Source organism: Peromyscus eremicus, chromosome 4, assembly GCF_949786415.1.
Source record: "Peromyscus eremicus chromosome 4, PerEre_H2_v1, whole genome shotgun sequence".
In the NCBI taxonomy this organism is placed as follows: domain Eukaryota; kingdom Metazoa; phylum Chordata; class Mammalia; order Rodentia; family Cricetidae; genus Peromyscus; species Peromyscus eremicus.
This window is the reverse complement of record NC_081419.1, coordinates 50,163,321-50,235,409: the sequence shown is the minus strand read 5'-3', so window position 1 is coordinate 50,235,409 and position 72,089 is coordinate 50,163,321. Positions and strand designations below refer to the sequence as shown.

Here is a 72,089-nt window from a genome sequence, read left to right as displayed (position 1 = left end):
GATGCATGCCTTTAACAATAGATGGAGAGAAGATCAGGCTTCTCAGGGGAAGCAACTGAGGCCCCAAAACATTTAGTGTTCAAAAAGAAAAACACTATTTTATAGGTATATTCCAATCTATTCAAGAAATATTGTCTTTAAAATTCTTAATGAACAAAAATGACATAGCTACTTTTTTTAAAAAATATTTATTTATTTATTATGTATACAGTATTCTGTCTGCACATATCCCTGCAAGCCAGAAGAGGGCACCAGATCTCATTACAGATGGTTGTGAGCCACCATGTGGTTGCTGGGAATTGAACTCAGGACCTTTGGAAGAACAAGCGGTGCTCTTAACCTCTGAGCCATCTCTCCAGCCCGACATAGCTACTTTTAATTAATATTTGTCAAAGGCCAATTTAACTTAAGAAAGAGGAGCAGAAGGATCTCTGTGAGTTCAAGGACAGCCTGAGATACATAGGGAGTTTCAGGACAGCCAGGGCTACACAGTAAGACCATGTCTATAATAATAATAATAATAAAAGTAATAAAAATAATAATAATAAAAGTAACAAACAAATAATTAAATAAAACAAGTTGTCTGTAGTTGTAAATGGCAAATACAGCACATAATATTAGTTAACAAACTCTGATAATATGAAATTGTGGAAGTGCTATTGTTTTGATTAGTCTGTCAACTTGACACAAACTAGTCATCTGAAGAAACGCCTCCATCAGGTTGACCTGTAGGCAAATCTGTGGGGCATTTTCTTGAATAATTGTTGGCATGGGAAGACCCATCCCACTGTGGGTAGTGTCATCCCTAAGCTGATGGTCCTGGGTTAAACAAGAAAGCAGAATAAAAAAACCATTTTTAAAATAAAGAAATATAAATCTGTTTATACTAAGGCAGTGTCCAAAGTAGCAGCAATGATCAATACTTTGATTTGTTGAGCCATTTCCTCCTTTCCAATCCTCCAGCCTCAGCCTCCCAAGTGCTGAGAACGTAGGCATCAGGTACCATGCCCAGCTAAGAATAAACAATGTCTAAATGCCCGTTAAAACAGTTTTCCTATTCACGTGTGTATTCACAGTTCTTGTGAATACCTAGCCTGTTTTTCCAGGAGTCAGGCAAGACGGGATGCAGCCAGTGTGGGGTAGGGGTGTGGCACGAAGACGCCAGCTGTGGGAGGGAGCTGTGCACACCAGTGGTGTGCTGCACCTGTGAGGAGAGAGAAAAGGAAGCAGAGACGTGCTAATTGGGGAAGCTAGAAACATCGTAGTAGGTAAACAGAGAGGACTGCAGGGAGAAAAGTCACGTCTAAACTGAAAATAAAACAGATACATGCTTAGAGCAGGAAAGACTCTGTTGGCTTCCTTGTTTCTGTTATCACAAGACGGATTTCCACTCCACACTGGTGTGCCCAGGGGCTACTTTCATGTAAAGAATTGAACTGTGGACTGGGGCTACCTGGAAAAGACCCATCTGTCTGGAAGAGTCTGCATACTGATTGACTGACTTCAACTCCGTGGTTGTGGAAGGCTGGAATGCTGCAGTCTGGGAGCCAGAGTGTCCTGAGTTATGTTTAGTCACCTCAGTAGCAATTATTACCGACCTCTGTGTGGCGTCTCGATGAGAAGGACCCACACAGGCTCATATATATCTGAGTCCTCGGTGCCCTGTTGATGGAACTGTTTGGGAAGTATTAGATGGTGTGGCCTTGTTAGAGGAGGCATGTTACTGGAGGAAAGCTTTGAGGTGTTGAAAGCCCACACCGTTTCAGTTAGCTTGCTCTCTCTGCCTCGAGTTAGGCATAAACAAGCAACCAACCAAGCATGTATGCTTTCATTTCTTACTGCTCTTGACTGTGAGTGTGATGTGTTTGGAGTTTCTGCCTTGACTTCCCCACAATGACGGACTGTAACCTGGAATTTTAAGTTGAAATAAACTGTTTCTCCCTCAGATTCTTTTTGTCACCACAACAGAAATGAAACTAAAACATGCTGTAACTGGTCTAATATCTCGGTGACCAACACAGATTAACTTAACGGGTCACACTTTCCCCGAGTCTAAAAACAATAAATGTCATCTTGATAGCCTCTGAAACAAGAGCAGAGTTTCTGCACTTCACTCTAGTCTGCCCACCTGATGTCCTTGTGAACATGCTTAGTGAATGCACACTGATTTATGATTTTCTTTTCTCCTAATTATCAAAGTGCATGTAACCATTTTCAAGGTGGAACATGTCATTTCATACAACCTCAAAACATGTTCCAGGGCTGTGATGACTCATGTTTGAGGAAGAGTAAATTCTCTCTTATTCCCTTTGGAGCAAGAATCAATAAACTTAGAGGTGAAGAGTAATTATTTTTTTAATGGATGGTGTTCTGATTTCACTTGTTGTCTTGATGAACAAAAGCAACTCAGGGGAGGAAAGAATTGGAGGAATGTCATTTGCTGGTTCACTCACAGGCTCATATTTAGCTACCTTTCTTATCTAGCCTGGGATCATCTCCTAGGGGTGGTGCTGCCACAGTCGACTAAGCCCTCCTGCATCAGTACATCAAGACAGTCTTCCATAGGCCATCCTCATCTAGGAGACTCCTCAATGGAGATTTTTCTTCCCAGAAAACTCTAGCATATGTTAATTTGATCACTAAGGCTAACTAGAACAGATGGTACAATCTTGGACTATTCAAATGTCTTATGCTTCATTTATCAATTAAAATATATATAGTTGCAAATAAACTATATATAGTTGCAAAAGGCACTCAGGATATTTTTGAGTGAAGTATGGTAAGGCACAGAGACAAATTTCTGTTCTGAAGGAAGAAGTAGTTTGCAGGCTTACTACATAAGCATAGCCTCACAGAGAAGCACACGGAGCAGTTGGGAGCCAGGGGCATGGACCAGGAGAGGTGGACAAAGGCCTTGGTTGTGGTTTCTGAGTGGAGAAATGGGCAGGGAAAACAGATTGAGAATTGGCTGGTCTGAGGGGCTAACTGTGGTCATCCGGCACTTGACCTCTATGATTAGAGAAGGGATGTAGAGCTCCTAAAGGGTAAGGGGGTAAATGCCGAACTCACCGGCTCACATATGAAAGGCAAGTTACTTGCCATAGGACTTGCACAGCCCTGGGAAGGGTGGTCCCTCCAGAGTAACAAAGCCTCCAGTACAGAACTAAAAGCCATAGTTTCCACACGCATTATTGATGTTACCTTGTTTTCCTCTAAAGAGTATCAAATACCATTCTCTGCAGATAACAAAATAATTCTATATTCCCTAATGCTCCCTACTAAGTACAAATACTAGAATCTGCATTATCACCAGATACAAAGACACCTCTGTACTCAGGTACTGATCTCTCTGCCTGTGGCTCCTCAGCAATTAAATACTGCAGACACTTCCAATAAAATGTTAAATGCAGCTAACGACAGCACAGTGAATCAGTGGTAAAACTTGGAACTGGCCTTCCACTTCCCGATTTCTGTATACTGTTATCCGATAGGATGACGCTGGGGCTGGAGAGAGGACTCAACTGGTTAAGAGCAGTGGCTGCTCTTCCAGAGACCTGGGTTCAAGTCTAATCACCGTCATGGTCCTCACAACTGTCTGTAACTTTTGTTCCAGGGACTCTAACGCCCCCTTTTGGCCTCCACAGGCACCAGGCATGCATGTGGCACACAGACATTCATGCAGACAAAACACCCATACACATAAAAAAGTAAGATTTTATTTAAAAGTCTATATAGCTGCCACTATCCAGAAATTCTAAATAACACACTTCTGTTAATGATGATCTCATCTTTGGTGTGAAATCAGGAGATGCTTTTTAGAAAGGTCAACTCTGGGAATTTGAGAAAATGTCCAGAAAAAAAATAAACTATATATATATATATATATATATATATATATATATATATATATATATATATATTGGTTTTTCAAGACAGGATTTCTCTGTGTATCCCTGGCTGGCCTGGAACTCTCTGTAAACCAGGCTGGTCTTGAACTCAGATCTGTCTGCCTCTGCCTCCCTAGTGCTGCGATTAAAGGCGTGTGCCACCACTGCCCGGCCAGAATCTTCTCTACTCTTGCATTCTGGACTTGCAACATTCTGTGGATTTATTCCCAAAGATGAATGGTAGCAAGTTTGACTGAAATCTGGAACCTGGTATCTCATAGGCATCAGTCACAACTGCATGCCAGGGCCTGCCAGAGCAATAAGGAGCATCCTGACCCCTGAGCTTCTGGCCTCTCTATCTGGGGAAGTGAAATGAACTTTAAGAGACCCTGATAACCCTTCAGTACCACATCCTTATTAGTCCCTAGATGCAGTTTTTATGTCTTTGCTTCCTAGAAGAGAAAACAGTAATTAGCTATGAGTCACAAACCTTATGAATCCCATCTATGATTATTATTTTTCTACAGCTAAATAAACTGTATACACCCTTCATGGTTTAATTGTGAACTCTTGCTGCTTAGCTACAAATAGAAACTTGGGTGTTAAAATGTCCCAAACGTTGCTTTAATGATTATTTGAGTCTCTCATCTTCCTCTTGCCTCACAGGAAATGATGGCCTCACTGGATGGCTGCTCCACAGGCCACAATCAGATGTCAACCCACCTTGGAGAAGATTGTTTCATTGATTGGCCACCAGTGAGGCTAATATCATTTGTATTCCTGGCAGAAAGAGGGAAGTTTATTTTAAGTGACTTATATAGGAGCAGAACATTCTGATTTATGCTCTTTTGAATACAGATAGAATCTTTCCCATTACTTAAATCTAAACCACAATATACTATCTCATTTGTAAGCTACTTACATACATCTAGCTAGCATGATCAGATATTAGATCGATTTGCATAAATAGAAAATCAAACAAAATCTACATTAAATAGTATTAATGGTTTATGGCTGATCTTTCTTTTAAAAAAAGCTGAGTCATTTTCCTTCAGCAGAAATAACTCTATATTGGATGGAGGATACTTCTGTTTGTTTTGTCTTTGCTTTTGAAGAGAAAAGCCTCACTGTAAGAGTGAACACTGAAGTCTATGAAAGTCTCATAGCATTTTATAAAGCACTTTCATAGCTATTGTTTCATTTTGATTTGTAGAAACCTCATAAGGAAAATGAGGCAGGCATTACAATCTCTATCTTTAAAGGTTAAGGAAAAACCCGCCATGTATTGTGGTGCATGCCTTTGATCCAAGTCCTCAGGAAGCAGATACAGACAGATGTGAGTTTGAGGCCAGCCTGCTCTACAGAGTGAATTCTAGGCCAGCCAGCCATTTACAGTGAGATCAGATCTTTTTTTTTTTTTTCAGATTCCTCATAGAAGTGGAGAAGATTGCCGTGGTAGATCTCCAGTCTCAGTGGCTGTAATGACAAACCCTCTCATGGCACTGTTCTCTCATCTGGTCTAAGTTGCTCTTCCTTGGAGCACTGTGTGTACATCCATCCTCTCCTAGTAATGGAGTCCCATCATGCCTAAAACATTTTTGTGCATACTAAGGCCCATTAACAACCGAAAGTATTGAACAGTGTCTGTTCCTACTCTGGACTGGACAAAGCTGTCCCTTAAATGTTTCTCTGTTAGAATCACCATCATGCTGGCAAATGGCCCTCTAGGAGAAAGGGACCTGGTTTGTAGTCACTGCTAATTTCTGTGGTATAAATGCTTCCCTCGTGGCTAATTTAAGGCTGTCCAGTGGTTTAACAGCTGGCTTGTAAAATCCTGAACATGTAACAGTTTCTTCTGCAGGTGGTACAGACTGAGTCCCACCAACTGCCTAGCACCATTCTTACACACAGTTCATGTGATAGTGACCTATCATTGCCATTCCCATTTCACAGACATGAAAACCAGAAGTGATCCAGGAAATTGTAGAGCTGGGATGCAGGCCTGGGTTCTGTATGACTAAAGCTCAATTAAAACTCAATATAAAATAAAACTTAAGTGTAACCAATCAGAAAACCTCAGCTAACATCTCCCTGTGGATTTTGATAGGCAAACGGCGCTGGTTACAAACGGAAAAGTCACAAGCCATGGCCACAACTACCAGAGTTACAGAGAGCTTTATTAGGAGGGAAAGGGGGTGGAGAGAGAGGGGAACCAGGCCTGGGGGGAGGGAGAGATGGTGGGAGCAGGGAACAGAGAGAGAGCAGGGAACAGAGAGAGAGCACATGGGGTCTGCATCCAGCTTTTTAAGGCACATATGTAGTCGCCAGTACCCTCTGATGACGTAAGATGCAAGACCCAGCTGTGCATGTACAGGATCCTAATATTCCAAACTTTTTGCTTATTATAAAAAGTGAGTGAATAGGAATAGGGGCATCATTTCTCCCAGAAAAACTGACTTGGTGGGCGTCGGTTGGCTCTTGAGGGGGTTAGGGAAGGGGGCCTTCCAAGGTAGACAGGTGTTCTGGGATGGTGGGCTGTTCTGTTGATCTGGGGCCGTCCATCCCTCTTGGCTTGGCACTCTGGCCACTTTTGGATCTGACAGGATGCTGATGAGACAGAAAAAGCCTGAAGGAGATCCGACCTATCCAGATGGATTTAAGCTGGTTTCTGGAGCTTGGGAAAATTTTTGAACATGTTAAGAAGCAGCCATGAGAAAATTAGTGACCATTTGTAGTATTTAGTACTCTGCTTGTATTGGTTAGTGTTAATGAGAGAGACAAAGAGGTTGGAACATGTTAAGCTTTATCAGAGACAGATTATTTAAGACACCTGTTTCCTTTACTAGTTTGGCATCCAGGAGACACAGGTGATCAATTGTTGAGAGCATTTAACAGAATTAGATGGTTATATTGAAGTCTGTTTTTGCAGAGCCCAGACACTTTTGGGTCTGGGGGTGTCAATACCTTTTAGCTGTTACAGTTTTTTACTTGATGATCTGTGGACTCCAGCTCTGTGGTGGTCCTGTACCATTAGCTGAGCAGTTAATTAGAAGAGGGAACTGGGAAGAGAAAAGCTTGTGGGGTGAGAACTCACTCTTTCGGAATTAGGGACAAGGCAGAGAGCAGGGCCCTGTCTGTGCATGAGGAGGAGAATCACTTCTGACAGGTCTGGAGTGAGGCACATGGAGGGAGCGATGAAATGAAAGCTCCTACCTTAGCTGGAAAATCTTTTTCCATTAAGTAACCCTGAAAGTGCAATTAAATCTGGGGAGGGGGTAAGGCTGTCCTCCCTACCCTGACAATAGGGAAACGAGGAGAGGTGAGGCCCCAGAACTGAGTAAGTGGCTCTGGTGTCCAGAAGGAAAGAAATAGATTGCTTCCATGCTGCATTCTGGGTTCCCTGCGAGCAAGCCTGTGCCAAGCCTAGGTCTGCTGGAGGTCTTTGTTTGTCCTCATGCCTCTCGGGGCCTGGGTACAGTCAGCTGACCGGTTGTCTTTCTAGGTAGCACTTTCAACAAGGCTCAATTGATGGCTGGCAGGGCATGCACTAGCCCTCGTGGCCTTTTTTTGGGATCCAGCGGCTTTCAGGAGCCAGTCAGACAGCATGTGCCAGCACTTGGCAATTCTGTTCTCAGGCTTTTTTCATCTCTCCCCTGGTACACCTTAAATGCCACAGCTGACACTTCCACCTGGGGATCAGGAGCCTTGTTCTCCAGATGCTTAAGTTTTAGTCCTATGTTCGGGGAGGTCTGGGGGACAAGAGACTGATTTTACTCCATGTCTTGAATTTTTTGATGTCTGCTAGCTTGAGGACAGCTTTTCAAAGACCCACCAGGAGGCAGGGTGTGAACTGATCGTAAACTTATTTGCAAGTATCCTAACCCACTTTCAGACCTGTCTGGGCCTCTCATGGCAGCTTGAGAGTGAGTGGGAGGAGTTAAGGTGAGAGCGCAATACTGGAGAGCCCGCCCACTCATTCGGGAGTTAAGGGGAGGTGAGTTAAAGCCCGCCCAATACCAGAGAGCGGATAGTGGAAGTCAGATAGACAGAAGGGTTGCACATGGCAGAGAAAGAATCAGAAGTGGAGAGGGGAGTGGGGGTTAGGTTCAGAGCTTTGGTAGAAAGTTTGGGGATAAGGTAACTCTTTTCATTTGCCCATTCACTGGCAGAAGTTAGATAATTCCCATGAAGCCATGCGACCAAATTATGCAGCCAAATTTACTGGTATCTGCCCCTATGTCCCATGGCTGTAGCGTCAAGAGAGAAAAATAAAAAATTAAAGTAAAAAACCAGGATCAGACTCCAATCCCAGGCATCCCTGAGGTAGGAGAAGGATCTATGAATCAGCACTGGTTACTCCCCAAGTTGTCAAGAAAGGAGTAAGGGCTGAGAGCGTACACAGCACATGGGCCCCCCAGGGGTCCAACAGCATTGACCCCTTCATCAAGGGAGAGAATGAGTCATCGCCAGCACAGCCCGAGGACCCCCTAGGGGTCTGGCACAAGGAATATAGCTCAGGCTGCAGCCTCGGGAAACAGCGGGGGGGGGGGGGGGGGGAACTCGCCAATCACACGTGTGGTGGAGGGAGACATGGCGGTGGTGGTGAGCACAGTCCCGACGCAGTACTGCAGTGTATTGCAGTGGCAGTGGCGGGCAGTCGCAGGTCCTCAGTATAGGCTTCTGAACGCTTAGCCCCGGACGCAGAGTGCACAGAATTTCCTATCTGAGTTACGACACCAAATGATAGGTAAAGCACTGGTGGCAGTGCTGGTTACCGGCAGAAAAGTCAAGAGCCATGGCCATGACTACTGGAGTTACAGAGAGCTTTATTGGAAGGAAGGAGGGGATAGGAGAGATGAGAGCCAGGTCTTGAGAGAGAGAAAGATGGCGGGAACAGAGCAGAGCATGCAACAGAGAGGGCAGAGACAGCGCGTGGGGTCTGCATCCTGCTTTTTAAGATGCATATGTAGTCACCAGCACCCCTTGATGATGTAAGATGCAAGACCCCAGCTTCCCGCATATACAGAATCTTAACAGATTTTCCACTTTAACTGCTGCCGGGGATCAAACTCAGAGCCTTGCACATCCTAGCAAGCACTTTACTACTAACCCCCACACCACCATCTTCAAATACACATGTACATGTGTACACGCACATGCACATGTGCACACACACACACCACCACCACCACCACCACACCCTGTTTTAACTTCCTTCTGCAAACACCTAGGAAAGTTTTCCTCTCCCCAGGCCTAGGAGAACACTGAGTCTCTTGTCATCTGCTGCAGCCTACTTTGTGTGTGCATGTACAAGTGTGTGTGTGTGTGTGTGTGTGTGTGTGCGTGTACAAGCATGTGTGTGTGTGTGACTGAACTTTGCTCATATTTACCTCCGTCACCCTAACAGTCCCCTCACTGGTCCCCTTCCTTCCCTAAAATAACCTGCCTTCTGCTTTCTTTCTTTTTTTTTTTAAAGATTTATTTATTATAGTGTTCTGCCTGCATGTATCCCTGCAGGCCAGAAGAGGGCACCAGATCTCCTTACAGATGGTTGTGAGCCACCATGTGGTTGCTGGGAATTGAACTCAGGACCTTTGGAAGAGCAGCCAGTGCTCTTAACCTCTGAGCCATCTCTCCAGCCCCGCCTTCTGCTTTCTTGTCGTATATAATATATAGATTTAGATTCTGCATTTGAGGGAAACATCACATTTTGTTTTTCTCTTCTACTATTACTCTCTCCTGTCTCCACCTAACCTTTCCTTTAGAACACTCCCTCCTCACATATCTAGCCCCTTTTCTCTCTCTCTCTCTCTCTCTCTCTCTCTCTCTCTCTCTCTCTCTGTCTCTCTCTCTCTCTCTCTCTCTCTCTCTCTCTCTCTCTCTCTCTCTCTCACACACACACACACACACACACTTCTTTCACCAGAACCAATAAAATTCGAAGGCATCTCCTGAGCACTTACAACATGAAGGCACTCCACACTTTCATTTTAAGTAAACTCACAACCTCCCTGGAAAACAGACTCTGTTGTCATTCTCTGTTTACAGGCAAGACACTCCTGGCACCCACGTTAAACTACTCAAAGGTTACACAACTCAGATGTATCCAGTATCCAGGATGTTCGTGCTGGACACAGTCTCAGAGCCTAGACTCTGTGTTACCCCATGAGGTCCCTACACTCCCCATGCCACTGTGCTGCCTGATTCAACATGCCAGCAGCTAACTAGTGTGCATTTCTTGGAGTTTTTGTTGCTGATGTTGTTTGTGTTTTTCTTGGCACATTTTATCTTTCCTACCCTAATAATAATATCTCTCTCTCTCTCTCTCTCTCTCTCTCTCTCTCTCTCTCTCTCTCTCTTATCTAAAGCAGGGGCCTCCAAATTATCTCAGGGCTAATCCCCAATCTTGCCTCACTGTAAAACTGTCTGAAATGAACCACCCTTCATGGGTGACTCTCAGAGAACTGAGTAATGGGAGCTAAAGACTCCAGTTATAATTGGGACTACAAAAGTTTTCCATGAGTCTATGTGGGTGGCCAACTGGCCTCTAACATTTATGGAGCCTAGAACAAGAATGCTAATGGAGGCTCACCAAATCATTTTTGTCTACGTGGAATTATAAATCAAAGCTAGTAAATGTCTGCAATAGAGTCTGGTTTTCTTACCTCCTTTGGAGGCTAAGTTTGAATCTGGAATCATTGAACCCCTCAGAGTTCCTCTCAAGGGGGCAGGGAAAATTGGTCCTAAGCCACCCATGGTCCCTTTCCTCCTTCCCCCAGCTCAGTCTTGTTTTTCTGCGCATGAACACAAACATTCCACCCCCATACAGTCAAGCTTGGTCCCCCTCCCAAACAGACAGCTGCTCTGGCCACCTCTTGGGTAGACAAACGGGGCCATAGCCTGTCCCTTGGAAGATAGACCTAAGGAGGAAGACTTTAAGCCCTGAATGTAAACTAGGTGTTTGGGCAGGCAATTCCAGGGTCCATGAGTGGGAAGAGATACCTTGAGACTGGAAGAGCATCATGGCCTAGCCTTCCAAAGCACAGAGCTCAAAATCCAGGCCCCTATTGTGCAGTACTCTTATGGCAGTACCATGAGCATGCTCTCCCGGAGGCACAGCTTGAAACCTGTGGGCAATCATTTTCAATGATTCAAGTATTTGACAAATGGATGAAAACTAAGTGAGGAAGGAATCTCACATTAATATTCTAATTACATCATTATGAGGTGATCACTTCCTAATGGCTAAAAAGTCACCTGTTCAGGCCCTGATGACTAGACCAGTGTGAAAGTTAATGCAATCATTTGGCTAATGAGTTATAATAAACGTGATGTGGTTCTCCAATGCTCTCCTATTTATGATCTGAGTTACCTGGAGCTTTCTCCTCCCATAGATCCAATCTCAAATATGCAAATTACACAAGTAATTTTCTTTATTTAGTTCACCAAGTATGAAAGCAAATGATTTCCTAAAATTTAAGCTTTAACACTTAAACTTTCTAGATTCTGACAGAGAAAGGAAGGGGAGCAAGCCAGTGACTTGGCACAGACACCAAAAGCCTGAGCAGGGAGCCCTAAGAGCTCAGGACACACCTGACCAGCCACTGTGCTGGGAGGACTCAGTGAGTACACCAGGCCTGGCTTGCTCTAGAAAGTTCTGGAACTTCCTAATGTACCAAGTCACCTGGAGGGCTTGTTTAACAGGCAACAGAACGCTGACTCCCTGGGAGTTTCTTTCAGTAGGTCTGATTTGGGATCTGAGGCTGCATTTTCATCCAATTCCCAGAGGATGCCGATGCCACTGGTATGTGGGATTTTGTCACTTTGGGAAGTTTTTGCCTTGGGGTTTTCATAGTCACTCTCGCCGTATCCACAGCTTAGCTCTAGTTCATGAATGTTCCCCCTTCCACCTTCCCGAGAACATGACAGCTCATCTCTGCAGCAGGAACCCACACCAGACATTGAAATCAACTGTAGAACTAATCTGAGGGAGGGAGGGAAGGAGGGAGGGAGGGAGGGAGAGAGAGAGAGAGAGAGAGAGAGAGAGAGAGAGAGAGAGGGAGGGGAGAAGATGCATGCACTTCCCAAGGCAATAATACGTCCCAATGGTCTCAGAGATCATACCATCTGTTTATCTTCTTCCTACAAGCATCCTATCCACAGCCACCACACCTGGTGTCTACTTAGCGCATAGTCCTAAGTTCACTTACTCTGGGTCTACAGGACCACTTCTCGTATTTCTACTCATTTATTAGGACACCAATGCTCAGTCCCTTCACATTTTGGTCTAAACTATTGAGAAGAAACTTCAGAGAGTCTTTTCCCAGGTGGCGCTTCCCCTGTTGGGACCATCCCTGGTATGGGAGCAGAGAGGCCAGGATGAGAGAAGAAATGGGAAGGGATAAGGACTGAGTTCATGGGGAGCACAGGAGTGAAAACATTTCATCTGTCCTCAGACAATGTCTTTTCAACTCACAAATGAATGGCTATGGGATATACCTGATGCAGACAGTGGTAAATTGAAATAGTTTTATGAGTACATTACAGCTAAGTATCAAAGTTTTATAATAGGGTTTGAGCATTAACATTGCTTAGTTTTGTGCTACATCATGTACTGAATAAAAGAACGCTTGTGGGTAAAAATAGTCATTACACAGATTTTAACTATATGATTTATTCCATCAAAGAAATAATATTTTTATGTGTTAATATTTCTGATAAGAAATAGACAGAATAAATGACCTGTGAGGGTGTGAGCATGGTGTGAGCATGGGAACATTCCATCACAACCAGGACAGATCAACTGGTCACAGTGGGAATCAAGGGATGCCTGCAGACATCAGCAGGAGTTTTCTCTAGAGTTGCCCTATGCAACTTTGAACTCAGGCCCACTTTGGATATATGAACCCAATCTAGACTCTTCCGTCTCCAAATCATCATGGGAATCCTGCAATGTCATTTGTTTGTTATAGGTACAGTTTCTTTCCTTTTTTTCAAGATTTATTTATTCATTATGTATACAGTTTTTCTGCCTGCAGGCCAGAAGAGGGCACCAGACCTCATTATGAGTGATTGTGAGCCACCATGTAGTTGCTGGAAATTGAACTCAGGACCTTTGGAAGAGCAGTTAGTGCTCTTAACCGCTGGGCCATCTCTCCAGCCCCTGTTATATGTACAATTTCTATGCTATACACTGAGCTGGTGTTTCTGGAATACTGAAGGCCCAGAGTGGGAAGGAGACTTGCTTTTCATTGTTTGTCTTTGGTTGCATTTGATTTTCATGTGTGATGGGGGGGATCAATTTTATTTGATGGGCTATAGTAGACTTTCTTCTGTATGTCCCCTTTATAGTCTCAGGATTTTAAATTACATAGGTGACAGAATGCTGACACAGAGAGTTTAAAGCCTTTGAAAGAATTTGTCACCAGTTTTCCCAATAGGGGTATGTCATATTATTAAGGATTAACAACTGTGGTGGCTGTATTATGAAATCTGTCCCATAAGCTCGAGATTTGAACACTCAGTCCCCAGATGGAGGCACTGTTCAGGAGAGTTATGGAAACCTTTAAGAGCTGTTGTGGAATATTCCTTTACACTATGAACATATGTCCTTGTGATTGGTTTACTAAAGAAGCTGACTGGCCAATAGCTGAACAGGATAGTGTTAGGCTGGAGAGCCAAACTGAGAATTCTGGGAAGAAGGGCAGGGTTGGAAGAGTTGCCAGCAGGTACAGGGAGACGAAGATGAGCATGCTATACTGAGAAAAGGTACCAAGCCATGTGGCAAAGCATAGACAAGAAATACGAGTTAATTTAAATGTAAGAGTTAGCTGGTAGCAAGCCTGAGCTATTGGCCATGCATTTGTAATTAATATTAAGACTCTGAGTGGTTATTCAAGTGTTGGAGCCCACTGAGGTTTCCTAGTGGCTTTACCCAGCAGGACTACATAAGAGGTTGATTGGACCATGGGCCTGAGTACCAGGTTTTTGGAAAGATCTACTCTTCACTGTATCTTTTGCCCCTCCCCTTGGCATTGTTATAAAATACCCTTTTAAATAAAGTTCTGGTTTGGTGGATAAGGAACCAGGCCCTCACGAGGCTGGATTTCTATCTGTTTCTCTCCCCTCTATTTTTATCTAAATCTCTTATCCCTCACTCCTCAAGAGTCCCTGGGTTAAGTGGAGGCTGCTCTCCCACATTCAAGAGCAGCTGCCAGCACAGGAAAACTCGACCTACAAATGGTGTCCCAACATGGAGCCAGAATTTCCACATAAGACCTGACAAAGCTTTAAAAAGGATTCTAAACATACAAAAATGGAGTCAAGTGCAGCTTCTTGGTAACTGCCTTTTCTCAGTAGGCTCTGTTTGCTAGCGGCAAGCAGAGGCATGGCTCCTTTAAGAGGTAGCTTCCTAATTCAGTGCTGGCAGCAAAAACTGTGTGGCTCTTTTAAGAGGCCCTGCTACCAAACACTTAAATGGGGTTTATGAGCAGTGGGTGGTACACTATTGGTTGGCAGCATGGACTCAAAAACTCCCCAGAGTTGAGGAAGTAAACGTGGCTCTTGCTGGTACCTATGTCGTGAAGCTAGGCTCTCAGGAAACCAAGGGGGTGGAGTCAGTCGCCAAAGCAAAGGCTTTGGTCCTAGCCACACGACTTAACAGTTTAAAAGCTCATATGGTCAGAAAAAGATTACAGATATGCAATAAAGAGAGATTCAGACAGAAAAAAACCTCTAAACAGGTTACAGTGTATTTAAAAATATACATAGGCTTGGGAGAGAAAAGATTAAGTATAGACAATCGTAAAAAAAGAAATATATAGTTTTAAAATAATAAAGTCCTTAAAAAGGGAGTAAAGTAATATAAAAGAAATTAACTACATAAAGATGGAAAATACACAGAGAGTCTGTATCCTATATATTATTGTGTTGTCTTTAATTTTTTTGGTTGCTAAGAGACACTGGATTATAAAAGGTACTGAATTAAATCAACCTATATATTTTAAAAATATCTTGACTTCAAAATTTAAGTCAAAGGATATGTTACTTTGAGGAAGAGATTATGTTTTTATTTCCACAGAAAATGAGAGGCTATGGATTCATTCAAGGTTAAAGATGATCAAGTTTGATCAAGGAAGACCCCTTAAAAATACTTACTATGAACATAAAGAAATAAACCTAGAACTACAAGACATGTGATGTATATTTTACCTGCTCAAAGATAAAACAAAAAATCATCTTTGGCTGACTTGTGTACAATGCACAATCTATACTTGTATTAATACAGATATGTATGTTACCTTCAAAAGTTTATGTATTTTCAGAACAAGGGGACCAGACACCAGGTGATTCAGCATCCAGAACAGCTTCAAGGCTTCTGGCTGAGATGGTACAGCCTCACAAACTATTCCAGCCAAGACCTAACTGTTATCCTGATTTTCTCAAGGTTCCCTCAAAGATTACCAGCACCCTCAAACAACAGAAAGTAGTCTAGAGCATGACACTCATATTCCCAAAAGATGGGTTATGGATATTTATTATCATTTAAGGGGGATTGGTTACAAGTTGTTATTGGTAATGGTCAAGAAAAAAGCTAAACAAAGGAGTTAAATTCAAATATCTCTTTCTGAAAAGAAAAAGGGAGAATATAGAAATGATAGGATAAAAGGGTAGATTATTGAATCTTCTTTTAAATCAAAAAAGCAAACTACTAGTCTTAAATATTTTACGTTGGTATGGATTTTTGTATATTGATAGAAATTTAAAGTTAATTTTGTTATGCTGTATGTGTATTTCTACTATTTCTACTATTGTTTGGGGTATTATGTCTATGGAGCTTATTTAAAAATGTAATATATAATTAAGAAATACAGATTAATAGTCATCTATAGCAGTCAAACTTATAATCATGTTAGGTATGTTTTCAAGGTCATACACATATATTTAGATGCTCTTCAAACACTTCAAAGACCTATAGAATATGGCATTTAATATGTTTCATAATATAAGGCTTTTCATGACAGTGAAACACACCTGCTTTTGACAGCACCCATTTACTTCAAAAGAAGATGATGGGCATTGAAGAACCTCTGTATGGAGTTTGCTTTCTTTATGGCAAAAGTTAGCCATTTGGGCAAAGAAACTGCCATTGCCTCAGTTGCTGACAATATACTGTCCAAACTGGACCAGCAGGAAAAAAAAGGAAAGCAATTGCCAAGCTTTGCCAAGACAAGGTAGGACAGTCCTTAAGAATTCCCTGCTTCTCAGAAATATCTGTCAGATATACCAGGTCTGTAGGCCAAAGTTGGATGCCCCAATGTTCCAGAAGAACCTAGGGTGACTGTCCAGGCAGCCAGATGTCCCTGTCATTAGGTAACATTTCACCCTTCTGGAATCTTTGATAGAGTTGAAGACTAGATTGTTATAGTTTTCCTTAGTTATGATAGAAGGTAAATTAGGTGCAAAACTTTGGAGTCACAAAGATAAAATAGATAATAGAATATTTTCTCTAATTTTGTCAAATACAAATAGACTAAATATTGTAACTGTAACTCTTACTTGATAACTGTTTTTTGTTGTATATAATTTTACTATGTTAAAGTTAAAACCTTCCTTTTTGATTAGACGAAAGGGGGGAAATGTGGAATATTCCTTTACACTATGAATATATGTCATTACAATTGATTTACTGAAGAAGCTGACTAGCCAATAGCTTAACAGGATAAAGTTAGACAGGAGAGCCAAACTGAGAATGATGGGAGGAAGAAGGGTGGGGTCAGATGAGTTGCCAGCAGCTGCAAAGAGAAGCAAGGAAAGGTACCAAGCCATGTGGCAAAGCATAGATAAGAAATATGAGTTAATTTAAATGTAAGAGTTAGCTAGTAACAAGCCTGAGCTATTGGCCAAGTATTTGTAATTAATATTAAGACTCTGAGTGGTTTTATAGAGTGACTGCTGGCACAGGAAAATTCTACCTACAAATTGTGGCCTTGCTGAAGGAAGTATGTTCCTGGAGGAGGGCTTTAAGAACCTATAATCTCACCTTATGTCCAGTTCACTTTCTCCTTCATGTGTATGGATGGAAATGTGACCACTAAATGTTACCATGCCTCCCTCATCATTATGGACTCTCCCTGTAGAAACAAAAACCAAAATCAACTTTTTCATAGCTGCTTTTGGTCATGATGTTTTATTACAGCATCAGAAAAGGTAATTCATACAACAGGGAAACACCAAATTTGGTTAAAAAAAAAACAAGCTTGGCCTGTAGAGTCTGAGTGGCTCTAGAAGTCTCTGGGGTATCTGTAAGTCTCTGGTGGTCTCTCTTTTTCAGGTACCTGATTCTGAAAAGATTGAGGACAAGAAGATATGGGGTTGATGTGTGAGAACAAGATGCTCACTGTGTTGGAGCTAGTGAGCCCTGGATGGGACAGTCTCTTCCTAGATGTATAAGGTCCTAAATATTAGGGCATCAAAAATACAGAAGATAGGAAAATATAGTTAATATAATTCGCTCTGTGATAAATAGATACCAAATAGACTAGTACAGAATCTAAAAAAGTACAGTTGAAATAAGATGATAGAAAGGTAATCATTTTGGGTGCAATTAAATATTTAAAATATTCAGTTTTGTAAATTCTACTCTGTTGCTATGGAAATGGGTATGGTATAAATGTTCAGATAAATACTAGATTTACATATTGCATACTGAACATGTTGTGACATTACAGGCTTGAGCAATTTACAAGGTTTCAATAGTTTTTATATTGAAGTTATACAAGTCTACATTTGCCAAAGGAAACACACAGCAAATGAGTTCAGAAGACAGTTTGCCAGAGTCAGTTTTCAGAGATCAAACACGGGTTATCAGGTTTGGCAGCAAGCTCCTTTACCCACTCAGCCATCTCGTTGGCCCAGAAGTTACATACTTTTTATAGCCCAGCTTCAGACACCTACATTCTTATACTCCAGAAACTCAGAATTCACAAACCCTGTCTGATCCAAAGACAGTAAATCAAGATCTGTCTTGGTGAGAGGAATGCAAACCATGCCACAGCACGTGGGAGCAATAAATCAGACACACAGCCTGTCACAATCAGCAGCCTGCTTTCACTCAGCAAGGAAGCTCAATACTCTCCTTCATGAGTCGTGGGCCTGCTGGGGTTACTTTCATAAATAAACAAATGCAACACGTCACTAAGTAGTTAGTACCATCTAGGTTGGAAACAAAGACCTCTTCTGACTCTTGGTTCTTGCTCTTTGAAGGTGGTCATCAGAACATGTGCTAAGGACAAGCTATGTTTCTACTGCCTAAAAGGAACTCTGGCATGGCTAATTAACCAGGACTCTGGGGTGGAGTAGCAGTGCTGAACTCACACTAGCCTAAGTAGATAAGAACTCATTGTTCTGGGAGTCTGAAGTGTCCAAGGCTCCAAAGGGACCTGACTGCAGCTAGATGTGGGCATTCAAATATGTCATCAGGCCTCTGTCATCTCTTCTCATCCCTCGGTTGTTTCCCTCTGTGCTGGTGGAGTCCCCAGGATGCTCTCTCCCTGAGGTCATAAAGGGTCCCAGCTCTTCTACTCAAAGGTGTGTCAAATTGGTTAAGCGTCTCACTTCCACACTCAGAGTCACTAATATGTGTCTGTGTCACATCAAAGAAATCAGAGACTTCCTCCTGAAGTGGTTTAACCACAGGCAAGCTGGAGTTTGAATTCTCCACGTCTCTCCCGAGTCTTCCCTCTGTCTTCTGTCTGTCATGTGAGTTCGAATCTGGGCCTGCCTGGATGCTGTCTTGTCTTAACCTGTACTGTCTGTCCCTAGCAAAGGGCTTTTGCTCTGTATTTACTGAACATCACAGAAAGCATCACATGTGGAAAGAATGATGGATAATTTACAGAAACCTTTAGGTGTTTTACAAGGGCTTAAGTCACTGGCTCCAACTGACCCAGATAACAAACAAACAAACGCTATCAAGCCATATTCGTATTGTGTTTTCAGTATTTATGGCAGATATTTGTTTTATTAGGCAGCTTTCACCCATTTGCTGTTTTCAGCAAATGATTTTTATAACACACCTACAAACACACCTGTATTGCCCCCTGGGTCAGAAGCATGGAAGAATGCATAATTTAAGATTAAAACTATGCATTAGTTTAGGTTGTAAAAGTTCATCACAGGGGCAATCCAAGGCGTAGTAAGATTGACTGTTATAAAAGGCAGGTTAAACAGGCTGAGTACAACGCAAGATAGCGGTCCTAAGTGACCTCAAGAGGTGTTATAAGCTGGGCAGTAAGGTCCTGCAAAAGTTCCAGTCTCTTAGAATGTAGGAGGTGTCTCCCTAACACAGCATCACCAGAATGTGCGTTGTTTGTGGTACCAGGAGAGTGCTCCCCAACCTTCCTCTTCAAATCCCTAATAACTCCTGAAAACGGATTCTGACCTCAGGGGGTCAGCTGTCCCCCTCATGCCCCTGGCCAGTCACTTCCCACTGGAAAACCGTGACTGGTCAGCTCTGAAGACAGGATGATGGGAGCATGATGGACGGCTGTGTGGTGTGGGAGCAGAGATCCTTGAGTGTGACACAGAGGACCCCAGCGATAGAAGGCAGGACAACTGACTGTAAAGCCACAGCCACATGCAAGACTAACGTAAGCTTTCCTTCAGCAAACTTTTGGCTACAGTCTTGGAAAAGCAAAAAGCAAGAGGAATCAATTGAATTAGGAGCACCCAGCGGGCCGCTTGCTTCCGGGCTCTTCTTCTGCCACCAAGTAGGGTGACACAACTGTTTCTTTCTTTTTTCCCCCTGAGACAGGGTTCTTTTCTTGGTGCAGCCCTGGCTGTCCTGGAACTAGCTCCATAGACCAGGCTAGCCTCGAACTCACAGAGATCCTCCTGCCTCTGCCTCCTGGGGATGAAAGGTGTGCGCCACCACCGCCCTGAGACACAACCATTTCTATCCAACTGCTACTAAATGTTTATACTTATCTTGCGTGTGAGCACGTGCCACGGTGCCTGTGGAGGGTCAGAGGGCAGCTCGTGTGAGCAGCTGTGTGGGTTCTGCAGGTGCAACTCAGATCATCAGACATGGAGGCAGCTGCCTTTTCCTGATGAGCCTTCTTACCGGCCCTGCGATGTCACATCTTTAGTGGCAGTGTGTTAGCCTTGCCTGGGATTGTTTCATCTTTGTCTTTAGCCTAAGCTGAGGTCTGTGGTCTCCTGGGTGACAGCTAAGTTTAAAGGCTGCTCTTTTTGTTTTTTAAGTCTGCTTTCCCTTAAATCACACAGGAAAAGTAACTGCCTTAGTAACTGTTAGACTATGACTTATGAGTCCTTGCTTCAAGTTTTTATTACTATAAAAGAATACTTTTTATTAATATTGTTTCCATTAATATTGCCAGCCATGAGCCATAAAATTGAGTATATTCACAGGCCTTTCTAAGATTCTTTCTGAATCACTAGTTTTTCTCTAAATCACGTAAAACCTTTTGGTAACAGAAGTGACAACCGACTTGGGTTCGGTTTTTCACTTTCTTTTCCTGACGATTAATTTTTATGGTCAGCTTGATAGGAGATAGAATCAACCGGGAGACAGACCTCTGAGGGTGTCTGGGATGGCGTTTCCAGAGAGGTGTTAATGTGAAGGAAGGCCCTCCCTGAACATGGGTGGCATCATTCCACGGACTGGGGTCCCAGGGTGAATAAAAAGGGGGAAATAAGCTGAGCACCAGCGTGCATGTCCCTCTGCTTCCTGAGCACAGGTGTGATCAGCAGCCTCAAGCTGCAGCCCCCCCCCCCAATGCCCTCCCACCGTGGTGGACTGTGCCAGCGAGCCAAGACAAGCCTTCCCCTCCCTAAGCTGATCTGTCACAGCAATGAGAAAAGTAATGAAAATATCTTTCCTAGCCGTAGAATCACGGCTGCTCACAGCGTGGGCATTCTTAGAACTCATCTCCTCTCACTCCCTTTCTGTCAAAGAAATGAGTCTCAGGTCCTGGTAAAACGATTACCTCACAACAGACTGGAGGTGTCTGTTTGCTTTTCAAACAAATTCTAATGATTGGAAATTGTCCCTATTTTTTCTCTTTGATTCCCCCACAGAATTAGCCTAAATCAGGTGGGTCCCAAACGTTTTCCTCCTTCTTTTCCATGGGTTTTCTGGGGCCTTTCTTCTCCAGGCTCCATGCCCCCCGTTCTGTCTACCTTCCTGTGTACGACACTGGGCCTCCCCTCTCAGGACCGCTTTGACAATTCTGGTTCCTTTTGGACTGTCCACGGTGACAGATATCCTCTTGTCTGGCTACCATTTTTACATCTTACTTCTAATGCTCTCAGAAGATTTCAGACACTGTTTTGTCAGTGATTTTTGTCTAGTGAAAACAAACTACAAAAACAGGAAACAAGATGAGTTTTCGGGAGAACTGTGTTTTGGGTCATCTGCCTGAAATTGAGATAGACATTATGTCTGCCTGGGGACATGTTCCACACTCAGTGCTACAAAACCAAAGCACGTAAGTGGGACTTTGGGCCATTATTAATCAGGCATGTTAAGTGGGATCTATAGAATTGCTGGAGCCCACGAGGCTTGTTATTTTGAAAGCATATTTGGGTAATTAAATTATTAAATACTAGTGAATCAAAAGAGAGTGGCATTTTCATAAAACCTGAGTGTTTTTGTTGTTGTTCCCAGTCATGAACCATACTGAGTGTATCCAAAAGCTTTGATAAAATTCTTTCTTTAATTAAAAGAATAAAATTCTCTGGAACGTAGGGGGCTGAGTGCTTTCTGCACAATCATGAGGGCCTGAGTTCGAATCCTTAGAACCCACATAAAAACCACGAATGATGCCAAGAGAGAGAGAGAGAGAGAGAGAGAGAGAGAGAGAGAGAGAGAGAGAGACCCCCCCGCAGGGCACTCGACCTCTTCAGGTCTCTCTGTGCGTGAATCGGCACACATACTTACACACATGTGCACACACACCATACACATCACACACACACACACACACACACACACGCACACACGCACACGCACACGCGCACACACACACACACCTTTTATAACATTCTTTGCCAAAAGCCCTGTGTGGCCTATGAGAAAAAGCAAGGGGCCCCGAGAGCCCGACACTGGACCAGGCTGGAGCACAGCGGTGCTGCCTGCAGCCAGGGCCTTTCTTTCCACGCGTGGTTTCAACAGCGTGGAAGATGACACGGCAAAGGAGACAGGGACTCCGTGTTTCAAAACAAAAAAATTTTTCTCTGATCATGATCTCAGCAACAAGCCAATCCCAAACTGCCTTCAGGTGGAAAGGAGGCCAGCCCACTGTCCTGCCTCATTTGTGATCCCGCTCCGTACTGAAGCTGTGGTGACAGCAGCCGCCGAAAGAGCAAGCTGGGGCCAGCTTCATACAGTCGTGCCACAGATGACAGCCAGAGCCTAGGACAGGAGGAAGAGCTGGGCCAGAGCAAACGTGAGTCGGTGATGCGAAGGAGGTAATTAAATGGATAGGGTAGTGTCAGCCAGGTCCAAGAAATCGAACTGCGGCAGGTGATCACTCCTTGCCGGGTCCCACTCCCATGAGCTCCTGGGGTCGAGGTCCAGGTGTCTTTCAGAGTTCAGTGTACTGCACAGTTTCTAACCTTTTTTTATTTCTGCTCCCCATTTTCTGAGTCTTTTCCAGAACAATATTTCAGGAGATACTCAGGTTATTTGCTAACATTTGGATGCCTTATTTCAATAGCCCCGGTCCAAGACAAACTATATATGAAAAAAAAAAAAAAAAAAAAAAGGTGAGTTTCTCAGGTGCTCTCCCTGCCTACAATTTGCAGCTCCCTCTTTCTTTGTACTTGAAAAATGCTGAACCTTTCCCCTGCCTTTGATCATCTACTCTTCTTCCATTTTCCATGAGCCATCAAAAACTATTACAAGATTTCATCGCTCTCGCCCCCAGGTCCCGTTAGTGTCCTTGGATGTAACTGCGGCAGGATAATATTTTGAGATGTTATCTGAGATTCCTTCTCTGAATTTCTTTTCCTCTTTGTCCTCGATTCGTTTAATCAGTCCATCCATTGCCTCAGGGAAGGGTGTTACAGCAGAAAAGCAAAGAAAATGATTTTTTAAAACATCTCAAGCATGTAACTTAGGACATTAAAAAAATATAACTTAGGCCTGGAGGGAAGTCAGGTCATGAAAATTAGATGAGGGATAAATGGCTCTGAGTAGCATTGTCCGTTCTCTCTGATCCTGCTGCAGCCCCCTCCTGCCCTTCATCTTCAACTCTGATCACGAAAATGTAGTCACATGCTGGAGGGAGATGCTCTAAGTCTGTTGGGAAACCCAAGCACAGAGAAGAGTGCTCCTGAGAAAGGATCAAGTTAAGGATTTCCTCATGCCCAGAACACAGCACATGGGTTGTAAGGAAAAAGTCTAGCGGTCAGAGACATCCTCATCCATCCCTGCACAACGACTTCCCAGGAGCCCAATAGTAGCACGGAAGTGAGAGAAGCCATGCAAAGGTGGAGGCCCTCATGCATCCCTGCACTCCTCCTCCTCCTCATCAACACTGTGGGACTTCATCCTCTGCCAATGTGGATAACCCTGCCTGCTGGGAATATCAGCTGAATTCTGTAATTATCTCACCCACGTTTATGACCCTTCCCGGGCATGACCGTGTTCTGTAACTGACTGCTGCGAGAATTCAGTGGGCGTGCTTCTCACCTTCACACAGGTCCACTCTGCGGAGACAGCTCAGGAGCTCTTAAGAGTGGACGAGTTTTCAGTTATAGCTTGCTTGACGAGCCCTGCTCTCTCCCACGCTGCCTTCTTCCAGGCCTTCCAGGGGTAGCTCTCTGGTGTGACTGTAGAGAATGTTCCAGCTCTCTGGTGTGACTGTAGAGAATGTTCTAGCTCTCTGGTGTGACTGTGGAGAATGTTGTTCTAGCTCTCTGGTGTGACTGTGGAGAATGTTCCAGCTCTCTGGTGTGACTGTAGAGAATGTTCTAGCTCTCTGGTGTGACTGTGGAGAATGTTCCAGCTCTCTGGTGTGACTGTAGAGAATGTTCCAGCTCTCTGGTGTGACTGTGGAGAATGTTGTTCTAGCTCTCTGGTGTGACTGTGGAGAATGTTCCAGCTCTCTGGTGTGACTGTGGAGGATGTTCTAGCTCTCTGGTGTGACTGTAGAGAATGTTGTTCTAGCTCTTGGGTATGACTGTGGAGAATGTTCCCTCAGCCAACACTTAATGCCCCACCTCATTCCATTTCTGGGGAATCAACCTAAAACACCTGCCTACCTGAGCTTCAACCCTGCCTGAGGATCCCCACTTCTGTCTCCCCCCATCTCCCTACAGAGGGAAATCCCCCCATCTTACAGGCCTTGGGGCGTGGTTCCCAGACCACTTCCGTTTTTACCCTTGCCTTTCCTGATGGATGCTGATTACCAAAGAGGGCACAAAAAAATAGAGTCTGGAATCTACACTCCCTATTAAATGTGGGAAGCCATTCCAACTCCTACCAGCAGCTCCACTAAGGGCTGATCAAGGGTGCTAGCATTTTCTCTTCTTCCAAGGGACTTTTCAAGGCCTTACTTTTCCAGGAGGTCAACTTTTAATATGAGGGAGCCATGTCTATGTTGGGGGTTAATTTTATTTCCTTTCCGTATTGCTCACCAGGATCCTTAAAGAACTTGGCTGGCTTCCTCCAAACAAACTGAAGAGAGTGCCAGTCTTGTTTCGGGGGTTTTTCAAAAGTCTCTTTTAATCTAAGGCTCTGACTTTTCTTTCTCAGGCTTATAAACTTCATTGCTTTTGTATCTCATGATGCCGGATGAATCTGGGGGTCCAGTCAGGCTCACAGGCACTGCCTGAGAGATCCAGCATCTCACTTAAGAAGGGCTAGGGACTGGGGGGGCGGGGGTAAAGCAGTGGTGCAGTAGTACTTAGCATTTATGGGATCATGGGTTCCATCCTGAGCTCCCAACCCAACCCACCCCCACCAGGGGCACTTGGCACCTTCTGAGTTATTTGCTGACTTGGCAGCTGCAATAACTACTTTTCTCATTGCTGAGACAAAACACGCAGCACACATAGCTTAAGGAAGGAGGATTTACTTGCTATGGAGGCTTGAAAGAAAATGACCCCCAAAGGGTCTGTTAGTGGGTGTGGCCTTGCTGGAGGAAGTGTGTTACTACGGAGGTGAGGAGATGGGAAGTGGGGGTGAGGTCTCTTTTGCTCAAGCTTCCCTCAGTGTGACAGTCCTCAGTTGACTTCCTGTGGCCTGCAAGATGCAGCACTCTCAGCTCCAGCACCACATCTGCCTGCACGCTGGCTGCCATGCTCCGCGTCATGATGATAACGGGCTGAACCTCTGAGACTGTAAGTGAGCCCCCTCAGTGAAATGTTTACTTCGCCGTGGTCATGGTGTCTCTTCACAGCAACGGAAACCCTAAGACACTACACTTATGCTCGTCCTTTGACGGAACAGTTGGTCTTCAGGGGAAGGCGTGGCAGCAACAGTGTGTGCGGCAGCTGGTCACGCGGCATCTACATCCAGGAAGCAGAGAGGGAGAATGCGGGTGCTCAGCCCACGTTCTCCTTCTCACGGACCCCAGGCCTCAGCCGGTGCAACGCTGCTGCTCACATTCAGAATAGCTCTTCTCATCTTGATTAGCCCAGGCTAGAAACTCCCTCACAGACATGCTGCCCACGTGTTTGTCTCCTAGGTGATCCCAGATGGTGTCAAGTTGACCAACAGAATTAACCATCAGTGGGAAGACCTCTGCTAAAATGGGATGCAGAAACAGCACTCAGTGTCCTGTTACACCTCAATAATCTAGTAACTGCTATCCAGTGAATGTCTTAATTCAATCGACATAGTTGATACACTGAAAAACTATGTATCCTCTAACAGTGTATTGTGGATTCTGACATGAAAAATGTTATTGAAAGGAAAAGAATAAGATGTTAAAGCAGTGTAATAGACAAACAGATTTTATGCTTTAAATATTATTCTGAGACAGGGTCTTATAGTGTAGTTCTGGCTGGCCTGGAATTCTGGAGACCAGGCTAGCCTCAAACTAACAAAGACCTGCCTGCCTCTGCATCCTAAGTGCTGGGATTAAAGCTTACATTTTTATTTTTAAGAAGACATGTTTGATAGATATATAGGTTAGTAGTAGGTTTGGGAGAGAATAATTTATTTCTACTTAATACTCAAGAACTATCTGAATTTTTAAATAATAGCCAAACATTGTTTTTATAAATTAGAAGGAAAGAAATGTGACTGTTATATAATCTATATGTTATTTTCATCTGTTCTCCTGTTTGCTTTAAAGTGTACTCTACATGAACACTAACATGGGAGACAGAACATATGAGGGCCACTGCCAAGCTCATCATTAAGCAATTAATGCAGGTGTAGGCTAGATAAGCCAAACCACTGAGCTACACCCACAGCCCTCAACGAGAACTCTTGCTGTTTGAAGACCATCCCAATAATATAAATGTACTTATACATTAAAAAGAACATACAGCCGGGCGCACGCCTTTAATCCTAGAACTTGGGAGGCAGAGGCAGGCAGATATCTGTGAGTTTGAGGCCAGCCTGAGCTACAGAGTGAGTTCCAGGAAAGGTGCAAAGCTACACAGAGAAACCCTGTCTTGAAAAAATAAATAAATAAAGTAAAAAAATAAAAGGAACATACACAAATAATCAGATTACTCAGCATAATGAAATCTAATGTGCTAAACCTCCATGACCCTGATATGCAGTCACAACCTTCAACTTTAATAATAAACCTAATTTTACTTTGTGCTTTTCCATATCTAACCCTTGTAACCACTGACCTGAACCTTGCGTTTATCAACCTTCAGCTTAAAAAAAAAAAGTCCTATTTTTTTGTTGTTGTTTTTGTTTTGTTTTGTTTTGTTTTGTTTTTCTGAGACAGAGTTTCTCTGTGTAGCTCTGGCTGTCCTGGAACTGGCACCGTAGACCAAGCTGGCCTCGAACTCACAGAGATCCACCTGCCTCTGTCTCCCAAGTGCTGGGATTAAAGGCATGCACCACTACTGCCCATCCAGGTTTGTCTTAGTCTTAATTGTGTGTAAGTGTGTGTGCCTGTGTGTATGTACAGGAGTGTGTGTGCCTGTGTGTATGTACAGGAGTGTGTGTGCCTGTGTGTATGTACAGGAGTGTGTGTGCCTGTGTGTATGTACAGGAGTGTGTGTGCCTGTGTGTATGTACAGGAGTGTGTGTGCCTGTGTGTATGTACAGGAGTGTGTGTGCCTGTGTGTATGTACAGGAGTGTGTGTGCCTGTGTGTATGTACAGGAGTGTGTGTGCCTGTGTGTATGTACAGGAGTGTGTGTGCCTGTGTGTATGTACAGGAGTGTGTGTGCCTGTGTGTATGTACAGGAGTGTGTGTGCCTGTGTGTACGTACAGGAGTGTGTGTGCCTGTGTGTACGTACAGGAGTGTGTGTGCCTGTGTGTACGTACAGGAGTGTGTGTGCCTGTGTGTACGTACAGGAGTGTGTGTGCCTGTGTGTATGTACAGGAGTGTGGGTGCCTGTGTGTATGTACAGGAGTGTGTGTGCCTGTGTGTATGTACAGGAGTGTGTGTGCCTGTGTGTATGTACAGGAGTGTGTGTGCCTGTGTGTATGTACAGGAGTGTGGGTGCCAGCAGATGTCAGAAGCATTAGATCCCCTGGAGCAGGAGTTAAAGACATTTGTGACTCACCTGACATGGGTGCTGGGAACAGAACTCAGGTCCTCTAGAAGAGCAGAAAGACTTCTTAACTGCTGAGCCATTTCTCCAGGCCCAGACATCAACTGGAGTAATGTGCCATAAAGTTCATAGCAAAGGATGTAATGAGAAAGGCCCAACACAACCGGAAAGACGCAAATTACAGGGAAATGCTAATGGTGATTTGTACTCAACATCAGAAAACTACGGGTTCAGTACAGAGGCCTACTAATTTGTTCAATGGATAATTTAGATTTAAGCACAGTATCGCAAACCCAAACAGCAGGGCAATCATGCCTTCCAATTATGAGCATTTAAGAAAATACATTACCCACTTTATAAACCTAGTATCCAGGAATGCCTCCTCTTGCTTCTTTGGGTTGTTTGTGATTGAGGAACTTCTTAGAACTTTGCATTTATTTAATAGAGAGCATCTCTCTGCACCTGAAGCAGTAATGCTGAAGCCACAGTGAGGCAGATCCACTTCACTTAAATGCTCCTGAAATAAGCTCACTGAAAGGTATAAAATCTTTGCTTTTTTTCCTAACAAAACTATAGAACAGAATTTTCAACAATGAATCTTTATTTGGTAAGAAATGAAGCTACTTGTGATGCAGGACATGCAAGCATAGACTAGAGAGACCGGTCGCTCATCTGCCCAGAGAAGCCGCTCATCTGCCCAGAGAAGCCGCTCATATGCCCAGAAAAACAGCAAAAGGCTGGCAGTTTTATCAGGATAAAGAGAGAGATCCACACATGTCATAAAGAAAGTGCACTGGCGGATGGAGAGATGGCTCAAAGGTTAGGAGCACTGGCTGCTCTTCCAGAGTCCTGAGTTTAATTCCCAGCACCCACATGGTGGCTCACAACCATCTGTAGTGAGATCTGGTGCCCTCTTCTGGCCTGCAGGCAGACATGCAGGCAGAACACTGTATACATAATAAATAAATTTTTAGAAAAAAAGAAAGTGCGTTGGCACTCTCAGTGCTGGGAGGTGGCAGGGCACCTGGAGAGCAGCATCAATTACTAAGGAAAACTACTTATAAGTCAGCAGTCCCGTGGCAGTTGCTGAGGAGGAAAAACTAGTCTTAAAGAACAAAGCGTGCTTTCTCTGTGTGGGCCCAGCAGAGCTCCTGAAACAAATGTAACCTGGGAGGTTTTTGTTTGCAACTATTTATTCTTATATGACGCTCTGTGTGTGTGTGTGTGTGTGTGTGTGTGTGTGTGTGTGTGTGTGTGTGAATATATAGTCGACATATGTGCAAGTTCCCAAGGAGTTCAGAAGACCGTATCTGATCTCATGAGCTGCTCTTACAGACGGTTGAAAGCATCCACTCACTGTGGGTGTTAGGAATCAAACCTGGGTCCTCTGGAAGAGCAAGTAGTCTTAACTGCCAAGCCATCACTTCAGCTCCAGTTTTTTCTTTAATCCTAGACACTACTTTAGATTGGGTGTGACAAGAATGTTTTTATTTGTATGTTCAATTTTCAGGCCTTCATAGTAAACTTGGGATTGTGTTTAATATGATATAATTATATCATAATACATGGCTCAACCATGAAGATAACTGAGAAATGCATCATTAGATGATTTTATCTTTGTAAACTACTTACACAAACTGCAATGGCTATGACATCACAGGTTTACAGGTGGTCTGATCCATCTTGTGGGGCCATATTGACACTTTGTTTAATGATGCATGCCTGTACTGGGGAAAGGCCAGTTTGCATGGAGAGCAATGAAAGCTTTCACCTTATTAATTTAAAAGCACTTGGCCAAAAGCAACCAATAGTCTCCTAAGGCAAATCAACATCTCCTATTTGAATGTGCCCAGTTTGGGGAATAATTTTCTAGAAGCTCTGCACATTCATTCTAGCGCTTACACAGAACATCATCCTAGTCTTCTCACAGTGAGATGAGTGCTGCCATTTGCTCATGCCCACGAGGTGCTGTTCCAAAGGTGCCTCATATTAATGTCACTGCTTTAGAAAATGCAGGTGTTAAGATAACACAGACTCTGAAAGATAAAAATTGCATGGTCTTTATCCTATGTAGACCTAGCCTATGTTTATATGGATGTACATAGTTGGGTGTGAGTGTGTGTATATATGGATGTACATAGTTAGGTGTGAGTGTATGTATATATGGATGCACATAGTTGGGTGTGAGTATATGTATATATGGATTACATAGTTAGGTGTGAGTGTATGTATATATGGATGCACATAGCTGGGAGTGAGTGTACGTACATGTGGGTAAACATAGGTGGGTGTGAGTGTATGTATATATGGGTGAACAGAGGTGGGTGTGAGTGTATGTATATATGGGTGAACATAGGTGGGTGTGAGTGTATGTATATATGGGTGAACATAGGTGGGTATGAGTATATTATGTACAGGCTATGAAACTAGAAAGAGAACCATTGATCGAAGTGCTAAGTGGGGTAGAGGGCAGGGGGCTCAAGGACACAAGAAACGTGAAAGCAAAAAGGTTCTGGGTCTGTAGGTGGAAGGTCAGGGATGGAGAAGAGGGAATTCTAAAAACAAATCTTGTTTGAAAATGCCATAATGAAAACTTACACTGATTTTTTTTTTAAAGAAAGTACAGGTTCTGTGGCAAAAAAAAAAAAAAAATGTGTTGACTAACCTAAAAAGTCACCGTAATCTTTATAGATTTGGGACTTACATTTTGTTCATATAAATTCAAAATTATAAAATATGGTTATTAAAATATCCAATTCTCTCTGAGCCTCTAAAAACAGAGCCCAACCAAGGAGAGACATTTAATCACGTTTCAAGAAAGGCCATCAGAGTATGGGGCTTGCGTGCACACATGTGCAACGCACACATGTGCATCAGTGTGTTCAGGGGATATAGTCCATGTGACCCAGGCTGGGTTCAACCAACCCTCTTGGCTCAGCCTCCCAGTAGCCAGGTGACAGCTACATTCCATGGCGTCAGGCTCCATGTTGTCCTTTTTAGTCTTCCAGTGTCTGTCATAACACCCAGTAAGCATTCAAAACTTCCTGTTTGAGGACAAATCGTGAGTATTAAGTAGGCAACTTTTTTTCTTAGTGTCTATGCCCCTTCTGCAAAAATGATACCATTCTAACTCATAAGAACATGAAGGTTGTTACCCAAACAGACAGTGAAACAGAGAGAAATCTCCAAAGATTTAAAGATAAATGCTGGAAGTAGCTAGTGGTCATTGGAAAAAAAAAAAATCTATCTGGATCTACACTCCTGTGCAGACATGGTCCAGAGAGTGGTGGGCAGTTGTAAATGGACCTTTATCCCATTGCGTTAGGGCTCTCCCAGTTAAATACTAACTACCCTGCTATGAATCTCTAATTTACTTAGATTTTTGCCTTACCTCACAAAACCTGTACACCATTTGATACTTCATGGATTAATACAGGCTAACACCAAACATAGCTCCTTTTCCAAATATTGCTTCTTCTAGCACGTGGAATCATCTTAGGCACTCATCAGTTATGAACAGATAAAAGAAAATGTAGCATATACACAATGGAATACTCTTCAGCCATTGAAAATATTGAAATTCACTGGGACTGGAGAGATGGGCTGCTCTTCCCAAGGACCTAGGTTTGATTCCCAGCACCCACCTGGTGCCTCACAACCATCTATAACTCCAGATCCAGGGTGTCTGATGCCCTCTTCTGGCCTCTGTAGGTTCTACATACTCGTGGTGCATAGACAATATAGGCAGATAAAACATCCACACACCTAAAAATAAATAATAAAAATTTTGCAGAATATCAAAATCTTATAATGTGTGATAATGCAGATGGAACTGGGGACATGTAAGCTGGGTACAAGAAGACAAGCACTTCATGATCTCACTCATCTACAGATGCTCAGCCACTTGATCTGAGAGCATGGAACTGAGGTTATCAGAGGCAAGAGAGGGCAGAGAGGTTGGTGATGAGGTAAAACACATAGACGAAGGGAAAAGCGCGGGTGTGCTTTACACTACAGGACGACCACAGTAAGTGGTGATATATTATAGAAGTCAATAGGATTTTGAATGTTCCCCAAAGAAATGGCAGATGCTGGGGAGAGTGGCTATGCTGATTACTTTGATCTGGTTATCACACACACACACCCCATATCTTATAAATGTGTATGTACAATTATTATGGGTCAATTAAGGATAATTAAAAATCTTCAATATCTGCTTCTATGCAGTTGCTCAGGAACTACCTTGGAGTATATACACTGGATATGATGACGTCCTCCTCAGTGAAGTTTCAGAATCCAAATGCCAGCTGTCTGTTCTCTGGTCGTCCCTCCTCCCCTGACGCCTGCTGGGTCCTCCAGGCCTACCTGTTTCACTAGGATTGACTATGCACTCCGACTTGGGCCAACCTCATTCCTACAGCCAGTCTGAGATTCACCATCACATGACTGTTCTATCACATGACCCACTCCATTCCAGCAGTTAGTGACAGAGCTTGGCACAGGGCACACAGCCTGTGGCCGCTGTGGTGGCCATGCCACTACAGATCTGTGTCTTGGGGTCACAGTCAGTCTTATTTTAGTTTGACACAGGTGCAGGAATGGCCAGCAAATGGAGGTGTGCTGAAGCTATAATGCTCAGCTGGCTCAAAATACGTCTTAGAAAAAAGTATGAACAGCAGGGGTTTGGGAAAGAACCATGTCACTTAACCATATCTCATTTTTTTTTTGGAGGGGATTTTTCGAGACAGGGTTTCTCTGTGTAGCTTTGCACCTTTCCTGGATCTCACTCTGTAGACTAGGCTGGCCTCGAACTCAGAGATCTGCCTGGCTCTGCCTCCCAAGTACTGAGATTAAAGGCGTGCGCCACCACCGCCCAGCTTCCAATTCTCATTTAAAAAAATTGAATTTTACATTTTTAATGTTCAATTTGAGGGGCTTAAAATATAAGCAGGCTGACTTTAACTTCAGGCTGGTTTAGAACACTCCTTTAAAGAAAGGATGTCCTAGAGGTAGTTTAGGGCGACCTGGTCCTACAGGTTACTTTTTTGTGTTTTCACTCTTAGGTTATGCTACTGTAGAAAGAACCTACAATACTGTTTCCGGGACTAGATCATGCTAGAAAACTGGCATAGTAAAAAGAAAGGAAAAAACAACAACAACAAAACCCTGCTCAATGGTCCACGGTTTACTTTGGGAGTGGGAAAATGGAGTCTGTTCTGGAAATAGGTAGAAGTATGGTTGTACTCCATTACACTATGAAATGCTACCAAACTACACTTCAAACCACAGCAATCATCCCTGCAGGCCAGCAAAAGGGATACAGGTAAAGTATCCTGAGATAAACCCTGAGAACCCGAGTTCAATTCCTGGAACCCACAGTGGAGAGAGAACTGACTCCTGAAAGTTGTCTTCTGACCTCTACACACACACCATAGCATGTGTGAACATGCACCCAAATAAATAAAAATTAAATTATAAATGATCCCTGAAAGTAAAATCTTTGAATTTTATTTTTTGTTTTGTTTTGGCTTTCATTTTAAAGTGATTAGTTTCACATCATATAGATTTCATTTAGAACTACACCATCATCACCAACACCTGAACTCTTTCTGTATCAGGAACCTGACCCTGCAACCACGACACCCCTGACATCAGAATTTCTGAAAGCAGTTTTCTTGCTCTGCCTGGCAGATGTTTCTAATTGGCCACAGCGAGGTTACGCTCTGTGCCCCAGCAGCCAAGCAGTCCTGGTGAAGCAAGACACAAGAGTTTTCTCGGGCATCCAAGGCCCCTTGAGATACTGTGAGCCCCCTCAAAACAAGCCTTCAGTACCTCCTTCTAGGCACTGGGGATACAGAATAAGACTGTAAGTGTAATGTGACTGCATGAGATTGCATGTGTAGTGTGTGTGTGTGCTCACCTGTGCATGCACATATAGATGCCAGAAGTATCTTCCTCTAACACAGAGGTTCTCAACCTGTGGATTGTGACCCCTTTGGGGTTACACACCAGATATTTACATTATGATTTGTAACAGTAGCAAAATTACAGTTATGAAGTAGCAACGAAAAAATTTTATGGTTGGGGGTCAGCACATGAGGAACTGTATTAAAGGGTCACAGCATTAGGTAGGTTGAGAACCCCTGCTCTATCACCTCCACTTGGTTTTTTGAGATGGGGTCTCTCACTGAACCTAAAGCTCTCCATCAGCTGGCCTGAATCAGCTCCAGGGGTCTCCCTGCATCTGCTCCCCAGCACTAGGATTCCACGGGTGCACTGTGACACTCAGCTTTTCTTTCTTTAAGGCTGGGTGCTGGGATCCAAACTCAGGTCCTCACACTTGCACAGATGCACTTTACCCATCCACTCTTCCCCATGATTCAGTTCCAAAAGAGAAATCTTTGCATCTTTCACCTCCCAGAAAGCGTGGGCACAAGCTTATTAATATTAACACCTTCGCTCACTAAACTCTAACATTGCCCAGCTTTCCAGCAGGACAGTAGGCTTGCCTGTCTTGTCTACTTGGCTTGTTTCCTCCTGGGCATCACGTTCTACTGGAATGTGACAAGACTTGACTCATTTAGTCTCAAGTACATGCTATTCAGGAAGTGACCCCCAAAATGGCATCCTTGGAGTTACCAGCAGAACAGTATTTATACATTTCCGCCCAGTGAGTGCACGCTTCCTTTGTACTTTGAACATCCTCACAGCGCTGTCCACACTCTTCCCATCTTCTTCATAGTTTATCTTTCCCCTGCTTCTCCTCATGTTGGTGACCATCCACGGCTTGCTCTGCTTCCTGATCCATTTTGAGGGACCACTGGGAATGGACGGCGCTGTTAAAACATATTGCATTACACATTTGGCAGACATAAGGGCCTATCAGACAAGGCACTAGGGGAGCTATGGAGAATAAAGACTTGACCAGTTCATATTAAATCAGCTATTTTTATGCCGTAATGGGAGGAGGGGGGACTGCTTGCCTCTTCCATTCTGTTTCATATAGAGCGTAATACAGCCTTCATTTTAAAAATAAATTTTTGCACAAGTAATTTCATACTGTACTGTAGTTACACACAGTACGCTAGCTGCTAAATGTATGGCATTCTTCCTATACACTGCCATCGTAAGAATATCACTAGAGCATCCATCTCAGGCACCTAGGACAAAACCAGAGAACACTGCAGCTTTTTATGCTTGAGTCAAAAGTAAAATGTACTGCTCATGTGCTGTTTTTAAAGGGACTTTTCAACATTTTCTAAACTTCTGATAAGCAAGTGGCAATATTTCGATCACAGCTATGAATTTCACCCACTGTCCCGTGACAACTGTAGGCACTTCCGGAATCTTAAACAATAATTACTGAGTTTATTACTAGGTAAAACTAGAACATTTTTGCTCAAGAATCCCTAACAATGTAAAAGGACAGTTGTCACTACTCAATAAGTAACTTTTTTTCTTTTGAGACAGGGTCTCAAATATCCCAGATGGATCTGGAATTCATTATGTAGCCAAGGATGACCTTGAACTTCTGATCTTCTAGCTTCCACCTCCCCTGTAACCCAGAGAGTATAGGCATGTGCCCCTGGATTACTAGCATCTACCACCTACGTAGTAATAGGTCTTAAACGCAGGGCCTCATGAATACAAGGCAAGCATCTATGTCCCTAGCCGAGTAACAGTTTTAGGAAGCCAACAAAAGAGACAATCTTGTTTTTTCCTATTAAAAAGGAATATGAAGAGTACAGGGAAAAAAAGTGGGCAGGAAAATGTTTAATTCTTTCCAAACACAAAAGCAGAGCAAATGGTACAGTAGTTTACGAACAACAGGATTAGTAGAATAGGAATGCATTCACTTCTGAAATGAAAACCCGCCACAAAGCATTGGTTTATTATTTTTTGCGTGTCTTGGGTTTGACTATGGGAAATTTAATAGTATTGAGACCAGAAGTTAATCAGATATAATGAGAAGTTCCTTCAGTAAAAACAACCAAATTTAACCCTGGCCACCTACCCTCTGGAGCGTCACATTTCCTTGTAAAACTGATGACATAAACTCAGTTTATTGGCTAGGATTCCTCCCTAATCAGTCACTCACAGAGCCACACAACTCTTTCCCACCCCTCTGTAGTTGTTAGGGACTTTATTGATTTTAAAACAAAGAAACAAAACCCACAGGGACTCTGTAGCCCTGGCTGGCCCGAAACTCCCTACGCTGACCAGGCTGGCTCACACTCAAGAGATCCACTAACAGGTGTGCCACCATGCCGGCTGGACCTTACTGATTTTCACAGTGAGAGAAAGATGTGGTGCTTACGTGCTATCAGTGAAGGATAGGACAGGATCTGTCTTGGCCATAAAAGTTCAGGCATTCCATTAGTATTAAGTGGAAGGTAGTGCTGGTTAAGTTAAGGCCTTCCCTACAGTTATTTCTACTGTGGAAAGTTACTCAGATTTATTTATATAGCTTTTCAAAATTACCCATCAGTTCTCCATGTATGCATCACTGGTAGTACACTGGATAATGAAAACCTAGGGTAGCTCAAGCCACACAAACTCTACCACCTACTTTCTCATTAGACTATATACACTGGACACCTGCCTCAAACACCTCTTAAATTAGGAATAGTTAAGAGCGTGCACGACACCTAGCTACAACTGAAGTTTTGTTTTATTTTGTGTGGTGTGCACATGTGGAGATCTGAAGACAACTGATGGGGTAGTTGGTTCTTTCCTTCCACCCTGTGTGCTCTGAGGAAAGAACTAAGTTGCCAGGCTTGGTGGCCATTGCTTTTACCTGCTGAGCCAGCGTGCTGGCACCTAGTTCCAATTTCCTGAACATTTATAGAATGTTGAGCCTTGATGAAAGAGACCGCTCTTTAACAGACATGGGCATATTTCTAAAATTCCTTAAGTGACTCAAATGTATTTAAGAAGAGCTGATCCATGTTTTCAGTTTACTGTCACTGAGAAGACACTACAGGAAAATTCTGCTTCAATATCTACACATAGGAACTTCACAGTGGAAGACACTGACCACTATTAAGTGTAAAGGCATCAAAACCAATGAGCATTTTAAACTTGAGTGTGGAATATTCTTACAGTCCCTCTCCTACAATGCACTGGCATACTCATTAACTGCCCAGGTTATAAAAATTACTTGCTATCCACTCCCCAACCATCAATCTATTTTTATACCTACACCACATAAAATCAATGCTGGCGGACAAAACAGCTCACCTTAAGAAGCTATAAACCTTTTAGGTATCTTTAAAAGTAACTCTAAAAAAGCCCCGCCCCAGAACATTTTCACACACAATTTTCCATTCATAACCATGATAACAAAGCAAAAAGGTGCCACACCTTAAAAAGAGACTAAAGTAAAATCATTTTACTTGTCTGAAAACATTTCTTAGCTCTTAAATGGGGGGGTACTTTTTAATTCCTTCAAGAGGGAAAAGTATTTCACAAGTAAAAATAGTACATTTATTGACAGTTGTACAAAAGATTCCAAAATATTTCATCCTTGCAAGAAAATGTAATTTAAAGCTAATAAGTGTAATACATGGAATAAATGTCACTCATAGTCTATTATTTCTTACAAAGTCCTCAGTTAGGAAGAGCAGGTATAAGGTGTGTCTTTTCCAACATTTGGTCGTGTTAGCTAAAAATTTCTGGGCCAATAACACCTGAGTTTCAGCTCCCTCACCTCTCACCTGAGGATCCTGGACTGACCACCCTGGAGTATTCTCAATCTACATGTTTCGATCATTTGGTACAAAAATTCTACTTTGTGCCATGTTGCATGATTTGGCTTTTGTATTAAATATGTATATATTTATGGGACATATGGGACATGGTGAAGTTTGATAAATCCTATCAAGAACGAGATGTTTTAACTCATAGCATTTTCCAAACCAAACCCCCAAGTCCCTCCAGTTAAGTGGCAGAGCACACTTTCAAATACCCTTTTAAAGTATTTCTTCATCACTAACAGATGCGGTAAGAGCGTCCCTGACAGATGACAGTGCTCAGAAGGGATCGCTCAGGCTGTGGCTCCAATTCTGTGTCACTTTGGGTCACTCTGAGTGAGAACCAAGCTGTCACAGGCTGCTCCACATGTTGTGTTTTGACACAAATAATGTCCTAATACTTCAAAGCATTTGCAAACTTTAAATTACCATACAGATACAAAGGATTTTTGTAATCAATCTAAGATGACTTTTCTGATTAAAAAAAAAAATCTGAGTATTTTTAGAAAAATACATGTCCTTAGAGTCACCACTTAAAACCAAGGTGACTAAAATCATCCTAGTCTCCCTGTTCCTGATTTTGCTTTCAATTTTACCAGGCCTGAGATTCAGATTACATCCCCTAAAGTCTAGCAATCTGACCTGGAAACGGGGGAACCAAAGGCTACCAATCCAAGCTGTCACTTTGCCAACAGCAGTGGTGTCCCGATTCACTCAGAAGTGTGGTTTCAGCCAGGCCAGCCATGAGCCTTGCCTAGTTTGAGAAACTCATCTCCGGCCTTCAGCCTCCGGATGCCTGGAGCAGATCCAGAGCAGACCCAGAGAAACTCAGTCTTTCCAGAGCTCCGCCAGACAATCTCAACAGTCAAAGGCTCAGTCGGGGGCACTTAGCCTTTCTCCCTGGTTTACTCTCTGATGCTCCTTTGCCTGTTTGAGGAATAAACATTTCTCTCATCAGCCAGACACACCTTTCTGGGGCAGCACTCAGGAAGCTAAGGAAGGGCATCATGTTCAAGGCCAGCTAGGGCGACACAGTGAGACATTATTTTTAAAGAAAATCCCTTGCATTGATCCTGAGCACAGTGTACGTGATCTGGACTTAGCTCTGTGGGGAACCATCATCGTTAATGTACTGCAATAAAATTATGCCATATCAAGTAATTTCAGCAGACAATGCATGGAGATGCTGAAAGGTCCTACTGGTACCACTGTGTTCTCCTTTCGTGGGAGATAAGAAAACCATCTGATGAGGCATTACTACTAACAGATGACAGAACTCCAAAAGCAGGCCACTAACCAGCCACTCCGCTTTCTTTAGAAGATGTTTCTAGCAAAAATAAATGAAAAATTAAAAAAAAAAAAAAACTCAACTTCCTACAGAAACCCAGAGACTTCACACTCCATAAGACTACCACACACAGGGGAACTGACCAAAATGATGAGTGTTTAAAAATATGTCCAATTAATCAAACATACAGAATAAAGTTGGTATAATTGATCCTTTAGGAGCTTTGGCAAACACGATTGTGAAATCACACGTGACATATTTGGTACAATGTGGCTCCAAACACATCTCTTCCAAACTTAGCAAAAGCCACACTTGGACTGTCCAGGCATCCCACGTGCACCTAGGAGCTTCGGAATGTGGTCATGTCTTTCGGCTCTCTGCTGGGGACACACCAGTCATCAGCCTCATGGTTGGTTCTGTAATGCTTGCAGGCAGCTTTGTTATACACAGGGAGTCTCTCGATGGATTCTGTTGACAGAGCCTGGGATGGAAAAGAAGTCCTCTAAGTCGGGCTTTTTAAGAATTCATTACCTGAGATTATATGTGGTGGCAAACATGACTACAAAGTCAACAACATTCTCCCGGCATCTTATCAGCTAACTGCTGATGCACACCGTCTTCAGGGTGGACATGTTTGAAACATGCTATTTACTACATCTGTGGCACTAACGACGACACAGTGATTGGGTTTGATGATTCATTCATTTCCTAGCCAGCCAGCCTGGAAACATCTACCAAGGCAGAACAGACACCTCTTCCAAAGTGCACGCCAGCCAGGAGCCAGCTACCTCAAAAGGCTGCTAAGGGTAAGAGCATAGAAATCGGCATCTCTACTTTAATATATGTATACAGACTGAATGAGGAGAAACCCAATCTTCTTCACTATATAGTAATGTATTACTTAAAACATTAATACATTACAGGGATGGCGACGGCTCAATGGTTAAGAGCCTTTGTTCTTGCAGAGGACCCGGGTTCAGTCCCAGCATCCACATAATGGCTCACCACCATCTGTAACTCCAGTCCAAAGAACGTGATGCACTCTTCTGAGTTCCACACACATCAGGCAGGCATCTAGTACTCAAACATACATGTAGACAAAACACTCATGCCCATAAAATAATCTTTTAAAAAAATTAAAAACTGAACACACCAATCTGCTCATCATTAATATTAAGCTAATCTAAGACATCTTGGCTTTCCCATGGGCAGTGCTTGGCCCTTGTTTGGACCTTCTGTTTTCCCACCCCACCCTGTACCCAGTGCTGGAGACTGAAGGTAGGGTCTTGTACGGGAAGCAAGCACTCTATCACTGAGCAACGTTCCAGTCCGAATACTGTGGTTTCTTCTTCCTCCATTAGTCAGTTTGGGTCACTGAACATGTTATTTCTGTTTCCTAAACACAATCATTTGTTCACTGCCCTACAGCTTCCTGTAAACAATGGAAACCAGCGAAAAACTATACTTTCTGTTACTGTCTTCAAAGTAGGAATTTTCAGAGTTTTGACAATAGGCCATTGTTTTTCCCAAGATGTTGACAATGCAGAACTGTCAATTCCTCCTGATCATGCCCAATGAGGTCTTTGATGTGACTATGTACGATGACTCCTTTAAAATGCCAGTATTCTAGTTCTTCCCAAGTAGAAAACCTTCCCACCTGTGTGCTCTTTGAGTAATCTAAACATCCATCAAAACATTACATTTAGTGCTAAAAATACTTCACTGATATTATCATATTTAAGTTCCTCACAACGACATGTTAAAAAATAACATGGTGGTGCTGGAGAGATGGATCAGTGGTTAAGAGCACTGATTGCTCTTCCAGAGGAGCTGCGTTCAATTCCCAGCACCCACATGGTGGCTCACAACTGTCTATAACTCCAGTTTTGGGGGACTTGACACTCATGCATGGCAAAACACCAATATACATAAAACAATAAAACAATAAATAAATAAAATAATGTGGCTATAAGAATTTAATCTTTTCAGGCCAACTTTTCCCCACAAAATTCTTGAGCATAGCCTATAAAATAGGTGCCATCTAGTGGCCAGAACAAGAAACTAGAGCACCAACCACGGAACTAGTGCTTTTAAAATATTATTATTACATTTATTTATTTGTGTATATGCGTCGCTCAAGCAGGTAAAGACGCTTGTCATCAAGCCTAAAGACCTGAATTTAATGTCCAAGACCCACACGGTCAAAGGAAAGGACTCCTTTGACTTCCACACACACACATGCCCACACACAACAACTCTAAATAACAAATACATATTTTCAAAAGAACTACTTTAGGTGGCTGGGGAGACAGTTCAACAGTTAGAGCATTTGCTGCTCTTGCAGAGGACCTGGGTTTGATTCCCAGCACCCACACGGTGGCTCACAATCATCTGTTAACTCTAGTTCCAAGGGATCTGATGCTGTCTTCTCCATGGGCACCAGGCACATATGTAGGGTATACATACATGCAGGCAAAACACTCATACATAGAAAATAAAAGTAAATATTTTTTTAGAAAAAGAATAATTATTTACTGGCAGTTGGGGAGCACTAGCCTAACTTGTAGAAGGTCATGGGTTCACACACACACAAAGACTGGGGGTTACTATTGCCTGGCAAAAAGGCTCAGCAGCTAAAGGTGGCCTGTCACCAAGCCTGATGACCGTGGTCAATCTCCAGAACCCACGTGGTGAAAGGAAAGAACTAATTCTGGGAAGTTGTCCTCTGACCACCCTGCATGTGCACACCCATGAACACATACATAATAAACACACACACAAATGTAGGTTTTTGTTTAGTTTTTTTAAAGAGCAGATCAATGACTAGTCATATATTTCAATTAAAACCAAATTCACTTTTTCTTTTTCTTTTTCTTTTGTTGCAGTGTTGTAGAGTGAACCCAGGGTCTTTCCTGTACACTTAGGATTTTCTACTTTAACCTAATTTTCTATTTCTTGTCCCACTGCCCTCAACGATCAAGATGGGAACATTCCTAGGTAGCTATCACTACATTTATTAATAGCATTATACTTTTTCTTTGGTACCTTTCTTTACCATTAAAAAAATTGGACAAGGGGCTGAAGAGATGGCTCAGTGGTCCAGAGCACTGGCTGCTCTTACAGAGGACCCAGGTTCAGTTCCCAGCACCTACATGGTGGCTCACAACTATCTGTAACTCCAGTTCCAGGGGATCCAATGCCCACTTCTGGTCTCTAAGGGTACCAGGCACATACACTGTACACAGACATACATGTAAAAATAAAAAAAAATAAACATACTTTCCAATACAGTTAAATCAGGAAGCTTTGGTTATTACCTTAATATAGATAACAGCATCAGTCCCGTAGCCCTCCAAGGAATACAGCTTTAGGTCTCCCTGGAAGTACTGTGCATAGAGGCGTGATATGGGCAATCCATAACCAAAACCAGCCTGTTCAATGAGAAAACAAAGTTCTGTTCAGAAACCCACACCCTGAAACACTTTTCTAACTAAGACAAATGCCACTGCAGAGCCACTGGCCTACGGACCCGAGAGAGCTTGTAAAACACAACACGTGAAAGGATTCAGCTGGAGTTAGGCTGAGCCCATCAATGCCTCAGTTCTGGACCCAAAGCCCTTTGCTGTCTATAAATAACTGTGTGGTCTGCAGAAGGCACACTGCTTTCCTTTGCTGTCATGCCCCAGGGTGCTCCAGGACATCTCTTGGCAATTTCATATAAAGCACACGGTTTCATTTAGGAGCAAGACTAAGAAATGCTTTGTTGCAGCTTTACTAGAGACAGGTAAGAATCTCAGGACTTCACACCACAGATTTCCAGCCTTTGTTCTGAACCTGGAGCTAATATGTAACAGTCCACTTTCTTAATCCTCACTGACAGATCACCTCCCTGCTCCAAAATCTTCAAAGCAAACCCCTACTCCACTACCCACTCCCTGCCCTGGAGATAAAAAGCCCAGCTTCTAGAGAGAGCTTCTGAGACAAGAGCAGGTCTCTGCCTCCTGCTCTCCTATCTAGCAGAACCAACCTCCTTCCCTGAGTTCCCTAAACACAGAACTTGTGGATCTTTGTTCAACATGTTTCCAGTATCTGGAGAGACTCCACAGACACTTGGATAAAGGTAAAAATGGCTTCCATCTCCCAATCATACCTTTGGTGGCATTCCTCACAGATGTTAGTCAGTGTTTGTGTGAACACAAGAGTCGCTGTACCAATAACATGCTTAGGCCTTGGCTTCTTCTCCCACTGATTCTTTTTTTTATATTATTTTATTTGTGTGTTTATGAGTGCAGACATGTGTGCATAATGTTGTATGCATGAAGGTGAGGACAACCTCCAGGAATTGGTTCTCTTCTGCCACCATGGGATCTCAAAATCGGGACAGTAAGGCAAGTGTGTTTCCCACTGAGCCATCCCACTAGTACTAATGATTTTACAATTCTAAACTCTGTGTGTCCCTCCAAGTCAACTACCCAATTTTCAACCTTGCCCTGCCCTAGGGCTCAGCTGAATTCATGTTTCAGCTCTCAAGGGCCCTGCGCTGGAGAATGAGCAGGACAGAAGGAGAAGTCATGGTAGTCGCTCCCCACTTCTCCTGTTAGGGCGCTTTGTTCAGAGGGTACCTCTGAGAGTAAACAGACCTAAACAACTATAATTGGAGGTTCAGACTGGTGAACTTAAAAGATCAAAACCTGGAGGCTGGCGAGATGGCTTAGCAGTTAAGGGTAATCCACATGGTGACTAACAACCATCCACAACTCCAGTTCCAGGGGATTCAACAGCCTTTTCTGGTCTTCGTGGACTGCACATGTGGCGCACTTACTTACATGCAACCAAAACACCCATACACATACAATCATAAAAATACATTTTTTAAAAAATGTAAAAAGCTGGGATCAGCGTGGTGCCATAGGTCTTCAATTCTAGAACCCTGGAGGCAAAAGCAGGTGGCTCTCTGTGAACTGAAGGCCAGCCTGTGCTTCACAGTGATACCATGTCTCAAAAACAACAACAACAACAACAACAAAAAAAAACCAAAGAGATCAGAATTTCAGTTGAGTCTACACAATGGGGTCTTTCTAAATACAAATACTTGAGGGGGAAACATCAATATTAAAGATTAAGCCAATGTTGACCAATTATTACTATAATCTATAATTTAATCTTCATATTGAAATATACTGTCACACAGGGTTTACCACAGAGAAAACTGCCAAGAGTAGCAGGAAACTATAATCTCTCTTGTACCTATTTCAATTGAAAATTAATCCCAGGACTGTTTAACAGAAGTTTCTCTCTAAGGTTTCAAAGCATCTTCCTTCCCTGGGAGTCCCTGTGCAATTGGCTTAGCTAGTTTGGTGGAACCCCGCCCGATGACGGCTGACAGGCACCACGGCCTCCCTGAGTCACCTACCAGGGGCACTGCGCGAGACGTCTCAACACGAGGCCGGGGTGCAGTGGAGTACATGTAGTTGAAGAGTCTGTCGATCTTCCTCAGTGGAACACCACCTCCTCGGTCACTTATCTAAGAGGAGAAGAGCATACGGTGATCAAGTCCCACACGTTATCTATCGTCTCACAGCTCAGCCGCTTCAGGGAGAACACTGCTCTTGGAAACCACAGCCCAAGCTGTAAACGCTGCTCTCGACGGTGCAGCTAACACAAAGCTAAGCCTTCCTGGTGGGCAATATGATAACCAGGATCAAATAAATAAAAAAGACAAGGACACGCTGCACAGCAACACCACCTCCTAAGTTTATCCTAAGAAACTAAAACATGCAAAGGATACAGGAGAGTATCCACCACAGTTTTAAGAAAAATCAGAGAGTAACCCACATAGGGGACTATATAAAGCACACTCTAAAACAGAATACTATGTAGTCATTTAAATATTATGTAGAACTCTATGTATTATTAGCAAGAGATGTCTGCAAAAAAAAAAAGGCACCAAAGAACAAGTTAGAAATGCTCATAATTCTAATTTGTAAATATATTATAAAACCTAAGTTTCGCTGGGGCAGTGGTGGCGCACGTCTTTAATCCCAGCACTCGGGAGGCAGAGCCAGGTGGATCTCTGTGAGTTCGAGGCCAGCCTGGGCTACCAAGTGAGTTCCAGGAAAGGCGCAAAGCTACACAGAGAAACCCTGTCTCGAAAAACAAAAAAAACAAAAAAACAAAAAAACAAAAAAAAAAAAAACCTAAGTTTGAAATGGGCTGGAGAGACGGCTCCACAGTCAAGAGCAACTGACTGTTCTTCCAGAGCACCTGGTTGGTCCCTGGCTCCTACATGGTGGTTCTAAACAATCCAGAGCTCCAGTTCCAGGGAATCATGCACCTACTTCCGGCCTCCATGGGCACTGCACTCGTGCACATAACCCATAAACACACACATACATATAAACTAAAATTAATCTTTTTTTTTTTAAAGAATTGAGTGTAGTACTACACACCTGAATCTCAGCATGTAGGAGGCTGAGGCAGAAGGATTGCCACAATTAGAGACCAGCTTATGCTATAACGTAGCATTCTATCTCAAAAAAAAAAAAACAAAAGTAAGGTCAATGCGATGGCTCAGTGGCCAAAGACACTTGTCACGAAGCTTGACAGTCTGAGTTCACTCCCTGGGTGCACACGGTGGAATGGGAATCACCTCCTAGAGTTGTCCTCTGACCTCCCCACGTGTGCTCAACAGGCACAGACACCCATAAATAAATGCAACTTTGAAACACAGAATCCCAGACGACATCTGAGTGAGTTAAAGGACACAGATCTTTGTACTAGTCTATCATTTTTCAAGTCAAGTAACCATATGGTAGACTGAATTAGTAATTAGCTTACACATTATTTATAGTTTTCCTTTATAATTAATATGGACGAGTTTCCTAACCTATATTTTAATTTGCTATATTCTCTTCTGTCATCTAAATTGATGTTATATATTAATAAATATGCTTTTAGCATATGCATGCAATGAATAATATATCTAAAAAGCTATAAAGTAAATGGTTTATAGTTGAGTTTTCATATATTATTTAAGATGATAATGTATATACACTAGAAATATACTAAAAATTACATAGCTATTTTCATTTTCTGTGAGGTGCAAAGGACTGGGCCAAGTGCCGCCTCCCACATACTATAAGCTACACTCAGAATCCTATTGTGATTTTCAGACTTAAAAAGTCTGCCTTGAGATATCATTTGAAGGTCTGCCTCTCACATAGCTAGAACTAAGTAATTACAGTATCAAAGAACATAAGGACTTTATAAAGAACCTGTGTGTAGAATTATGCTTAAAACTCCTCTTGGCTCTGAACTCAAAGGCCTTGAAATTATTTATTTTAGTACAATAAATAAAAAGCTCTTGCCAGGTGGTAGTTGTACACACCTTTAATCCCAGCACTCAGGAGGCAGAAGCAGGAGGATCTCTGAGTTTGAGGCCAGCCTGGTCTATAGAGTGAGTTCCAGGCTACATAGAGAAACTCTGTCTCGAAAAAAAGTTCTGGGATGAGTATTTTCAGAGGCGAATTCCATGTTTAGCTGTCCTTCACTGGTGAGAAGTGTGGGTGTACTGAAAATCCTGACTGAGTGGTCATCAGAATAGACAGTAAGATGGGGGAGGGGCCACAGAGATGGCTCACAAGTTAAGAGCACTTGTTGCTCTTGCAGAGATCCTGGTTTGGTTCCTAGCACCCACATGGTGGCTCACAACCATCCATACTCAAATTTCAGGGGATCCAGTACCCTCTTCTGATATCCAGGGGTACCAGGCACGCATGTATCATACAGATATACATGCAGGCAAAATACTCACACACGGAAGATAAATAAATCTAAAAACAGAAATGTAATAATAATAATGAAGATTAAGGGGAAGCCGCACAGATGACTCAGTGGTTAGAGCGCTCGATGTACCAAGTGTGAGGACCTGAGTTTAAGTCCCCAGAATCGGCCCAGGAGCACGTGCATGTAATCCCGGAGCTTCTGCAGCCAGGTGGAAGCAGAACCAGGAGGACTGCAGGCTGGCTAGCCTGGCTCACACAGGAGCAAAAACAGAGACCCTGTCTCATACAAGGGATAAGGTGAAGACAGACACCCAAAGCTATCCTCTGTCCTCCAAATGAGCATACCTGCTCTTAACTTACAAACATACACCACCCACCCACCCACCCGTGTGTGCACGTCCTCCCACACATACAAGCATACACACACCATTGAAAGGTAGTTTTGAATAAACGTTTTCTGATTTCTTTTTGTCTATCAAAAGACGAACTTTCTAGCCAAAGAGACCACACAAAACAGGAAGAGATTCCTCACCATCTCAGGAGAGCATGTGAGCGGAGCAGAAAGGGCTGCGGGGCTGTGAGAAGCGGCCTGTTACCAGAGGCTGACCGGCAGGCAGTCTAAGCCGGTGAACACGGCGAGGCCTGAGGAACAATCTTTGCTTTGCAGCCAGCGTGGTACACAGAATGGTGGATTATATAAGGTACATAAAGTAACTCAGAGCACTTTAAAAGATCTGAGTCCCAGGGAAGGGAAGGAGGGATGGTGGGGAGGTGGATCTCAGTGTGGAGACTCAGGCAAGAGGAAGAACATTCCTGAAGCAACCACACGGAGAGAGATGTGAAAACAAAACAAGGCAACACTGTCTGAGACAAATGTGAGCCTGAGTCTGTGGCAAGAAAAGATCACGAAAGAGAGGAGAGAGGAAGGCTGGGTAAACAAAACGGGCCAGCTCGCCTTCGGTGCACAAACCACCGTTCTCAAAGCATATAGCTGCCAGCTGCTGCCGCCACCGCTACCACCATCACCACCACCACAACCATCACCACCACACCATACCACCACTATCACCACCACACCACACCACCACTATCACCACCACACCATACCACCACTATCACCACCACACCATACCACCACTATCACCACCACACCACACCACCACTATCACCACCACACCACACCACCACTATCACCACCACACCACACCACCACTATCACCACCACACCATACCACCACTATCACCACCACACCACACCACCACTATCACCACCACACCACACCACCACTATCACCACCACACCATACCACCACCACCAGCACTCCCCACCCACCCCTGCCTTTCTTCCCCTAACACTGACTCTCTGAGCTAATTCAAGTGAATCCAGGCCCAGAGGAAAGGAACCTTCTTGACTCTGGTTGTCTGTTTGTTTGTTTTAAAAATGAAGCTGGAGAGATGGCTTCACAGCTATGAGCACTATCCAGATGCTCTTGTAGAAGACCGAGGTTTGGTTCCCAGCACCCACATGGTAGTTCACAACTATCCACAATTCTAGTTCCAGGGGGTGCAGCACTCTCTCCTGAACTATGCAGGTACCAGGCACACACACAGTATGTAAACATACATGCAAATAAAACATAAAATATACAATCTGAAAACAATTTTAGTCTGCACACGTCACACAACTTTTAAAGTAAATACATTGAATTGCCATATACTTATAAATAAATAGCCAATAAAGACTAATAGAAACCTAAGGAGACAGTATGGGTACAGGGAGCAGAGGAAAATAATAAGTAAATAAATTGTAATTGTAAATAAATAATGGTAATTGCTACCTTCAGGGTGACAAAGAAACCAGACCAGAATAATAAAATGTGATATGAAATAATTTAAAACTAACTGATAATTAATAATTTTAATAAAATAAATGTGATACAGAATAATTAAAAATAATAAGAGTTCTTAAAAAATCTAAAAGATACTAGAAATAAAAATTCAATAGAAGAGCAGAGAGTCTGTAGTCAGAGAAGGGGTTGGTGAGATGGGTCAGTGGCTGCTGCCAAGCTTGCGGACCTGATTTCAATCCCAGAACCCAGGCTGATTCCCAAGGAAATGATGGGATGATGTTTAATATGACAATCAACCAAATAGGATCTTGACTACCTATAAGACAGTCTCTGGGCATGCCTCTGAGGGTACCTAGACTAGGTCCTTCTAGTCATGCCGGGGGGGGGGGGGGGGGTGTTCTAGATTAGATTTCTTCTGGCAATGCCTATGAGAGATTATCTTGATTATGATAATTGAGGTGGAAAGACCCATCTAAAAGTGGCCGGCCCCACCCCCGGTCTTGGGCTAGCCTGCAAAGGAAAAGGCTAGCTGAGTACCAGCATCCTGGCTATTTCCTGACCATGGATGACGCAATGTGGCCCGTTACCTGTGGCTCCTCTGCCATGCCCTCCCCAACACGATGGACTGGACCCTTTGACTAGGAGCCAAAACAACACTTTCTCTTTCAAGTTGCTCTTCCCAAAGATCTTACCACAGCAACAAGGGAAGAAAATAAGACAAACGAGTCCAGAGGTCCCAGAGAAAACAAAGGTCTATAGTGACTCTGATCACAGGGAATTCCAGAACACAATCCAGAAAAAGATCTAGGAACTTCTGTTAAAACAAAACCAATCACACAAAGAAAGAGGAACTACAGCAAAACCTTCTGAACCTCAGGTTGTTCCCAGAAGGAATAACCTGGGTGTCATCTGCAAAAACAGCAAAGGCTGGGCGGACCCCCAAAGTCACTCTTCCAACAGAGCACCAAGAAAAAGGAAAAACTGTAATTCTGTCAGGATCAGGACCCTGAAAATGAACCGGGAGAGAGGCGCTTCTTCAAGAAAAGCACTGAACAGTAGCTCTCTCTGTGTGGTCTGGGCCTATGCTCCTCTAGCCTGCTCCCGGCCCCACTCCACTGACAGGCCAGCAGTATGAGACCAGCCACTGACAGCGTTCCCCAGCACCCTGCCGCTACTAAGCCTCAGGTCCCACTGGACAGCTGTCAGAAACAATCAGAAGTCATGGAACACTGTGAGTGAGGGCTTGGAGGATGTGGGCGAGCTAGAACAAATAACAGGCTAACCAAGAGCTTAGGACAGTGAGGGAATAAGACGGCCATCAGGCTTTGGAAACCTCGACCCTGGGAATCTAGAAGGCCATACTCTGAGGGCTATGCTCCCATCCAGGAAAGCCTCCAGAAGGCCTAAGCTCTCAACCCTACCCGACTGAGACCAGCCTGCACCCCGCACTAAGTTACTCCATGTTGCATAAAACATGGTTTTTCAGACTGTGCCTTGCCCTGAGAGACTCCATTTCAAGGATGGAGGGCGAGTGGCGCCTGGGTGACATATAAGTGAGAACTCTGAAGAGAATTATTTGCATTGTTTTCCCAGTGCTGATTTCATACATGGAACTGTAGGTTGCAAATAATTATCTCCAGAGTTCTGTAGGTACCTGGTGATCCTGTCAATTGGCACTTGAGGCTGGGTAGGGAAGGGACAAGTAAGTGTCCCACTGCTACATTCAAGAGAGCTAACGCCTCTCTACCAACCATCCCAGAAAGCAGTGCGTGCTATTTACAGTATAATCCTCAGAACGAGCAATGCCAGAACACTCCTCAGAAATACAGTAAGTACAAAGCAGCTAAGACAAGCTGTGAGCAGCATGCATAAATGGCCAGAAAGGACCGCTGACTATTACACTCTGTATGTCACCTGATTGAACCTAAGCAAACAGCTCAATGAGAGCAGTGGGCCAGAGGGCTGGATCTCAGGACCCGTAGCTTTTATTCCCCGTGTGACCCTAAGCTCATCTCCGACCCTTAGGTTCCCACAACTATAAAATACAGCTAAAATCATATGTGCTCTAAGAAGCTGTGATGAACTGGAACAAAGCGGATGGAGAGCACTGCTTGAACGTGAAGTGAGATTAACTCTCCCTCACACCGAAAGTGCCCAAACATTTGTGATTTTCACTCATCAAAGTCTGTCTCTGGGTGTTCCTTCAACCTGAATCATCTGGATTAAGGACCAGAATAGAAACAGACTCAAAAGATAATTCTATAATCTGCCAGGTAAACAAAGCAAAGTGCTTATTATCTAGTTGACTGAAATTCTTTCCCTTGAGAATAAATTATGTATTATAGAAATTAGACTTATACTATTTTTGCATGCCTTCACATCCATTAAAAAAAAAAAAAAATTACCTTCACAGTCAAATCCTCCTCCCCCAGAGTGACATGAACTTGAATTGGGGGATAGACACCTTTGTCGGCATGGTGCTCCATGGTTGCTCTCATTGCATTCTGAAATACATTAGGATTACATTAAAGTACAGTTTAAAAAAATAAAAAAAGCAACTACTTAGAATTCTGAAACATAGGCACACTATTTGAATTTTAAGTTTTCTTTGTCATTGGTTTGAAGCTAAGAGAATTTACACCAGAAAATGTTTTGACCAGTTTCTAGAAGATGTGAGGCACACAAGGCCAGCACCGCCTGAGCACAGCATGGAACAGTAACAGGGCACGTGGCACTGGAGTAGATCTGATGAAGGCCAGAGAGAGCTGCGACCCGATGTGGAATTAAGAGGGAGAGCCCTGGCCGCCAAGGACTGAGCAGACCCGGGGAGAGGAGACTGCACAGTTTAATACTAGGTTCTAGACAAAACCCACTGTCATGGGCATTATATAATACGCCACAGCTTATATAAAGTTGTACTAAGTATCATAAGGTACGATCTTTACATGACTGAAATTTCAAGGGGAAACACAGTTCTAACACTTTTTAGCCACTGGTGGGTTTCTGTAGGTGTTAGGTAGATTCTTAATTTGCCAAACAAAGTGCATTCCCCGCCCCCTTACTTTCTTAGCTGTCTGTGCTATGGCACGCGTTTTCTTATTTTCTTTTGCTTTGGGATTTTCAGCCAGGGTCTTGCTGGGCAGCTCAGGATAGCTAGAGCTTGCACCTTCCTGTCCCCACTTCAGAGCACTGGGATTATGGAGTTACAGGTGGGGGCCACCGCACCTGGCCAGCCTGTTGGGATTTTGCATTATCTAACAGACAGCCATCTCTCTGCTCTTCTGGTCTGTTGCTGGCTGGAGAGTGGGCAGCTAAAGGAGGCGGCGATACAGGCCTGATATAGGATAGTCATTTTCAGCTGCAGGAACCAAACACAATTACCAACCACTTTCTTCTGACTAACAAGTGGGGGGAGGAAGCAGGGGGTGGGGAACGGGAGACACAATTCTCAACATAACCAGCATGCTTTGATTGAGTTTTCTGAATCTGTTATAAACAGCAACTAGTTCTCTAAGTCCAATATAAACAACTTTCTAAGGAAAAAAAACAGATCAAAGGCAATGTAAGTGGGGCTGGCTCAAGGGTGGAAAGTTGGGAATTACTATTCTAAATATTTGGGTTTATGAAAATATGAATATAACTCTACTAAGCAACGATCGCGTGCTCTGCCATTTTGGCCATTCAGTACACCTTTCCCAATCTTCACAAGTTTCCCTAGAGAATATTACCCTAGTTTCAAAGAGGACACCAAGGTTCAGAGAGGTTGAGTCATTTGCCCAAAGTCACATATTATGCAACAGAATAAAGATTCAACTCCAGGTCTGACTCCAGGGTCTGTATGGAGGCACCCATCTGCATAGACACGGGCTCTCTTCCAGCAAAGTGGCACGCTACTGACATGAACCGGCACTCTTAACGAAATAGGAAGGCCAAAGGAATATGGGTCTTAGAACAGATTGCTAAGCTCAAGAAAGGACTGGCAAAGGTTATGCAATACTAGTTTACAAACCTTGAACAGTTCAAACACCATGTGATAGAGATGGGATGGTACATAAACCACTTGTACTGTCTGTCCTGGTGAAATCGCTACAGAGCAGAAGAGAAAAATATGAAAGAACAGAGAGATGCGCTTAAAGCATTCTTAAGAATAAACTGGAGTGATGTGGAGAAAACATCAGCTTTGGAGGACGGCACTGTGGGGGGGGGGACTGTCCCACCATTTCTTCCCTGTCTTAAAGCATTCTTAGAATAAACTGGAGTGACGTGGAGAAAACATCAGCTTTGGAGGGCGGCACTGTGGGGGGGGGGACTGTCCCACCATTTCTTCACTGTCTTAGAGTTTGAACCCTGTACTCACACTTATGGATGACAAGGACAAGAACCCTGCTGCTATTCCTCAATCTGGTGTGAGAAGTTAGCCACCCATCTTCCCATGCTTTTCTATGACAGCAAGTGTCAAAAGAATTCAATCTTCAGGTAGGCCTGTACTTCCTAAGATGGACATCTCAGGAAAAACAATGTTTCACCTGAGTAGAACAATGTCTATTTTATTTCAGATATTTCTATGGATACAGCACTGGACTAAAAAATTTTAAAAAGCTAGCATCGTTTCTCAAGGGGTATATGTAACACAGACCTCTGGGGTAAGACATCATATGTCTAGAGTACTTTGACCAACAAGTAATTGGGCTCTAACTCAAACAATAAACCACTCTCCTCTGAACCCCCCCCCCCACTCGGAAACACGAATGGGATATATTGAAACTGCGCATACAGCTCAAGCTCCCAAACTCTCATCTTCCTTCCTGGGTGGCACCCATCAGAGGAATCAGCGTGGCAGGAAACCACAAGAGATTCCACCTCAACTGGGTAGCTACGCCACTGTTCCCGACTCGGAGGTCCAGAATGCTGCTTAGTTAAAGCCTATTAAAACGTATTTCGCCGGGCAGTGGTGGCGCACGCCTTTAATCCCAGCACTCAGGAGGCAGAGGCAGGCGGATCTCTGTGAGTTCAAGGCCAGCCTGGGCTACCAAGTGAGTTCCAGGAAAGGTGCAAAGCTACACAGAGAAACCCTGTCTCGAAAAACCAAAAATTTAAAAAAAAAAAACAAAAAACGTATTTCCTCCCATCACCTTCCCAAGGGATTATCTTAACCCAGGAGAGGTTTTCCTTGTTAAACTACTACCATGAGTCTCCTTCCAAAACCCTGAACCCTTTATCCAAAGGCAGGGTGGAGAGGCCACCAGAGAGATGCGGATGAGTGGCTTCCTTTGTCTTTCACATGCCCGGTCTCTGACTTCAACAATAAAAACTGACTTATAATACAGGAAGTAGAAAAAGGGTAATCTTTGCTATGAGGTATACACAAAAATTAAATATAATTTTCTTGGTATTTTTTCTGTCTCTGAAAAAAATAGCAACGAATCAAAATTATCAGTTTAAAATAGAGCAAAAACAAAACAACAAAATATCTGTCCTAAGAATCAGACTAAATTATATAAGTGTAGATGTGCACTGCACACATGTATCTTCTGCCTTCACACTTAGTGAAGAAGTTGATGGAAGAGTCCATTACTGTTCAAGTCAATCTCAACTTGCTCCTTGGTCGTCAGAACACGCATTACTGAGGACAGACGCCACCAGGCAGGCTTACCATTTAGTTCTTCAAGTTCTAGTTCAGGAGAGTTAACATAATACAAATCACAAAGCCGCCTAGCATTTTCATAGCCATCTAGTGTGAATCAAACAAAACAAAGAAGCATTAAATAAATTTACTTCTGTCTTATGCAACAAGAGGCCAACAGCAATGACAAATGAAAATTTAAAATTCTCTGCAGAAGAAAATACACTTTAACAATCTTAGTGAGGGGAAAGTCTTATGTGACAGAGCCCTCTGAGCCGTGAGAAAATAACGACAGCAAGGGTCACAAAAACTTAAAAACATCAGCATGGAAACACATACCATAAACAAAGCAAAAGAAAACCAGCAGGCTAAAGAGATCGTTATTTGTACATTAAATATACATTTACATTATACATTTGTTTTTGAGACATCTCAAAAACAGTTTAGGAAGTGGACACCTTTATTACTTGATAACTTTTTTGGGAAGCATTGAAAATTTAAATGCATAAAAATGTTTTTAATTCTAGGATTATTATTGTTGTTGTTGTTGTTGTTGAGGCAACGGACTTACTATGTAACCCCAGCTGGTCTGATCTCAAATTCCCTGGCTGGCCCTGAACTTACAGAGATCCACATGCCTCTGCTTCCTGAGGGCTGGGATTAAAGGTGTACACCACCATGCCTGGCAATTCTAAGATTCTTGCCTTATACAAGCAAATCACTATATATTTAAGAATGTTCATGGAGATACTGTAACAAAAAAGGAAAAACTGAAAACAACCTAAGTGTATATTATAAGGAGGATAGGTTATGGCACTGTGTTGCATTCTACAGAGCCATTCAAAAATGTGGGCTATGTCCATATGGCTGTGAGTTTGTAGCAAAATGTCTGACACTCCGTTTTCTAAAAGCAATAAACACTGTGGCTAGAGAAATGACTCAGCTATTAAGAACACAGGCCACTAGCCAAGTGTGGTGGCGCACGCCTTTAAAACCAGCACTCAGGAGGTAGGGGCAGGCGGAGCTCTGAGTTCCAGGGCAGCCTGGTCTACAGAGTGAGATCCAGGACAGTGAGGGCTACACAGAGAAACCCTGACTCAATTCCCAGTATCCACATGGCAGCACACACCATCTTTAATTCTAGTTCCAGGAGATCACATGTCTTCTTCTAGCCTCCAAGAGCGCCAGGCAAGTACATGAAGTACAGATATAACTGCAGGCGAAACATCCATACACTTAACTTTTTTTTTTTGAAAATTTAAAAACAACAAAAACCATAAAACAATTGTGCATGTGATGTCAATAAAAAATGCTTGATAAGATGCAAATTTCTAGTTTCACTGGGAACTAGAAAGGCCAGAGTCAGAACCTGAATATTTTATTATATTGATTTTCTGTGTATGTGTGTGCATCTGTGGGCATGTGCATGTCAAGGGGCACATATGGAGGTCAGAGGGGCAACTTCTGGGAGTTAGTGCTCTCCTTACAACTAGGGAGTTCTGGGGATTAAATTCAGGCTTTAAAGCTTGACTTTGTGTGTCTCTACACTAAGCCATCTCAGTGGCCCCTTTTTTAGGGGGCATAGGGAAAAGATTTAAATTTTCTGAAGCAAAACAGATTAAATACCCTTAGTCATATCACCAAACTTTACTAACAGAGAATTCTATCAGGAGGGCATTTACCTCACGTACTGCACAATTCACGTCATGAAGTGCTTTCCAAACCTAACGTTTGTTCCTAACATTTTTCTCTCATGACATAAGCAATAGTTACAAGGAAAGGACAACACTCGGCACTTTGGCGATGTTCGCATCCTTCTAGAAAGGACGAATGCACTTACCTTTAATAACTTCGACTACATCACAGTTTGGATTTATGCTTCCAATGTGTTTTCGATGAGATGGGCTTCCTTTTCCACCAAACAATAAAGCTATCAAAAGTGAAAAGCCAGATGAAGCGCATTTACCTAACACCCCTTTCCAGATCTAAATGATGTTGTTCTAAATGGTACCAAACAGTAGAACAAATATTTTCCTTAAGCGTAAAGATGACATTTTAAAGTCAATAAAATGTCTTCTTTGTACAGCAGTAATGTTCACTTTAAAGGGACATTTTCTAAATACACTTAAGAACGCAACACACATTAACTGACTACTACTTTCAACTCTGGGACACTTACAGTGCTGGTTGAGTAACATTCTAATTGAAATTCGACTCATGTAGAACCGATCCAAAAAGTACTGGACATTTTGACTGGTGACAGGATCCACCCCGAAGCTCTCCTTGTATTCGATCACACCCTGGGCCATGGTTGGAATAACATCATTGTGCCGGTTTCTGATCCTTATCACTGTGTCTGTGAATCTAAACAAACCTCTCTGTCAAAACATCCAAATATTTTGACAAGTGACTTTAAGATACAAATTGTAGCTACACACACACAAAAAAAAAAAACCACTAGTTCAGAGAAAGGAGCGTCAGTGAAGGCTTTCCCACACTTGTGTAATACATTTCAGGTCATAAAATACACCAGATTTATAAGGTATAAGGATCTCCAAATATAAAACCCATACGGCTGCCACACTACTGTGAACAGTTTAAGAGTTTCCCTTATCCATTGTTATCTAAGCATCTGAGGCTCACTAATGAGGACAGCATTCCAGAGACACACTGTCAACAAAAGGGCCCTTGCTTCTAGGGAAACACTCCACAGTGAGTCAGGATGAGTAAGCCAAGAGTGAGCTGTGCATCTCCTCCCTAGAGTCAAAAAGAGAAGAAACCACTAGGAACAGAACAGCAAAAAGAACTCTGATTTCAACCACCCTGAATTTACAAAGTGGATGAGAAAAAGAAAATTGTTGAATTAAAAGAGATTTTTCAAATCATACTGTCTTCTTATTTCTGTCAATTTAGGGAAAAAGATAAAAGACAGAAGTCTTAATTGTGATGTAACAAAACCAATCTCATAAACTAGCCATTAGGATTCACACTTCCAAATGAGTGCTTTCCCAAGGCATCAGCTTGAGTACTATTTAACTTACTCCAATGATTTTCTCATTGCTTAAAACACTTGGAATTCTTAGTTGATAATAAACTTCAAAAGCAAGCTATTAAGACAAATCATAATTTTAAAAAAATTCCTCAAAAACAACAAACAACTGGAAATTATAATCCTCTCGTTTGTTTCTCTCTTTAAAACAAAAACTGTTGAGCAGGGTATAGTACACTTTGTAATTAATACAAGTTTTTGTGTGTTTATTTTGGACCAGGCAGTCAGGACAAAAAGCGCTGTTTACATATGGCACTCCAATGCGGTGCACGTACATCCACATAAAGCCTGAGAAAGGTTTAAAAAGAAAAAGAGTTCTAGATACAAAGACAGAGCCAAGAGTAGTGGGCCACGTTACGGAGACTCATCCCCTGGCTGTGGCATTTGAGCCTGAGCTGCAGTACAGCCCATGCCCACAGTCTCACACAGGCCACGGTACAAAGAGGTGTCTCCCAGCCGTGCACTGCATGGTGGGTTTAGGGTTTTTGCTCACACACACAGAAAAAGGTTAGAGATACACAGTAAGGGCAGATTCAGACAAAAAGGCCTCTGAATGGGTCACAGTTGTGTGTTCAAAAAAATGTGTGAAGGCTTGAGAAAAGAGAAAGGGTAGAAACAGTCATAGATTTAAAAAAAGATTTAAAAATAATAAAATCCTTAAAAAGGGAATAGAGTAAAAAAAATATGATAAGCCATGTAAAGATGGGAAATACACAAAGAGACTGCACTCTATATTTTATTGTGTTGTCTTTGGATTTTTTGACTGTTAATGGGTGAATGATAACTGCTGAGAGACATTTGATTGTGAAAGATACTGAATTAAACCAACCTATATATTTTAAAAAAATCTTGACTCCAAAATTTAAGTCAAAAGGTATGTTCCTTTGGGGGAGAGGTTGTGTTTTTGTTTCCACAGAAAATGAGGCTATAGATTCATTCCAGGTTAAGGAAGATCAGGTTTGATTGAGCAAGACCCCCTGAAATCCTGACTACAGACATGGGAAAATAAACCTAAAGTAACTACAAGACATATGATGTATATTTTACCTGCTCAAACACATAACAAATATCATCTTTGGCTGACTTGTGTATGACACAGTTTATATTTGTATTAATACAGATAGGTATGTTACCTTTAAAAATTTATATATTTTTAGAACAAGGGGACCAGACACCAATAAAAAGAGCCCAAGTGATCCAGCATCCAAAACAGCTTCAAGGCTGCTGACTGAGATAATCCAGGTTCATGGAATACTCCAGCCAAGACTTAATAGTTATCCTGATTTTCTCAGGGTCCCTCAAAGATTACCAATGCCTACCAATCAACAGGAAGTAGTCTAAAAAACTATGTCCACATTCCCAAAATATTGGTTATAAATGTTTATCTTCATTTAAGGGATGTTGGTTAGAAATTGTTATTGGTCACAGTCAATTTCTTTCTAAAAGAAGAAAGAGGGATATGATATAGAAATGATGGGGGAAAAGTGTAGATTATTATGATGGGGGAAAAGGGTAGATTATTGACTCTATTTTAATCCAGAAAACAACTGTTAATCTCAAAATATTTTACATTGGTATGGATTTTAGTTTATTGATACAAATTTAAAGTTAATTTTGTTACACTGTATGTATATTTCTACTCTTGTTTAAGGTATTGCATTTATGTAGCTCAATTAAAATATAATATATAATTAAGAGTCACCTATAATAGTCAAACTTATAGTCATGTTAGTTAGGCTAAGTATACAAAAAAATATTTCAGGTAGACAGGTAATCTTCAAACACTTCAAAGACCTATAGAATATGGCATTTAAAATGTTTTAATAACTTAGACTTTTCATTACAGTGAGACACGTCTGCTCCTGGCAGCACCAATGTACTCCAGAGAAGTACAATGATGATGGGCACCAAAGAACCTCCATATGGAGTTGTTTTTTTTTTTTGTTTTTTTTTTTTTGTTTTTTTTTTTTATGGCAAAAGCTAACGATATGGACAAAGAAATTGCCTTTGCCTCAATTGCTGACAGTTACTGTCCAAACTGGACCAGCAGGACATGAGAAAGGTGACTGCCAAATTTTGCTAAGACAAGGTTGGACAGTCCTTCAAATTTCCCTGCTTCCCAAAATATCTGTCAGATATGCTAGGCCTGTAGGCTGAAGATGGATGCCCCAACATTACAGAGAAACTTTGAGTGACTGTCCAGGCAGCCTGATGTCCCTGTCATTAGGTAATTTCATCCTTCTGAAGTCTTTGATGGAGTTGAAGACTAGATAGCCATAGTTATAATTTTTCTTAGTTATGATGAAAGGGTAAATTAGATATAAAACTTTGGACTCACCAAAATAGGATGGATAAATTTTGCCAAAATACAAACAGACTGGATACTGTAACTGTAATTCTTACTTGATAGAAAAAAAGGGGGAAATGCTATGGAATAATGCTGTGGGATGTATGGCAAATGTGTTGCTAATTAATCAATAAAACACTGATTGGCCGTTGGCTAGGCAGGAAGTATAGGCGGGGCAAGGAGGAGAATAAAGCTGGGAAGTGGAAGGCTGAGTGAGAGAGACACTGCCAGCCACCACGATGAGGAACAGCTTGTGAAGATGCCGGTAAGCCACGAGCCATGTGGCAAGGCATAGATTAATGGAAATGAATTAATTTAAGCTATAAGAACAGTTAGCAAGAAGCCTGCCACGGCCATACAGTTTGAAAGCAATATAAGTCTCTGTGTTTACTTGGTCGGGTCTGAGTGGCTGTGGGACTGGCAGGTGAGAGAGATTTGTCCTGACTGTGGGCCAGGCAGGAAAACTCCAGCTACAAATGGCGTCCAACGTGGTGGCAAGAGTTTCCACCTAAAAACTGAGAAAAAAGATTCTAAAACGGAGCTAAAAACAGCTTCCTAATTGTCTCTCTCAAATGAGCGGCAGCTGCTGGTTTCAGCTACTGGTGGTTTCCTGGCGTGCGTGCTCAACCTGCAGTATGGCGGGAATCAGGCCTCTGCAAGTGGCACATTAAGCTGCGTGGTGGATTTAGCCTTTGCAGGTACAAAACAAAAAAAGAGGTTTTTGGACTATACGCTGCTTGGATAAAAGCATAGACCCACGATAGCTCCCAGAGCTGGTGGTAAATGTAGCCATGTTGGGAAGCTGAGGTGGGTGGAGCCAGCAGCCACAGCTGCTGCAGTTTAAGGCAAGAGATTCACAATAAGACAGATTCAGATGTAATAGTTTACAATGTGTGTAAAAGATACGTAGGCTTGAAAGAGAGAGAAAAAGGTGATATATAGAGTTATAGAAACAAATACATAGTTTTAAAAAATAAAGTCTTTAAAGAGACAGTAAAGGTAGTATAAAAATAAGCCATGTAAAGATGAATATTACACAGAGCATCTGGATTGTGTTGTCTTTGGGATTCTTAACTGCAGAGAGATATTTGATTGTAAAGGAAGCTGAGTTAAACCAATATGCATATTTTAAAGGTACTTTGACTTCAAAATTTGGATATAAGGATATGTTACTTTGGAAAGGAGTCTCTGCTTTTGTTCCTACAGAAAGCCAAAGGCTATGGATTTGTTCCAGATTAAGATACATCAGGTTTGACCAGCCAAGACCCCCTGAAGGTCTCCGATGACACCATGGCCCAGATGATCCAACATCCAGAATGGTTTGAAGGCATCTGGCTCAGACGATACACCCTCATGGACTACTCCATAATTCTAAAATTTTCTTTGTTTCCCCATAAGATACAGCGCCCCCTTCCAGCAGGAAGTAGTAAGAGAAGCTACGCCCAAATTCCCAAATTATATGTAATTTTACTTTGTTAAGGTTAAAACCTTCCTTTTTGAAAAAAAAAAAAAAAAAAGGGGGGGAAGTGCTGTGGGATGTATGGCAAATGTGTTGCTAATTAATCAATAAAACACTGATTGGCCGTTGGCTAGGCAGGAAGTATAGGCGGGGCAAGGAGGAGAATAAAGCTGGGAAGTGGAAGGCTGAGTGAGAGAGACACTGCCAGCCACCACGATGAGGAACAGCTTGTGAAGATGCCGGTAAGCCACGAGCCATGTGGCAAGGCATAGATTAATGGAAATGAATTAATTTAAGCTATAAGAACAGTTAGCAAGAAGCCTGCCACGGCCATACAGTTTGAAAGCAATATAAGTCTCTGTGTTTACTTGGTCGGGTCTGAGTGGCTGTGGGACTGGCAGGTGAGAGAGATTTGTCCTGACTGTGGGCCAGGCAGGAAAACTCCAGCTACAGAATAATCCTTCTGTACACTGTGTGAATATATGTCACTATGATTGGTTTAATAAACAAGCTGACTGGCCAATAGCTGAACAGAATAAGGTTAGGTGGGAGAGCCAAACTGAGAATGAGGGGATGAGGAAGGGTAGAGTCAGAGGAAATACCAGCACAGGAAATACCACAGAGGGAGCAGGAGATAAAAGAGTCATACTAATAAAGGTACTGCCACGTGGCAGAATGTAAATAAGGAATATGGGTTAACTTGAAATGTAAGAGTTAGTTAGTAATAAGCCTGAGCTATTGGCCGAGCATTTGTAATTAATATTAAGCCTCTGAGTGATTATTTGAGAGCAGCTGCAGGACAGGGAAACTCTGCCTACATAGCAACTCAGCTACAATCCCAGGCAGAGACTAAAAGCCAGGCTAGGCTATACAATGATTTCCAAGAAAGCCTGGGCCACATATAAGACCCTGTCTCAGAATACAAAAGCTGGTCTGGGGAGACAGATCAGCTGGTAAAGTGCTTGTTGCACAGGCATAATGACCTGAATTCAGTCCACACACATCTGTGTGAAATGCCAAGCATGGTAGCACACATCTGTAATCCCAGTCCTGGAATAAAAGAAGGATTCTTGGAGTTCACTGGCCAACCAAGCTAGCCTAATTGACTCTCTAAGCCACAGTGGGTGCCAGATACTGCAGATAATTCACAGATTACTGATAAAGGAACTATTTATTAAAAATATATTAAGAACAACTCACTAAACAGGATAAGGCAAATCCGTCACAGAGTCCTGGAAGGCCGATCCACAGTCAGTCCCCACCATCCAAGCCCATGAGGGAGAGAAGAGAAGGGGCCTGCATACCTAGCCCTCAGGTCTTAAGTTAGCTCAGAGGCCATGCCCTAGGGGCTGGTACCTCAAGGTCATAGGTGAAACAGGTACTCACTACAAGACCCCATTTCCAATAGGCAGATGGCAAGCATTCTAGATGCTGACACCTGAGGTTGTCCTCTGGCCCCCACACACATGCACAGGAACCTGCCTATGCATGAACATGCACACACAAACATAATTTTTAAAAGAATATAGGCCAGGAGGTGATGGCGCAAGCCTTTAATCCCAGCACTCAGGAGGCAGAGGCAGGCGGATCTCTGTGAGTCTGAGGCTAGCCTGGTCTACAAAGTGAGTTCCAGGACAGCCAGGACTGCAACACTGAGAAACCCTGTCTTGAAACCTCCGCCCCGATACCCTATCCTCCCCACCCCCCCTCAGCCAACCATAAAAAAGAATCTAGATGATGGATGTTTTCAAAAGGTTCTACAGTAGAAGCAGACTATTGATAGAATAGTCTATCACTTACCTTTTGCTTTGTTCCTAGTCCCACCAGTTACTAGCTACAAGACCCTAAGCCACAACCCTATTTGTGCATAAATACACTATCTCAGTAGAGTTGTTTTAAATACTAAGTGATGTCACTCACCTAGAGAGTGATCTTCTGCTGAATATTACTTTCAAACCAAAAACACATTTGAAAACTGCAGTAGTGGCATCCTTTTAAAAGACGGTCCAAAAATAAAGTATGACATATTCTGAGGACAATGGTCTTCACACTCTGATAATATTCATTAGAAGCAGATCACTGCCAAGTAACTAGCTGGGTTTATCAACTCTGGCATGTGGGCTGTGAAGGTGAGCACAGGAGTTACATGATCTTGTAAATCACAGACCACAGAAACCCAGAGCTGTTTTTTAATAGCCCTTCTAGATAACAAAAGAAGCATAAGCAGTTGTCATGTTTCAAAATTAGAGAACTTAGAAGGAAAATACAGACTTGTAAGCTTTTCCTCAAAAACAGAAAATTTCCAATTATTTGTGTGGCATCTGCACACATCAATGAGCAGTGGGAGCCGAGGTGGCTGTCCCTTTGGAACTGGCATGCCCTCCTCAGATTAAGAGACAGGTGGCATGCAGGTCACATCTAGACTTTCACTGATCATCACATATGAATTGCTTCTTCTTACTGTAAAAGGGACCTGGAGCGTGTTTTACATCCAGGCCAGCTCTGTGGTCTATACTGTCTTCTTGTCTTCAGTATCTATGTGGGCTGCTATAAATGGATACAGTAACTATGCTATAAAAGAAGCCTTGCTGTTTATAGCCTTTAATCCCAGCACTCGGTACACAGAGCCAGGCGGATCTCTGTGAGTTTGAGGCCAGCCTGGTCTACAGAGCGAGATCCAGGACAGTCACCAAAACTACAGAGAAACCCTGTCTTGAAAAACCAAAAAAAAAAAAAAAAGAAAAGAAAAGAAAAAGAAATAGGATCATACAATTACACTTACTCATAAATAGTTTTAGCATCTTCAGCACTTTTGTCCTTAAAATCAAGCAGCTCCTGAAGACTCTGGATATACCTAAAACACAAATCAGAGAGCTGAGTTTATTCATATTATGAAATTAGCACACAGGATATTTTTGATATTTTATAATTTTAAATTTAGAATACTCCTATAAATTATGGTTGAAGTAGGATTGCTGGTTTTGTTTTGTTTTGTTTTCTTCTTTCTTTTTTCCTTTTTCTTTCTTTTTTGTTTTTTAAGACAGGGTAAAATGCAGGCCAGGTATACACCACCAAGCCCTGCTTCAGGTGGTGTTGGGAACCAAATCTGGACTTTGTGCATGCCGAGCAAGCACTCTATCAGCTGAGCTACAGACCAGACCTGAAATAGGATTTTTACCCCCACTAGCATTTAAACCAAGTTCTAGGTACATGGTAAAAAGTATATATTTTCAGGCTGGAGAGATGGCTCAGTGGTTAAGAACACTTTCTGCTCCTTCAGACAACATAAGTTCAGTTCCCAGCACCCACAAAGGAGAGCTTACAACCACTGTGACACCAGCTCCAGGTGACCCGATACCCTCTACTGTTCTCTGTGGGCATCCACACACTGCATACAACCATGTAGACAGACAGACAGACAGACACACACACACACACATACACACACACACACACACACACACACACACACACACACACACACAAATAACTCTTTACAAAAAAAGGGGAAAAAAAGTGCACACATATTTTTACCATTAAAATCATAGATAAGGGCCAGGTGTGGCAGCATATGCCTTTTGTCCCAGCACTTGGGAAGCAAATAGATCTCTGTGAGTTCAAAGCCAGCCTAGTCTACATAGCAAGTTCCAGAACAGCCAGATCTAAATAGTGAGACCCTGTCTCAATAACAAAACCTAAAAAGCAGATGTTACCGAATATTTGTTTATATTATAAAGATGTGTCTCTGCCTAAGGCATCTTCTGATTGGTTTAACAAAGAGCTAAATGGCCAATAGCTAGGCAGAAAAGAGTAGGCGGGACTTCCAGGCAGAGAGAGAGACTGGGAGGAGGAATCTAGGCATGCGGATTCAAAGGAGACAAGGGGAGAACAGGATGTACAGTATGGAGAAAAGGTAACACTACATGGCAGCATGTAGGTCAATAGAAACGGGTTCATTTAAGTTCTAAGAGCTAGTTGAAAACAAGCCTAAACTAAGGCCGAGCTTTCATAATTACTAAGTCTCCATGTTGCTATTTGTGAGCTGGTGGCCCAAAGAAGAATCTGACTACAAACAGACAAGGACTGGAGGGTACAGTTTGGTGGTAAAGCATTTGCCCAGTGTACGCCCCTCAACACACACATAAGCACAGGTTAGTAGGTCAGATTTGAGTTAGGAGTTTAAGATTTACATTCTAAACCCTACAACTTCTTTAATCTTGCATATCCCACTGCATATTAGATTATAAATACCACATCATGAGAACTGAACTGTCATTCCTAACTGTGATCATGGGTAAATGTTTGTCTTAGTCACAGCAAAATGAGGGGTACACCTTGCTCTAAGAATCTAACTTAAGTGTAAGTGTTTGTGTTTTAAAACCTTAATTGTAAATGTTTATATCCAGTCAACAAGTACTTACTGAAAGCCTACAATCTACCATATACAAAACACAAAAGCCATTAAAATATAAGTTTTTAATTTACCCAACAATTCAAGGTAGGAGAGCACTTATTTAAGACAAAATGAGAAAGGCCATACTAAAGGCACCACAGGGCCAGGGCTGAAAATATCTCCACAACCATTCGGGTATGTTTACAATGTAAATCCCGCACGGTGTGCCTGGAAGCATTTCACACTGCCCCAACTTCGCAGGGATGGGACAAGGAAGGGACCTTTGACATCTGGAAATCCCTGAGCCAGTCTGACAGTGGCCCTGCTACAGTCAAAAGCCCAGTGGTTCTCATAGCTATCACCCTGCTGTAGCCCTGAAATTTCTCTGCGTTGGCAAGAAAAAGTCTTGTCTTTAGGAGGTATTTAAATCTCTCCCCCTTGTGAGGCAAAACCAGATTTCAAAAAGCAGAATAAGCTAGTTTTCATGAAGAACTGTAAGGAATGGGAAAGGTTTCCTTCCTCACTTAACTACATGAACTAGCCAACCCCTGGAGACCAACACGAAGCAGTCATTCTTCTGCTTATTTACTATTTATTTCCACTGTGTGTGTGTGTGTGTGTGTGTGTGTGTGTGTGTGTGTGTGTTCCTTCAGAGGCCACAAGAGGTTGACAAATCCCCAGAGCTGGAGTTACAAGCAGTTATGCATGGCCTGACCTTGGTCCTCTGGAAGAGCAGTGAACACTTTTAAGCCAATTTCCCAGGCCCTTGTTTATCTCCTTTTGATAATGACTTATTTTTAATTATGTGTACATATGTTGGGGAATATGTGCACATGTGAGTACAGAGGTCCTCAGAGTCCAGAAGGTGTTGGATTCCTTGCAGCTGGAGTTACAAGTGATTGGGAACCCCTCAGTGTGGGTACTGAGGAAAGAACTATAATATCTACAAATAGAAAAGTAGCATCTCCATTGATCCTAATGGGGGAATGTTTTGCAGTTACTTTTTTTCCCCCACTTAATTCTTGACTCTGGCCATTCATATAAACAAAAATTTTGCTTAATATTTTTCCCCCTGGCATGGCAGCTTACGATTTTAATGCCAGCACTGGGGAGGCAGAGGCAAGAGGGACCTATGTGAGTTCAAGGTCAGCCTGGTCTACATAGTGAGTTTCAGGCTAGCTAGGAATACACAGTGACCCTGACTCAAAAAAACAACAGAAATCGGCTTTTAGTTGGACATGGCAGCATACACCTGTAATCCCAGTTCCAAGGAGGTAGAGGCAAGAGAATCTCTGCAAGTTCAATGTCAGCCTGGTCTGTACAGTGTAACCAAAGTTTTTTTGTGTCCACCTGGCTCCTGCAGCTGCTCAGAACCAAGTAAATACAGAGGCTTATATTACTTATAAACTGTATGGCCGTGGCAGGCTTCTTGCTATCTAGTTCTTATATCTTAAATTAAGCCATTTCTATAAATCTATACCTTGCCACGTAGCTCGTGGCTTACCAGTATCTTTACATCATGGTTCTCTCATGGTGGTGGCGGCTGGCAGCGTCTCCTAACTCAGCCTTCCACTTCCCAGAATTCTCTCTGCTTATCCCGCCTATACTATACTTCCTGCCTGACTACTGGCCAATCAGCATTTTATTTATCAATCAATCAGAGCAACACATTCACAGCATACAGAAAGACATCCCCAGCACTTCCCCTTTTCTGAGAGGTGGAAACTCAAGCTGTTGGGCGCCATTTGTAGCTGGAGTTTTCTCCAGTCTCGCCCGGGCCTGCAGCCACTCAGACCCAAATAAACACACAGACACTTATATTAATTAAAACTGTTTGGCCTAACGGCTCAGGCTTCTTGCTAGCTAGATCTTATACTAAATTAACCCATAATTCTTATTTATGTTTAGCCACGTGGCTTGGTACTTTTTCTCAGCTCTGCCTTCACACCTTGCTTCCTTGTGTCTGGCTGGCGACTCCTGACTCAGCCTTCCTCTTCCCAGAATTCTCTTCTCCGCTTGTCTCGCCTATACTATACTTCCTGCCTGGCTACTGGCCAATCAGCACTTTATTTATTAACCAATCAGAGCAACACATTCATAGCATACAGAGTGATATTCACAGCAGCACAGTAAGCTCCAGGCTGCCCATGGCAGTGTCCCAAAATAACAACAAGGACCAAGGACCAGAAGATGGCTCAGTGGGTAAAGGCACCAGCCTAACAAAAAGTTTGATACCTGAGACCCACATGGGAAGGAGAGAACTGACTCTTGCTGTGGTGATACATGCCTATAATCCCAGCACTAGGGAGATGAAGACAGGAAGACTGTCTCAAAATAAATAAAAGATTGGGACAGGTGGCCACATAAAAAATATATATATATACCCTTAAAACTCCTATTATTAGGCTAGAGAAATGGTTTCAGTGGTCAAGAGAACTTCCTGCTCTTCCAAATGACCTGGGTTCAGTTTTCAGCACCCACATCGCAGCTCACAACCATCTGTAATTCCAGGTCCAGGGGATCCGATGCCCTCTTCTGGCCTCCACACACCCCAGGCATACCTTTGGTGCACAGATGTACATCTAGGCAAAACACCCATACACATAAAAAAAAACTTAAATTTAAAAACCTTTTATTATCATTTTGGGGAAATTGTAGTACCTATATATTTACAATAACTTCTTATTTTTAAAAGGGAGAAAGTGTCAGTGCACACACTATATCATCACACTGAACTCAGGAATACAGATGTTAATAAAAAGCAGAATAAGAGTTGTAACTTTTGTGATTTTTGTTGTTTGAAACAGGATCTCACTTAGATGAGTCTGGCCTAGAACTTGCCGTGTAACCAAGCTTGACCTTGAACTTCTGATCCTTCTGCCTCCACTTCCCAAGAGTGCTGGGAATACAAGTGTGCACTACTTCCTCTGATTTATGCAGTGCTGGAGGTCGAGGCCAGGACCTAGTGCATGTCAGCAATCACTCTATCAACTACACTACATCTCCATCCTCCAGTCTTTATAATTTAGAAAAAGATGTACTTCACCAAAATAAACTCACTTTATAATAAAATACATGCAGGCCTGAATTCATGTCATCATTCTGAAGACACCATTATATAGCAACAGCAGACAAATCCAAGCTTGAAACCCAGGGCTCCACTGCTGTCTGTGCTCACACCCAGACAAAGGACTGTATAGTGTCTTAGCTTCCTCACCAGTAAAAGGACTGAACCACACCTACCAGGAATGGTTAAAAGAATATAAAGAAATGTATGTAAGTATATAGCCATCAGTAAATGGTAGATACCTTTCTCTTTAGAATATAACACTCCAGCAGAGACTGTAGCATAAATCTCAAAGTTAGTAACAGTATTTCTGTGAAGGCCTGATTGGTTTTCTCAAAACCAAGGAATTTTAATCAAGTATAGTGTTGAGAAGACAAGACACACAGAGCAGAGGAGTGCCTCGATTGCCTTAAGATTCTACTGAAGAGCATGTGCAGGGCAAGAGAGGTGGCCCAATAGTTAGGAACACTTGCTACTCTAGCAGAGGACTCAGACTAAGTTCCCACCACACACAACAGGCAGCTCACAACTGTAGTTCCTGGGGATCTTGTACCCTCTTCTGGCCTGCACAGGCACCTGCACATGTGTGGTACATCTATACTCACACATTTACATAAAAAAAAAAAATAAATAAAGGGCATGGTGGTACTAACCTTTAATCCCAGTACCTGGGAGGAAAAATCAAGCAGATCTTTTTGATTTTTGAGACCAGCCTGATCTACATAAAGTTCCAGACCATCCAGGACTACATAGTGGGACCCTATCTCAGAAAAATATTAATCTACAACACTTGGAAAACAGAGACAAGTGGACCTCTCTGAATTTGAGGCCATCCCAGTCTACATAGAGAGTTCCAGGCCAGGCAGAGCTATATGAGACCCTGCCTCAATAAATAAATACATACATACACACACACACACACACATACATAAAAGTGTTTTCTTTAACCTTGAACAAAGTCCACAAGTCCACTGAAACTGTAAACACAAGAAGGGACTCTTACCAACTTTGTACCAACTGTACGGACGGGGTCCTGAGAAGATTGTCTGGAAGGAGGCTTATTTCTTTCATTATATTTGCCAATCTAACAGGCAGCTCTTGTCGCAGAAACATGAATGAGGTCTTTTCACAAGCATTTACTGATCCTGAAACCAAGCACAGTGGAGAAGGCAGTAAGTAGAAGACACAAGCTTTCAGGAGCCAGGAAGCGAGGAGAAAGGGGAGGGAGTCCCTTGGCAGGACCAGAGGGTAGAATTACCATAGTGAGAGGAAGGGACTGGAAAGCAAAGCTAGACCCAGGCAAGGTTGAGCTAACTGGTTACAAAGTAACCCTGACTCCAGAAGGACTTTCCAATTCCTGCTACTCCAATGGTTCAGTACAACAACGTAGGTTCGCACTTACTATCTATTTTAGGATTAAGATAAATTGCATGTGTCTGCTAAGGCTGGAGGCCTGAGAAGAGGTGAGAAAAGCCCCATTCTATATGCCTCACTGCTGCTAGCCTTTAGACATTGTGATCCCTGACTCTGGGTAAATTTTGACCCAGGTATGTCAAAGTTGACTAGACACAAATACAGTTCACTAAAACAGTCAGTGCAGACAAGGTTTTCAGGCAAAAGGAGGAAAAGCCACCAGCACCCTGTTAGCAACCACCAGGTAGAACCTACTCAATGGTCTGATTCCTGGGAAATTCACCTGCCCCCTTCTCCACTCTTGTATCCAGATGTTCGGCAGAATAGCTGATGAGTAGCCATCCCTTGGCAAACAACTTCACTTGAACTAAAGTCTTATTTCAGCGATCCACTCGAAACTAATTCAATCTTGCAGATGAAACCTTAGCAGAAGCTATCTTATCAACAGTAGGAGTATTATTAAGGAAAACATCTTGCAAAAGTTTAATAGCATATCCATGAACAAGGTGAACATCACTGCACCACAGCACAGACATTTAAAAACAAAAGCAAAAAAACGGGGCCTTGCGTACTCCCTTAAAAGAGAAATACAAAAAAAACCACCTGTCACTGCAAACCACAATTTTAAGATAAAGCATCCAGCCACCACTTAATCTCTAAGGCCGGCCAACCATGTTATAACCTGACAACACGACACAGAGATAACTTTTTCTACTTCAGAACTTTTGGATTTCAATGTTAGAATTTATATTAAGCGCACACACACACACCCCATTACTCCTGATGAGAAGTCAAAGGACTAATTCTGTAGTTCCTTCTGCAATTTGTTTCACACAGACAAGATCATGCACTTTACACGTGCTTGTGGCTGACTGCTGATGAAACGAACTTGCTCTGGGTGGAAACACTGCCGAGGAAAGAACTGGGCCAGTAGTAACTTGTTTCCCTGCCATCACGCCACTCTAGATGATCATCGCTGTGCTGGCACTGATCTCGCCTCTGCAGAACGCCACCCATGAAGCAGTGTGCGCTCTGGCCTTGAACCGGAGCAGCAAGGCTCCCCGGAAGACACCGGGTCCCAAGCGCGCACCTGCGCACGTGCGCGGAACGCTGCAGCCCGCGGGTCCCCTGCTTTGTTTTTCTCGCACACTAGGGCCTCAAGTCCCGGGTACGTGCCTGGCCTGCCAGCGCCCGCACGCTCCGGGGAGGAAGGAAGCACCCAAGACACAGAGGAGGCGACAAGAGGGAGGAGGGGTGCGCCTGGAAGGACGGGGTCCCGTGCACAAGGCCCAGCCGCCCTCACCGAAGTCCAGGAACTGCTTCATGGAGAGCGGCGACGGCGAGAAGCGCGCGTAGAAGTCCACCTGGCCCGGAACGCCGCGCTCCGACTCCGGCCCGGAGCCCGAGGCCGAGCCTGAGGCCAGACTGCGGCTAGCCCTGGGGACCGCGCAGCGCGGCCTGACGCCCCGGCCGCCTTGGAGCAGCCTTGCCAACCTCATACCGAGCCCCGCCGGAGGAGCCGGAGCCCCGGGCGCCAGCCTGCCACTCTGTGCGGCGGCCCGGGCGCTACGTGCGGGACGTGGCGGGCCACGGGGGCGGGGAGCTGCTGTCAGCGCCGCGGCCACCGCCCCCTCGCTGGAGCCACGCCCCTGTGGGCGGGGGCCCCGAGGGGATGGAGGCTGGAGAGGAACAAGAGGGAGCGCTACCCAACCCCCGCCTCGCTGAAGCCACGCCTTGCTGAGGCCACGCCTCCACGTGGGCGGATCCTCGAGAGGACGGAGACGTGAGAAAAGAGGGAGCGCGAGCCTCCGCCCCTCATTGAAGCCCCTCCTCCTCTGGGCGGGCCCCGGGGAGGACGGAGGCGGGGAAAGGGAAAAAGGGGAACGCAGCTCAGCCTAGCGGGTGGGGCCGCAGAAACCACCCCGAGCTAGCCGCCAGAATCCTGGCTGGCACTCGGAAGACAGCGCTCGGTGAAGATTTTGCTGATTCCCAGGGAGCCCGCGGGTGGCTAACCCGATCTTACGATCCAGCACCCCCCACCCCCCGCTATGGTGTACCCCCCTTCGCACGCCCACTTGCCTGTTTCCTCCTCCCTCCCTGTCCTAGCCGAAAGACGCTAGCTAGGACGTGCGTGGTCGCTAGCAGTGAGCCTGTTCCAGAAACGCCCCTGAATCCTGTAAGCACCACGATTTGCATGCATGTGAAGACTCGGAGAGCTTGGAGAGCTCACCCCTGGCCAAATAGTGGCACAGGAGTTGAACTTGGGGTTTATGGCTCTAAAAGATAGCACGACTACAGTCCTCCTCCGAAGAGTGCCTTGGCAGCCCACCTTGAAGCACTCTCTGCAAGCAGTCTTGCACAGTCCTTAAAACTTCTCTCCGCTCTCTGCCTTTCTGTTAACTCATTATCTTAAAGTCACAGTGTGCCTGCTCTGCCTTTTCAATGTCTAGAAATAGTGA

At 43.2% G+C, this 72,089-nt stretch overlaps 1 protein-coding gene across 1 annotated transcript; it reads right to left on the bottom strand.

The window, feature by feature from the left end:
• Nucleotides 1–35,371: 35,371 nt before the first annotated feature.
• Pdk1 (pyruvate dehydrogenase kinase 1) lies at nucleotides 35,372–71,148 on the bottom strand. Its single transcript, XM_059260687.1, has 11 exons — nucleotides 70,934–71,148; nucleotides 69,221–69,362; nucleotides 63,540–63,611; nucleotides 56,082–56,266; nucleotides 55,743–55,832; nucleotides 53,933–54,010; nucleotides 52,289–52,365; nucleotides 50,685–50,783; nucleotides 44,059–44,169; nucleotides 41,963–42,076; nucleotides 35,372–39,126 (listed from the first exon to the last, which is right to left on the bottom strand). Exons 1-11 carry the CDS (start codon nucleotides 71,127–71,129, stop codon nucleotides 38,986–38,988), a joined length of 1,305 nt encoding a protein of 434 aa, XP_059116670.1. The 5' UTR covers nucleotides 71,130–71,148; the 3' UTR covers nucleotides 35,372–38,985.
• Nucleotides 71,149–72,089: the final 941 nt, after the last annotated feature.

Excerpts from the sequence above, each read along its gene's own strand:
- Pdk1 (XM_059260687.1), bottom strand. The coding sequence starts at position 71,129 with ATGAGGTTGGCAAGGCTGCTCCAAGGCGGCCGGGGCGTCAGGCCGCGC. Across the intron at positions 63,612-69,220 it reads GTACAGTTGGTACAAAGTTG|GTATATCCAGAGTCTTCAGG; the intron begins GTAAGAGTCCCT and ends TTTGTGTTTTAG. Across the intron at positions 50,784-52,288 it reads TGGTGTTTGAACTGTTCAAG|AATGCAATGAGAGCAACCAT; the intron begins GTTTGTAAACTA and ends AATGTATTTCAG.